This window comes from Neltuma alba, unplaced genomic scaffold (genome assembly GCF_004799145.2).
Source record: "Neltuma alba isolate B1F8T4 unplaced genomic scaffold, ASM479914v2 tig00013689_pilon, whole genome shotgun sequence".
Classification (NCBI taxonomy): domain Eukaryota; kingdom Viridiplantae; phylum Streptophyta; class Magnoliopsida; order Fabales; family Fabaceae; genus Neltuma; species Neltuma alba.
The window spans coordinates 440-72528 of record NW_021637854.1 but is presented as its reverse complement, the minus strand read 5'-3'; the positions used below and the strand labels follow the sequence as shown (position 1 = coordinate 72528).

The 72089-nt window shown below is 32.1% G+C and overlaps 4 protein-coding genes and 2 pseudogenes across 5 annotated transcripts; all 6 read left to right on the top strand.

Moving 5' to 3' along the window:
- The first annotated feature begins 152 nt into the window (after positions 1–152).
- On the top strand, positions 153–2243 carry LOC114738803 (transcription factor TCP17). Of its 2 annotated transcripts, none has more exons than XM_028926866.1 (2): positions 153–279; positions 920–2243. In XM_028926866.1, the coding sequence occupies exon 2, from the start codon at positions 1004–1006 to the stop codon at positions 2012–2014; it is 1011 nt and encodes a 336-aa protein (XP_028782699.1). In that variant the 5' UTR covers positions 153–279; positions 920–1003; the 3' UTR covers positions 2015–2243. The 2 variants fall into 2 exon arrangements, with proteins under 2 accessions (XP_028782699.1, XP_028782698.1); XM_028926865.1 differs by having other exon boundaries at positions 154–267.
- A 16252-nt stretch (positions 2244–18495) lies between these two features.
- LOC114738802 (putative methylesterase 11, chloroplastic) lies at positions 18496–23462 on the top strand. The gene is made up of 5 exons (XM_028926863.1): positions 18496–18960; positions 20149–20385; positions 21016–21159; positions 21828–21959; positions 22648–23462. Exons 1-5 carry the CDS (start codon positions 18610–18612, stop codon positions 22897–22899), a joined length of 1116 nt encoding a protein of 371 aa, XP_028782696.1. The 5' UTR covers positions 18496–18609; the 3' UTR covers positions 22900–23462.
- A 13534-nt stretch (positions 23463–36996) lies between these two features.
- On the top strand, positions 36997–40142 carry LOC114738805 (protein SPIRAL1-like 3). Its single transcript, XM_028926867.1, has 3 exons — positions 36997–37083; positions 38154–38427; positions 39875–40142. Exons 2-3 carry the CDS (start codon positions 38185–38187, stop codon positions 39956–39958), a joined length of 327 nt encoding a protein of 108 aa, XP_028782700.1. The 5' UTR covers positions 36997–37083; positions 38154–38184; the 3' UTR covers positions 39959–40142.
- Positions 40143–44762: 4620 nt separating this feature from the next.
- LOC114738807 (uncharacterized) lies at positions 44763–45380 on the top strand. The gene has a single exon (XM_028926868.1). It carries the CDS (start codon positions 44763–44765, stop codon positions 45378–45380), a length of 618 nt encoding a protein of 205 aa, XP_028782701.1.
- A 3740-nt stretch (positions 45381–49120) lies between these two features.
- Positions 49121–52226, top strand: LOC114738806 (alpha-L-arabinofuranosidase 1-like; annotated as a pseudogene).
- A 13159-nt stretch (positions 52227–65385) lies between these two features.
- Positions 65386–68324, top strand: LOC114738804 (alpha-L-arabinofuranosidase 2-like; annotated as a pseudogene).
- The last annotated feature ends 3765 nt before the right edge of the window (positions 68325–72089 follow it).

The following is a 72089-nucleotide window of genomic DNA, read 5'->3' as shown; positions in this document are numbered from 1 at the left end:
TCTTTGCTTGACTAATTTGGATATGTGCCACGTGGCCACCCATTCGCCATTGCTTTATCTTTCAGTGCGGCGTGGTCGGTTCAGTGCCAGCATCTTCTTCTCTTCTTCTTCCTCCTTTTTCCATCCAGTTGCGGCTCAACTTCCTTTATTCTACGCAATCACACCCATATATATTTCAAACCGGGCAATCCAGCTTCTTAATCAGATCTTCCAATCTAAAGCACTGTGCGAACTTCTTCCTTCTCTTCATATTGTTATCTAATAAGGGTCGGTGATGTTGTGAGTTAATTATTTACTTCATTTATATTTGTCCTTTAACTATCTAGGGTTCTTGAAAACTCTGCAATTGGACTTTTGATCTATTATCATACATATATGTTGGTACAAGATAGCTTCATATAGTAGACCTAGCTTGCACCTCATTTAATTGTTCTTACTACTGTTCCTCTACTTGTCTCTTTCTTGGACTGCGACTATCTTTTACTGTAATATTTTCATGTATATTTCGATTTGAGTTGGAGATGTTTCTGTATAATCAAAACCTACATAATTAAAGTTTATTCCGTTTACTAGCTATATTATGTTATTATTCTTCGATATAGGAAAATTATTTATACGAATCTTACTGTTTTGGATGTGATAACTTGCAGAATAGTTGCATAATTGTGCATTTTCTGTTTCAATATTGTTCATCATGAATACCAAATCTGTGAAATTGAAAATTACTTTGCCGCCGCTGAGAAGGAACACTGAAGTTTAAGAGCTGCATTTTTGTCTTATAACTACCAATATGGTTTAGTTTTTCTGAAGCAGAGGTACTTAATTATTAGATTCATATATGTTGAAGAGATCACTTGTGTTTGAACATACACATATACACCTACCAACACTTCAGAATGAAAAAGTTTCCTTGTTGAAGGTGGAAGAGAAATTTGGCGAACGAAGAAGGGAAGCACAGCAAAATTCTCTGCATTATTGGGAAAGCAACCATGAGAGACATAAGATGAACAGAACTCCAAAGGAAGCAGATTTCTCATTAAAACAGGAAAACCATGACAAAGCGAAGGCTTCAACTTCATCAAGCAGCTTAACAACACAATGGCTAAGATCAAAGGATTCAAGGATTGTTCGAGTTTCACGAGCCTTGGGAGGTAAAGATCGTCACAGCAAGGTTTGTACAGTGAGAGGACTGAGAGATAGACGAGTGAGACTTTCAGTACCCACAGCTATTCAGCTATATGATCTTCAAGACAGGTTAGGGTTTAATCAGCCCAGTAAGGTTGTGGATTGGTTGCTTGATGTAGCTAAACATGAAATTGATGAACTCCCACCACTGCAAATTCCACCTGGAAGCTTCAGTTTCTATCATCAACCATCTGGAGTAACTTTCATGAACAATGATGAAATTATAACTAGTTCTCAGCAAAATGAACAAGAATTTAACATCAATGAGAGTCTTCATCATCACTTGGAAGGTTCAAACCCAATCATGTCCAAGTCTAAAGGAGAAGTGGCTGTTGAGAAAGCAAATTGGAACAGAAGGGAAGAAGATAGAGAGAATGTGTTAACAAGAGGAAACAATCATCATCATCATCCTTCTTTTCTGGGTTTGTTGAACACTATGCCACTCGGTTATACTGTTAATAACCAATGGGAGGCTAATTCAAGCGACGTTTCTCACTCAGGAAACCTTGGATTTGCAAACCAGCATCAGACAGATTCTAACGCTGTACCTTTCTCAGCACTGTCATCAAACTTGTCTTTATCAACTGGACAGATAACTCAGCCATATTTTCCTTCACATTTTGGAGCAATGGACGTGGATCCAAGGCAGATCAATGAGTATCAGATGTTGAGTTCATCAAATTCTCTGGTGAGTCCTTCTGCTAATACTACAAGCCAACCTACGAAGCCATTCAGCTTGAGTATGATGATGAATCCTAAACTTCTCCGATCATCCAACAGCAGTGAAACACAATGTCGTAAGAAAGACCGGGTTTTTCCTTCCAAGTGATACGCACATGATACAGGATTTTCCTCAGAAGAAAATAAGCATGGATATAAGGAAGATATATTAAATTCTACTAGATGTGTTTTAAATAATCACCTTCTTCCTTCGTGAACTGATGTTTGACTTTCTGTTGGTTTACGCTTTATCAGTGCGACCTTTTGTTACTTTTTCTGCGATCAGTCTGAATGCTGTCATAAGAAAAAGTAAATGAATCTGCTCTTCACTACTGACTTGCGTTTTAATTTCGATCTAAGATTTTTTTTAATACTTAATTATTTATTTTTGTATTAATGATATATTTAGCTGCTGGACATCTTGTGCAATTGATCGACTCATATAGGATTCTCCAACATATTTTTAGGATCTTGCTTCATTGGTTTTAATCTATACCATTCTATAGAGTGCATTTGATCGTCTAAACTGTTCAATAGATTTTATCTTTTTGTGTTTATATTCAAATCATCGTTTCTTAGAAGACATCAGGTAGAAAGATTGTTGTTATTATGCGTCATGGTATATTTAAGATAAAAGTATTAAATTTAATTAGATTATATCAATTCTTAACAATGCAAATTATCTCTCTCTTTTTTTCAGCTCATTTAACATTATAACTATCGATATTTCAAAAAAGTAATGTATCTGATATGATACACAACTCTATTATGTAGTTATAAGCATAACATATTCTACCATCTTTAACATCAGTTTTAATTTTTGGAAATATCCTTAGTTTATGCAAAACGTTTTTTTTTTTGGTTAAATATTACGGGGTTCTCTATATTACTTTTGAAATATTGTTTATGTTATTCATTTCTCATGAATTCATTTGTTGTCTATAATTATATATGCATATTTGATATTTCTCGTATTTATATCCCAAAATTTTAAAATATGTTGCACGTTCGTGATATATTTTTATGTCCATCATATCTTGATATGCATATATACCCGTCTTTAACAAGATTCTTCCATGTCCTATGAAAGAAAAACAAATCCATTTAAAATATATGGCTTTGTCAATCTAAAAATGTTTTAGCAAATGGCTCAGATGTCAAGCATTTTTCATTAGTCTATAATGTTATTGCAATTTAGTAATTATAGTTTTTCAATTAAGGAATCATATATACACACGCACGCACACACATAATATCATTAATATTTTAATATGGATTAAAAATTAATGTGTATATAAAGAATTACTTTTTATTATTGGCATTTAAAAATTTTATTAATTAGCCTATTTAAAAGTCGTTATTCTTTTATTAGTTATTTATGATATACTACCTCCAATTTTTAATATTAAAACTACTTCAGTGGTTGAATTTGATTATAAGTATACGACTTTTTTTTAACCAAAAATTATAAATATAAGACGTCAATGTGTTTTATCCACCATCATTCCCCAAAATATTCTCTCTTTTTTTTTTTAATTATGTATAAGTATCTTCCTATTGAAAGTAATCCTATTCAAGGTATTGTTGGGCATTAATTAGTGGCACTTCATTCAGTGAGGATTTGAACCTTGATTTGCCATGTTATAAAGGACTAACTTCTTCTGCTAAACCTAATAGTCAAAATATCCCTATTAATCTTAAGGAGTTCCCACTAAGAGATAATTTCAATAATCCAATGCACATAATTAAAGAGGATAGTTTATGGAGACCAACACATATTTGTAACAAATAACCAACTTAATTGATTTTTTTAATATCCACAAAATTAGTTATCTAGCTCTTATACTAGGGATAGATGTGGTATTTTAAAAGACATTTTAAAAGCTGAGCCACCTGAAAATGACTAAGAGATAATTTCAATCATCCAATGCATATAACTAAACAGGATAGTTTATGGAGACCAACACATATTTGTGATAAATAATCAACTTAATTGATTTTCTTAATATCTACAAAATTGGTTATTTAGCTCTTATATCAAGGATAGATGCAGTATTTTAAAAGACATTTTAAAAGCTAAGCCACTTGAAAATGACCATATTATAAAACTTGGACTCAATTATTATATGCTGATATAATTTCTTTAATTCTAAAAAAATAGAAGTAAAGTTGAAAATATTTTTGCAACGCTCTTCAGATGCAAAGCAAACCCCTTGGGTGTGGATTTGTTGCAAGGCCTCGACTCAACTATTATGTTTACCTAATTTTTCATTTCTTTGCTATTATAATCTAGCTACAAGTTAGGATCGAACATTTCCGACTTACTTGGAAATATAAGGTAATTCATTTGAAAATAAAATGTCATAAGACTTGAATTCAACTATTCCTTTTGGCAGCCCAAAAAAAAAAGTATACACTGTTTCCTTGGCCTAAATAAAGCATTATGTTGTTTTGATATTCACTACTAAAACTAGAGCTAGACCGGAAATATTTCCCAATTCACTTAAAAATACAAAAAAGATAAGGCATAAGGAAATGAACTTTCTACCAGACTTGGACTCAATTATTTTGGATCTAATTTCTTGACTTATTGAAAAATGGAATCTATGTTGGAAATGTTTTGCAGCTCACTTGGAAATACAAGATAGTACTTTATCTAAAAAAAAAAAAAAGTAAATAAAACCACTTGGAAACAAACATGTTACATATATATAAAACTTTTTTTCGACCAATGAAAGGGAGAAGCTATATTGGAAACACTTTTGCAACTCTCTTGGAAATGAGTTTATATTTCTAAATAATATAACCTCTATGAAAATATCTAAGAGGGTTAAGACAATTTTTTTTTTTGGCTTTTTAAGTAGAGAGGAATGCAATATAACATAAAGTTTTTAAGATAATTATAAATTTTAAATAAAAATTATATAATTTTAAAACATCATGAAACATGCATGTAAAATTTTATAATCTATAAAGAACTTTCAAAAATTTTTACATAGAAGCAACGTTGTTTCGGAAGTTATTTTGGATTTAATAACGTCACCTCAGAAATTTTAAAATTTAACAACATTACCCCAACTCGTTTGAAAAAGCAACGTAGAATTTTAAAAAAATTGACATTAATTGTTAACATTTTTAACAGTAATAGATTATATTGCGTAATTGTAACATATTTTTGGGGCAACCTTAAATCCAAAAAAACTTTCAAAGAAACATTACTCCTAAGTAAAAACTTTCTAGTCAAATTTTTACCTCAACCAATTTTTTAGAGTAATAAATTCCAAAAAAAATAAAAGATATTTGTAATTTTTAACATAAATATTTATCTATTTCAACACAGATTGGATATGCAATATCGAAGGGGTTTTTTTTTTGTGTACAATGCAAATCGAAGTTGAACTCACAGTTGACAACTTCGGCCCAAAATCACAATTCCCAAGTTTGGGCCTTTTTTATCTCCAGTCCAGGCACAAGGTTGAACTGTGCACCTTTTCAGCCTAAGTTCCTGATGACCAAAATAATAAACTTCTTTAGCTTAGGAAAAAAAGAAATATTTAGTGTAATACTCTTTCGATCCTTAATATAAGATCCATTTAACTAATTTGATTATATTAAGAAATTTAAGTAAGTTATTTAATTATAAGAAATGTGATACTTTTTTTTTCTAAAATACCATAATCATCTTTCTTAATACCCCATCTTCCTCTTCTACTTGATTATGGTTAAGGGAGTATTCACAGGGGTAGTTTAAAGAAAATTGATAAATATGATAAATGGGTCTTATATTTAGGACCAAAATCAACTCAACAATTGGTTCTATATTAAAGACCAGACGAGTATTATTCAATTGAAATAAAGAATAGATATTATTCAAAGATAAAGAATGTTCTCTTGACAGTGTCTTGCCCATGGTAAAAGAAAGTAAAGCATAAAATTATGAAGAAATAATGAAGGCGTAATGATTAGGAATGGTACTTTTAGTGGATGATTCCAGTGGCCACCCACTTCGAGGGCTGAGGCACTCAAAAACCCTTTGCTTTGGTTTGGACCACACAACACGTCTTTCAATTCAAGCCTTGTAATGTTGCAAAACCCTAAGAATTGGACACTCATTAAAGTGACTAATTAATAGATCTACTCACCCACAATACCTGTTATAATAAGATATTCTTAACCATTTTACAAGAATTAAAGAGCAGCGGTTAAGTTATTAATTTTTTTAAAAAAATAAAATAAATTTAAAAAATTACCTATGCTCAAATGGAAAGTTTTCATATTTATCTTTCATTTTCTAGAAAATATCTTATAATAATAGGTGGTGTTATATGCTCTTTAGTTTAAAAAAAAAAAAAAGAAGGGAAATCATGGTGAGTCCCAAGGAAAAAAAAACATCAAAAGGTCTTAATAACAAATGAGCAGCTTAAATTTTATTATTTTCAACACTAAAATTTGTTATTAATTTATTATGAGATTTTTTTTCGCAATTATGTTTTTTCCCTTAGGATCACAGTGATTTTTCCACCCAAAAAAAAGTCAAGTTTACCTAATTGCACAAATATTAGGAATAGAAGTTAAAAAGAAAGTTAAATGTACTAAATACATCTTCCAAAAAGTTACAACATTACTTCTCAAAATCACTCTTATTAAATTTTTCATTATATTATTTTGCCACTCACTTTTCATAAGAATCAAATATCTAACATTTAACTGTGCAAAGCATAAAATTTAGGAAAAAAATTCATATATATTATTAAATATGACTTTTTATATTTTGTACTGAAGAAAGTAAAGATAACATTATAAAAACAAGGATTGCTTTACCTTCTCACAGTCTCTCTTAGGCATTGATTAGTATTGTTTGACCAGATCTTACCTCTGTCAATCACTTTGCATAATTAAGCAACACTATTGGGATCATGTGCATATAATGCATCCCATGATTATCTATTCACATGCTTCACTCTCTGTTTATATATATATATATATATATATATATCTGTATGTATGTATGTATGTATACGAGGCGTGATGGATTTGGAATGCTTAATTGCTTTATCAATTGACCACTCAATGCATCCCCTTTGGATGTGTAATAAAGTCTACTTCACCTCCACATTAAGATTATTAAGTGGTCCTAATTAATTAAAGTAGTTAAGGAGTACATGTGTGAAAATTCCTATAATTTGCGTAAAAATCCAATATTTGACTTCTTTATAATAAACCGACTTGAAATTTAATGCTTTCTTAAGAGATATTATGTGCTTTGCTACTCAATCTTATGAGTATTGGCTCTGTACTAAACTTTTCTGTATGCATAGATAGCCGTTATTTTTTTGTGAATTGAGGTTTTGAAGACTTAATACAGTCAAGGCATATCTCATGATTTAAAACATTTACTAAGGTATTTACAAATCGCCTACCGCTCTTTATCAACTGACCTGGCATTTTATTTGCCAGGTAGCCATTTTATAAGTTTAACTACATTATTATTTCTTTACTTAATACTCAACATTATACAAGTCTTCACATGTTTTTTTTTTTTTACGAACAAAATTAAAAGTTGTCGTCTAAGAGATTTGAACTCTAGCGGGCAAACCTCATGTACTTAGCAGGCACAAGCCTTGACCCCTCGGCCAAAGCGACCTCATATATTTTATTTATAAGTACGTATCAATACCATCATGTAAATTTAAAATTTTTTATCAAAATTAGTTATTTATGGTCAAAAGTTAGAACTATTCTAGATAAAAGTTATTGGTTAGAAAACTTTGTTTAATTAATTAGAAAGTTTTATAGTTTATTAGGGATATTATATGAGAAAAATTATTATTTTAGACCATGCTATGTCGAGAGTGATGTTATCAGGCAGAAAGAGAAAATGTCAGAACTCAGAAGTCTTTTTTCACTAAGTAAAAAAAAAAAAAAAAAGCAACAATAGTGTGTCGGCAGCCCAAATTGATCCAAGCAGATGCTCCCACGAAGGGGGAGCATGAAATAAAATAGAGAGTAAAACATGCTTGCTCCGATCTTAATTATAATACTTATTTTATAATATAATTTTAATAGGCTACAATCTATCTGATTTGCTCCAAAATTCAAATCATATATTTTTTCTTCTAAAATACCCAATACATATTTAGTTATCTTAAAGTAACTCAAGCTTTTAAAATGTTTTTCCTTTTGAAAAAAAAATACTTATATGATTATATTTATAAGTCACCTCTAAGGCTCCACCAAGTTTAATTGAAATTAAAAAAAACTTAAATTTCATTAAATCCACTTTAAAATTTAATAATTTTAACTTTATCCATATTTAATAATCAAATTTTACATAATAATAAATAAAAAGTAAAATTATGCATTCATATGAAAAAATTAATGATATGAATTATAAATAGGATTAAAAAAAGTCTTCTTTTTTGCTTGTAACTACTAAATAAAATCATAAGAGTATCTATAAAAAATTTTTTAAAATTTATCCTTATTAAATTGTTATCCCTCTTCGCATTTACACATCAAGTTCATGTTCCCTCTTCTTTCTCTCTTTTCAACCAGAATTAATTAAAGATAAAACTAAAAAATGATCATGAAATACCTAACAAATAATTTATACTCCTCTGGTTCTAAATGTAAGACCTTTATACATATTAGTATAAGACTTTTATATTTAAGACTGGAGGAGTATTTAGGACCAACATTTTCTCCCCACAAACCAACATGAAAAAGGCTTTGTTTTTTTTTTTTTTATGTGCAAGTGCTTCCCAGCCCTCTGGCCATTCATTCTCAACATTTACTACTATACTTGGGAAGGAATTATGATGAACCGTTGAGGAGTTGCCGTCAAATTGAAGTTATGTTGACGAAGTGCATTCATTGTAGCATTTAATTTTGGGCGACTTCCACTCTGCTCTTTCCAGGCTATGGGGCATGCCTTGTAATACAAAAGTTAACAATTAAGGCGGTCGACTTCGTGAAAACGAGGATGAGATCTCATTTTTTGCACACCAAATTTAAAATCAATTATACCATACTCGGAGGATGAAAATATATGTATAAATTCTTCATATATATTTATTATGTCAAGTTTTTTAATCATATACAGATATGTGTTCTATCAGAACGTGCCCATATGTAAATTGAAAACTTAGCGCAATAAATGTAAAGAACCTGTTCATTTAAAAATAAAAAGATAAGTTAGTACTTAAAGTAATAGAATTATCTTAAATTTGCATCAATTTCCAATTAATAAAAAACTCTCTTTAAATACTTTGATGTACCGGAATGTGGGTGGTAGGGGACAATTCCTTTAGTCAATAATACCACTCTATTTCTATTTATAAGTTATTTGTAAGAAAAAAGTTTATTTCTAATTATAAGTCATTTGTAAGGTAATTAATAAATTATTTTTTCAATTTTATCTCTGTTGACTTAATAAAGATAAAAATAAATAAAGTAAATGGGTGAAACAAAAAATAAAACATATTTTTAATATATTTTCTTTAATAACGAGGGCAAGCATGGAAAAAATTATCAATTTAATGTATTTTTGGTTTGTGACCATGGGATACGAGTAATGTATGAATAACAACAGATTGGTATAGGAAGTCTTTTAAAAGAAAATTAAGGTCTAAAATATAAAAAGTTGCAAGGATAATTAATGACGCTTTTTTCACTTTTGCCCTTATTAATCATGAAAGAGAGTTTTCAATGTGGGAAAGAGAAGAGAAATATGAGATATAATAAAATGTATTTAAAAATTACTTTATTATTTTCCTATCATATTTTCTAAGGATGAAATAGAAAATTTTTGTATCATTCTTGGATACATTTAATAACTTAACCACCGTGTTTTTATTTGTGAAAAAAAATTAATCAACTTCTTATATTATATGAAGCACGGAGCAGCACACAATAATTCATTAAATGCGGCATCAAAATATACAAATGTTTTATATCAAGGATTATAATTTTTTTGGAAGGTGCCAAACTGCCAATATATAAGACTGTAGGGAATTTATTTATGCCTTGTAAATAATACAACCTTCTATATGTTTTATGTAATGTATACATTCATTTATTTTTTTAATATATATATCACTTTAATTAATTCGTTGAAATCAACGTTAGTCGGTTGAAATACGAAAATCCTTTTAAAAATGAATCACTTTCTGTTTTTACTCTTCACAAACATTATCATTAAATAATCTACTTTAATATTTATTGGGAGAAAGGCATTTTTGAAATACTTAATTACATGCTCCAAAACAGTAAAAATTATTCATAATAAGGACCAACCACCTTCTATAATGTGCCCAATATATTGGACCCTATATATATATATATATATATATATATATTGTCAGCACATTGGACCCTATATTGATATATCGATATTGATATAGTTATGGAGAGATATTTTTTGAAGTAATTATATACTTTCTCATTTATGGAAGAGAAAAATAATTCGAAGTAATTTCCTTTTCCAAATTTTATTATATTTAATTGACGTGTATGAAGAAAAATTAAAATGATGAAAAAGTTGCATAATGAAGCTCAATGAATTATGTTAAAAAGTGATAAAATGTATAATTTTCTGAACTTTTGATCAATTTCATATAACTCCTCTTATGTTTTAAAATTTAAATTTAACTTCCTTAATATTTTAAATATTAACATTAAACCTCTCATTATTATTGTTAAGTAACTAACAAAAACTACTGCGTCAAACTAATGAGGATGACGCAACATTTGACATGGATTAAAAAATTTGATCTAAAATAATAAAATCCCGTGAATATTGGATTAATAGCATATAACTCCTGACATTTCAAGATTTGAATCTAATCTCCTTAAAGTTCTAATTTTTATCATTAAACCCCTCCTGTTACTCTTTATATATATATATTTAATGTCTATCAAAGCAAGCTCATTGCTTTCACATAATCAAATGATCTTGTCTTCTTCTTCATATAATTATTTTTCTTGGGATAATTGAGCATTGATAACATAAAAATGTTATTATCAATGTAAACGTTGAACTATTACTTTTGTATTAGAGGATAACTTTTACCCACATTTATCCTTTACTAGAAATGCATATTTTTCTTGTATCAAATATTGAAATTTTATTCACATGTTTCTTATCAATGCAAACTTGTAAATATCACTCTTCTAATTTTCCCCATACAAAAAGACTATTTTAATTGATAAAGTAAATGATAGTAAAAATACTAATGAATTTTCTTATAAAAAATATTAATGAATTTAGTATGATTGTAAAAGGAAAATGATATGATTGTAAAATGCTATTTTAATATATGAAGATGATAGGATCATCTGATCATGTGAAAGCAATGAGCTCGCTTTTATACTTATTAGATAAGAAAAAAACGTAATATAATGGTATGGGATTTAATAATATTAAGCTTTAAAACTTTGAAAAGATTGTTTATAAAAAAATTTAAAAAGATTAAATTTAAGTTTTGAAATGTGATGATGATTATGTATAATTGATCTAAAGTTTGGGCGTTTTTGACATTATGACCTAAGTTTTAATGCATTATAAATGCCACGTCACCGCATTAATATGACATGGTAGGTTTTTATAGGTAATTATCAGCAAAAGCATGACCGGAGTTTAATTTTAGAAACTAAAATATTAAGGAGGTTAAATATAAACTTTCAAATGTTGGGGATTATATCCAATTGACCTCAAGTTCAGAGAAAAATTTTCATATTTTAGCCTAAAAATATTGGAATTGGGAAAAATAAAAATAATTTAATGAAGTTATATAAATATTGTGGTTGTCTATAAATTTTACATTTCACGTTGATGAATATAAATTTTGTAGGCTTATAAGCATAGAAAAAAATTGACTACCTCAAAAAATTTTCTGTTTTTTTTATTTGATCAAGGATTTTTTTCTTTTTAAAATTTAGAGTATAAAGAATTTTCATCTCTTCCAACACTTTTTAAAATTTAAATTTGTATTTTTTTTCTTGCCGTCAGACAAAAAAAAATGTCTCTTTTATTCTTAGGTGTATTGTCTTTTCCACCTGACATTAAATTTTGTCTGTTTCAAAAATTCTTGAAAAGTATTGTGGGTGGTTGGACAAATCTTCAAACAAGGCTAGCTCACTTTAGAATATTCCCATCTTGAAAAAGAAATCTTTTTCTGTTGAACAATTCAAAATGATAGTATTATTTAAAAAAGCTTCAGCAATCAATAGAGTCTAGGTAAAGACAAAAACTTTTAAATATTTGATGACTAATTTGACTTCTTTAAAGTTTGATTTCATTAAAATGTAAATACTAAGAAGTAACAAAAATTAAAATTATTTATTTTACAGAGAAAATGCTGAGGTTAAGTTTAAGTGAACTTGATATTTTTATTGAGTCGCCATATTTTTCGACAACATATTGATTGAACATATTCACGTCGAAATTCGAAATTAATTTTGTTCAGTTCAGTCACAGAGTAAAATAATTTTAAGTTTCAGTTTCCAAGAGGATTATGAGGTTACAGAGTTATAATATATATAAGACCTAACTAGAGAGTTGAGGTTAGTAGTATATATAAAACATATTTTGTATGTTTATCAATTTTTTCTAAATTAATCTTATTGATATTTTTATGATAACAATTAAGTAAGAAAGGGAGGGAGGTAATTAAAAAATATGCTTAAGATATCTTAGAAAAAACATATCATATTAACTAATTTAACTAATATTCTCATTCTACTCAAATTAGTTAATTAGGTCTTATATTAAATATTAAAAAAAGTATATTTTAAAGACTAGAACTTATGGAGGAAAAATGCATTCTTAAGATTATTCATGCAAAGAACATCTCAACATTTTTTACATGGACGAAGAAATAAATAATATTTTCAGTGGACGTTTCTCTTCAATCCTACACCAAACCCCAGATTTATGGGGAGATTATCCTTAAAATTATAATTAAAATGTTAAATTATAAAAAAAATAAATACTACCTCTGGTTTTTAATATAAGACCAAGCTGGCTAGTTTAAAGAGATTAAGAAAGTTATTAAATTACTTTCTAAAATATTTTTGTGTATTATTAGATTGTACTATCGGTTCTCAATATAAGACCTAATTGACTAATTTGCTGAAATTAAAAAAGATATATAATGACATAGTTATAGCATATGTTACATGACCTTTTTAAAATATTTATGTATATCATTAGATTATATATCAGTTTATAAATCGGGCAAACTAGTTGAAAAAAATAATAAACATAAATACTTTAAAGTAATTTAATAACTTTGTTAATCTTCTTAATAATTATGTTATCGGTTCCACCTCGATTTATTCATTAGATCATAAGACTTGTAAATCATTGCGCTTTTCGATACAACGCATTGATATAAACTCATATTAAATGCTTTAAGAGTGGGAAATTAACTATTTCAGTTGTGTTTAATGAGAAAAAAATTAATTACTCCTTTGATTCTATTTGTAAAAATACTTAGTAATGTTTCACACAGAATAAAAAAATCTTAAACTGTATCAATTCTTCATTAAAATATAATAACTTTTTAACTTTATTCCTCTTTAAATATATGTCTTTAAAAAAACTATTCATACTATAATAAATAAAAAATAAAATAATACATTCATGTTAAGAATTTAATAAAGTGACTTATAAATAGAATAAAAAAAATTTTCTTTATACTTTATAAATAGGACATGAAGAGTATGTTACTATAGAGTTCCCAAAAAGTTAAAAACTTAAATACATTTCAACTAAAAAAATACTCCTTCGGTCCTAAATATAATACCCTTATACACACTTGTATAAGGGTCTTATATCCAGGACCGGAGGAGTATAATAATTGATAAAATCACACACACACACCCCCTCTCTTTAGACTGATTATTAGTTAAGAAGTAGCAACAGATTTGGGACATTGGTGATTAGCTCTGCTTTGGAGATAACAACTAAGCGCCAATCATTTTTAGTGTGAACATTTAAGACTAACGACAATTGATTGGTCTAACGACAATTGTGCCAAACCATATACAGTTAGATAATCGTAAGACCTAATTTTAGAAAAATAATTTTATGGTCCACCTTAATAAAATTACAATAAATATATAACTTCTAATAACAAAAGTAACACTACTCCCTATCTCTAATATAAAATCTGGATTGTGGTGCAAATTACATTAAAAAATATACTATATTAAGTTTGCAAATTTATAATTCTTCACACGCATGTGTGCGTGTGTATGACGCAATAAAAAGAGAAGTCATCACCACAAAGTCAAAAGGCCCTATGACCATAGCTATCTTAAAATGGATGAAGATACCTACTTTGATCCGCGAGTTCTTCATGGTTAATACTTTATTAATAAACCAATAATTATTGATTGATTAATTTCTTCCGTCTGGGGATCCCACGCGTTTTAACAAGTCAATGGCCAAGAAAGAATCAAACTATTATTCAACGACGTCATTTAGATTCCTCTAATTCATCGTTTTAACTCTTCGTAACTAAAAATTTCACCAATTACGAAGTAAACAAGGAGCATATCATTGAGGCAGCACAAGGAAGATTATTAGATTTGATGAAAATTTTCTTTTATTAATTTATACTACTCCCTCCGTTCCTTATTATAAGAGACAAATAACCGAAATACGTTAATCAAAAAAACAGTTAAAATTAGTTAAGAACAATTAATGTGTAAAAAGTATAATTTTTTTTCCAAAAATGCCCTCATTAATAAGGAGAGAAAGCATGAGAGAGAACAATTAAATTATTAAAAGAAAGAGAAGTGGGAGGGAGAGAGAGTGTGAGTTGGAGATAATAAATATGGGTAAAATAGTAAATCAACACAAAAAGTAGAGACAACTTGTAAGTGTCTCTTATATTAGGAACATGCCATAAGCATCAAATGTCTCTTATAAAAGAACGGAGGGAGTACTATTTTCTGTCCTAATTATAAGAATCAGTTGACTAATTTGAAGAGATTAAGAAAGTAAGTTGAGTTAGTTATTTGTCCTAAATAGGTGTTGTCTTTCTTAAAACATCCTTGCTAATCAAGTGTATTAACTAGAACTATAATTATTAGAAGGATTATCTTAAAAAAAATTAAATAAATATAAGAGACAAAATGGATTGAGTATTATATTTAGAACTAAAATAAAAGTCAAATATGATTTTATATTAATGACCGGAAGTGATACAATTAAACATATATATATATATATATATATATATATACACAAACATGTGAATGTCAACTTCAGACAACTTTATTGTTGGGACAGCGAGCCGTTGACTTGACAAATAATTTTCTTTCATGCCATTGTTCACTCAAAATCTCGGTATTAAATATATAACTTCTAATAACAAAGTAACACTACTCCCTATCTCTAATATAAAATCTGGATTGTGGTGCAAATTACATTAAAAAATAAATACTATATTAAAGTTTGCAAATTTATAATTCTTCACACGCATGTGTGCGTGTGTATGACGCAATAAAAAGAGAAGTCATCACCACAAAGTCAAAAGGCCCTATGACCATAGCTATCTTAAAATGGATGAAGATACCTACTTTGATCCGCGAGTTCTTCATGGTTTAATACTTTATTAATAAACCAATAATTATTGATTGATTAATTTCTTCCGTCTGGGGATCCCACGCGTTTTAACAAGTCAATGGCCAAGAAAGAATCAAACTATTATTCAACGACGTCATTTAGATTCCTCTAATTCATCGTTTTAACTCTTCGTAACTAAAAATTTCACCAATTACGAAGTAAACAAGGAGCATATCATTGAGGGCAGCACAAGGAAGATTATTAGATTTTGATGAAAATTTTCTTTTATTAATTTAATACTCCCTCCGTTCCTTATTATAAGAGACAAATAACCGAAATACGTTAATCAAAAAAACAGTTAAAATTAGTTAAGAACAATTAATGTGTAAAAAGTATAATTTTTTTTCCAAAAATGCCCTCATTAATAAGGAGAGAAAGCATGAGAGAGAACAATTAAATTATTAAAAGAAAGAGAAGTGGGAGGGAGAGAGAGTGTGAGTTGGAGATAATAAATATGGGTAAAATAGTAAATCAACACAAAAAAGTAGAGACAACTTGTAAGTGTCTCTTATATATAGGAACATGCCATAAGCATCAAATGTCTCTTATAATAAAGAACGGAGGGAGTACTATTTTCTGTCCTAATTATAAGAATCAGTTGACTAATTTGAAGAGATTAAGAAAGTAAGTTAAGTTAGTTATTTGTCCTAAATAGGTGTTGTCTTTCCTAAAACATCCTTGCTAATCAAGTGTATTAACTAGAACTATAATTATTAGAAGGATTATCTTAAAAAAAATTAAATAAATATAAGAGACAAAATGAATTGAGTATTATATTTAAAATCAAAATAAAAGTCAAATATGATTTTATATTAATGACCGGAAGTGATACAATTAAACATATATATATATATATATATATATACACACAAACATGTGAATGTCAACTTCAGACAACTTTATTGTTGGGACAGCGAGCCGTTGACTTGACAAATAATTTTCTTTCATGCCATTGTTCACTCAAAATCTCGGTATTTTGTTTTGTGAAAATCTGCAAACATTAATGCCAATTGCAGAACTCTTGTTAATCTTTCAGGATAACTTGAAATTTCATTTTTAAAATGTTGACTTGTTAAGTTAGAATATGTTGTTATAAGTACAAATTTACTTTATTATTTTTTTTTAAGTAAACATAGAATTTTGAGTAAATGACGATAAAAGAAGGTTGCTTGTCCAAATTTAAACACCATCAAATAAGTTATAAAATAGCATCTCGCATTTGCATCACAGATATTTTAAACATTTTACATCAAACGTATTTTTACTTCAACCTTACAGCAGGCAATTTCATAACTATATATATGAGCCCAAAGTGCCTTTAATGCCATTTTTTAATGTAGGAAATTTTATAAATAATTGAAAAAATGTCCCTTTTCTTAAAAAAATTTCATGCTTGTAATGTTTTGGCAATGTTGTGTGTGTGGGTGAGGGAGAGAGAGAGAGAGAGAGAGAGAGAGAGAGAGAGAGAGAGAGAGAGAGAGAGAGAGAGAGAGAGAGAGAGAGAGAGAATTTGATCCCAAGCGAGAAAGAACGTCGTGTCACAGTTATAGTCTTTTTCCCCACTTCGAATTTGAATTTTCCAAGCGCACGAAAACGGTATTTTGTGTGTCTGTGTGTGTATTCAAAGAAGTACAGCTAAATTAAAATGTTTGGAAAATGAAGCACGACATTTCAAAATCGCAATTCATGCATTTGTGATATTGCATAAACATTTCCGTTAAATTAATTAAAGTCATTTTCTAATAATTATCCCATTAAAATAATGGTTTCATTGTGAATGAATCTACAAAATAATATTATTTAGAGTAAAATATACCGATTACCCTTCTATTTTATCTCAATTACCGAAACTTCTTTTTTATTTTGAAAACGTATATAAACCTTTCTTACAGTTAAAATATATGTTATACAAACCTCCCTCATATATTTAAAATTTTATTTTCATCCTTCAAACCGTTAGTTGACCGTTATATTTGACTTTAAATTATTTTTTGACCAAAATGCCCCTTTTTAAATTAATAATTATTTAGACTTTTATATTTTTCAAAAAATGTTTTTATGAAATCAAAAAATAATTATCTTTAAAATTTCTAATATGGTATAAAATTTATTAATTTTGATCCAAATCATAAGATTTTATAATTTTCGTATTTTACTTTAAATCATAAAATTAGTTAAATTTTTAATCAAATCTTTTATGTTTGCCTTAACTGAATGAAATTGATGTAACTGTAAAAATATAATTTAAGAATTTATTAGAATGAGGAGTAAAATAATAAATAAATTTTATTTTGATATGAATTTCAATTAAAAATAATATTGTTAAAATATTCCTAACAGTGTTAAGTAATTGGACTAAACTATATATTTTTAAAATAGAGGGGAGGTCCATGTAATTGATGCAAATTAGAACCGCATTGTATTTAATACTTGTTTTAAAAATAATAAATCATCTTAAAAAATATTTCATGATAAAATTAATTTCATCAGAAAGAAATGACAACATTAAAATTTTGAATATTTAAAATATATCATTAAATGTTGATATATTAAATTTATTTAATAAAAAATAATAATTGACCCAAAATTATCATTTGAAATTGATAGTGGCACGGATAGATGACAGCAGAGACATCTTTATAAAATCAAAAAAATCAAACTAAAATTTTATATTAAGTTAGGAGGTGTTTGCTTTATCTTCTCATAGCACTTTCATGTAAATTAGACGAAATTCTTTTTATGAATGTACCTCTTGGTTAAAGTATAATTTTGTAAAAATAAAAGACAAATAATAATTTCCTTTATTTGATAAAGGACAACGAAGAGAAGAAAAATTATAATAATTTCCCCATACACGCATTTCCGCTTTTCAGTTTTCTTTCAGTCCATGACGTTTCGCGTTCGTATAAAGTGGTATATGTAGCTTCCCTCGCCTTTCGTCTCTGTCATCTCTCTCTCAAGTCTCAACCTTTCCTCTTCAGTTCCCTCATCACATTTGAACTTTGCTTCCTTTCCCTTCTTCCTCATCGATTCTTCATCTCTTTCTCTGTTTGCATGCTTCGCGAGTAATGGGAAATCTCTGTGCCCTCCTCTCGAAAGAACCTGCCAAGAAGAAGCCCACAAGGCGTCTATCTCACGCGCCGTCGCATTCGAATTTCAGCAAACGATGGGCCGGAATGCGTTCGTCGCGTAAGGAGAAGCTTGAGCTTGATGATGCTCTGATTCATGAGCAAGCTTTGGCTGCTGCTATCCTCTTCAAGCAGCATCAGCAGAATGGTACTCTGCCCTCCTTTGATCGCTCCGCCTCTCTACGATATCCAAATGCTGGCTCCAAGAAGGTTACGTTGCCACGGAGTTCGAGTTCGAGGGCTCGGTCCCTTACTGACCCTTTGCTACAGCCTCATCAACTTGCTCATCAGGTTTGTTTTCATCTGTTTTGGATTTCAAATTGGTGAATTAATTGAGGAATTGGGTTATGGAGTGAAGGATGGGTTTTATTTTGGCATTCGTATTCGGCTTTTTATTGTTTACGAGAAAATTGGATCATTTTTCAAATTTTGAAAGACAATTAGTTGATGATTTTGGAAAATGAGATGAGATGGTTGGTTCTTGACAGAGTATAAGAAGGAATTGTGTGATGATTGCTTTCTTATGATCGATTTTCTTCCCCGATTGAACTTATATAAGAGGAGAGTGTATCGGGGTTGTACTTTTTAGATTTGCATATGTTACTAATTAGAATTAATCAGTGCGCTGCTGTAAAAGGCTCGTTTTCGCATATTTTGCTTAGTAGCGTGATGCTGTAGATACTTGAATTACTGTTGTCTTAAAGTTTATAAGCGAATCTTGAAGAACTGAAGGTAATGCAATATGGAAGGGCAGTTTAAGTTTGTGTATGCGTATTGATTGTATATTACAAGGCTCACCTTCTGAAGTAATTTTTACTAAAAGTTAGGTGTGGCTTTGAAGGTAATCTTGTTTTGCCTCTTTCTTCTTACACGAAAAATTACAGGTTCCTAAAATGACATTGAAAAAGAGATGAATTCAATACTGTGGGACTTTTTTCCGTTTTTTTATTTAATTCAATAAAACAAATTAAAATTTTCCAAGAGCTTTCCTGATTCTGGCGTGGATGTAAATGTGTTACCTAAATCTCATCGATTTTTTTGGGGGGTAACTTTGGTTATCTCTGGAAGTAAGAGGGTCCTGCTGAAAGTTACTTCTTTAGTTTTTATTAGGATTGACTTGCCTTTCACCGTGTGAATGTGTCTGCAAGTGTAAACACCTACCCTTGTCTTCATGTAGGCAAACCTACTAAATGATAATTTGTTCGTGTGCAGTCCTTTGTTAATTATTTATTTCTAATTATTACTACCATTTGATCAATGTTTCCATGGTATAAAGTTAATTTAAAGATTTCCATTTGATTATAACATAAATTCTTTGAGATTACCTTAACTGGTCATCTTCTTGTAGAAGTTGACAGGCAAATGGCCAAACATTAATTACTTTTTGGTTCAAATATAATAACTCTTTAGATTACCCTGTTCTTTACTATTTTCGTTTTTTAGGTTCTTTGAGCTTATACAGTGTCTTTTAACTAGCAGGAAATCAAGCTTGATGATCTTGAGACCAATCATTTTGTCCTTGTCCATGGAGGTGGCTTCGGTGCTTGGTGCTGGTACAAAACTATAGCACTTCTAGAAGAAGGTGGTTTTAAAGTGACTGCCATTGACTTAACTGGTTCTGGAGTTCATTCATATGATACAAACAAGATTACATGTCTATCACAATACGTGAAACCACTTACTGATTTTCTCGAAAATCTTGCTGAAGGAGAGAAGGTGTTTATCTTATTACTTTCCTATTTTTATTGCTGATAATTTGTTCTATGTTTAGCATATCTTTTCATGGGCCATTATCAAGTCTGTTAGCACCTATGGAATTTATCAAATGTGGCCATCAATGGTTGTTGCCAAGCACTTGTCGTGGTTAAGGGATTTGCTCATATTTCCCCCGTCCCAAGTTTCTAACATGATCCCCAACCCTGTGTTCATGTCTTCATAACTACTCTTTGTAATTATAAGAGTTTAAGTTTATGGTTCTGAAAAGGATTTCATGTTGTGTTAACTGCGGTTTTGGCTACCTCAAACCTGATTATTCTGCCAAATTATTGTTAATTTCTTGTTGCATCAGTTTGAGGTGTTTTCTCTATGTTACTATGGGCTTGCAGCATGAACTTAACGATTGTGCTTATGTTTAAGAACTGGCTCCAGATTCACATTTATTTCATTTAAATTGCTGCTAGAAATCCAGCCAAGAAAGTAAATGTCTTTCTTACACTCTTGGGTTGACATTATGTTGTTATTGGCTTATTGGGCACAGTATTTAGTGATGTTATATCTGGTGTTAGAATCCAGTTTTGAGACAGACCTCCTCTGTTAGTTCCTTACTTTCTTTTGGTTTTGACGCAGGTGATCTTGGTTGGGCATGATATTGGTGGGTCATGCATATCATATGCAATGGAGTTGTTTCCTCTTAAGATCTCCAAAGCAGTTTTTCTTGCTGCAGCAATTCCGACTAGTGGACAAAGTACTTTTGATGCCATCTCTCAACAGGTTTTCAGTTTCTTCTGTTTATGTTATGATCAAGAATGATATAGTCTTATCCGTGATATGACCTCATATCTTAGCATCTCTGATTAAAAAAGGAAAAAAAAAACATACGGACCATGAAAGAGAAAAAAGAAATCAGAATTGGAAGGTGGGGTTGGGAGTAAAGGGGATTGGTTCTTGTGGTCGCCTTTTTATGATTCTGATTGAATCCGTCCCAAAGCAATACAGTTTGTTAATTCATTTGTTTAAAGCTTTTTAACTGGCTTCCAACATCAATGAATTAAATTTGATTTGTTATATGACAGATTCTATAAAGTGATTTTGATAATAGATTCTGCAATTCTTAAAATCAAAATGCGCCTGTTTGAAGATGAAACCTTTTTGCCTGAGCCACTCCTGCTCCATTTTTCGAATTTATGAACCTTCTGCCTTTATAATTCTAAGCCGAATTATGTGAACATATGAACATGAAATTTCCAGAAACCCCTTTATTGTCTCCGTACGCATCTCTTAGGAAAGAATGTAAAGTAAATTCACAGCACTGCGGAGTAAAGACAGAGTTTCATGGCGGATAATTTTTTCCTTCTCTTAGACATAGCAGTAAGCATTATCCATAAACAGAGTTCTTTAATTATCTTCTGAGTATGTTTGATTGTAGCGTTCTATTGCAGGCAGGATCAAATGATCTCATGCGACAGGCTCAGATTTTTCTGTATGCAAATGGGAGTGATCACCCTCCTACTTCTATAGATCTAGACAAGTCATTATTGAAAGATTTGTTATTCCATCGAAGTCCAGCCAAGGTAAGTCAGATACTATTGAAATAAAATATCTTCTGTTTTTCTTTGTTGTAATGATTTTGATATAAATGAAAATGAATCATCGGGACCTCAGCCTTATATAACATTGAAAATCGCAGCACATGAAATGAAAATATGTCAGACAGCAAGTGGAAAAGTGCAATTAGCTGAATTATAAGCAACTGGATTAGCTACACATCTATAAACCTAAAATTGATTGTTTGATAGGTGATGGGAACCTAAGTGGGGCTTAGACATGCCATACCGTCGAAGTCCCCGTTAGAAGGTCATAGATCTTGGGCTAGCGAGCAAGCATATTTTGAACTATGCCTCTGAGCACTTACCTTCATGTTTTGCGTGTTAGTTTAGTAACAGTGTTGCATATGAATTTCTGCTGCTAGGGGAAGTAGGAATAATTGTTCCAAACCATTTCTATAAATCAAGCCACACCTCAAACCTGAAATGCAAAATTGGAAAAATCAAAGAAAAAATTGTGGAGAAACTATACATGGTGTTTTCACCGGTTTTTCACCATTTTCAGAGGAGAAGCCGGTCCATACTTTCCAGTCTAGCTTGTTGGGTTCTTAATTTCTTATAATGTTGCCATGACAATGCAGAGAATATCTTGTGATGGACTTATAATGTAACTTGTAATGTTATGTGTGCGCCTTTTTTCCCCCTCTTTATACAGGATGTTGCATTAGCATCTGTCTCAATGAGGCCAATACCATTCGCGCCTGTTTTGGAGAAGCTTTCACTTTCTGACCCAAAATATGGATCTGTAAGGCGGTTCTACATAGAGACACCCGACGACAATGCCATACCGATTACACTTCAGAAGAGCATGATAAATGCAAATTCCCCTGAAAAGGTCTTGCGCTTGAAAGGTTCTGATCATGCCCCTTCTTCTCAAAGCCTCAAGCCTTGCACAACTTACTGGTAGAGATATCACAGATCAGGTGAGAGAACATTTTACCCTTATGTTGCCTCTGGAGGCCATCACATCAGCCAGCAAAAGCTCTTCTGATATTGATGAATGAGAAATGCAGCAGTTATCGTTCCTTGATGAAGCCGCATCATCAGAAAGTGAATTGTGGGTTATATAACTAGTGTATGCGTGCAAGTTGCACATTTTTTCCCCTTTTTTCCTTTATTGATTTTTAAGTCGGGAAAAATTGCTAGCAAAGCCGGTTTTAGCTGGTAATATTTGTGACAAATAACCCTTTTTGCCCCAAGTATTACTGGTTAAAAGTCTTACGGTTTGTGTTTGTGGTGTAAGTTACAAGTTATATCTATAGTTGAATAATCAAAAGCTTGTAACTCGCCCACTAATAAGCAAATCCCATAGTAAAGTGTTATGATTAGTTATGCAGAGGCCCTTGTATATGAGGACGGAGAGATTGCTGGGAATAGGAACGTCAAATGTTTCTACATTCTTTTGATGTTCCAAATAATACTGCCGATATCGGAATATGTAATTTTTGGGTTCTTTCCTTTTTGATCTCCTCATTTGTGGGTGATTTTTTGTCATATTTTGGAATATTCTTCTCTTCCAAGTATTTTTCACCATTCCCAAAATTAGTTAAACTTTTGGGATAGTTACAGTACCGTTATACACAAGCAATTAATCACTAAAAAGGTCCCATAACGAGTAGCATGACAATGACAAAACAAGTAATGATGCCTTAAGGCTGAGCAAGGTACCAAATTGGGCACTAAGGGTGTGTTTGGATGACTTCAAACCGTGGTTTGGAAAAGTGATTCTGGAGAATAGATTCTGTGGAGAATAGATTCTGAGAAAAAGTGATTCTAAGAAGTGAGAGTGTTTGGATAGTTATTACCAGAAGTGCTTTTGACATGTGGAAATGACCAAAAAGGGTATAAGTTAATATGATAATTATATAAGGGATAGATTTTATGATTTATTTTGATTTGAAGAAATAAAATTGTTAATGAAATAATTTTTACTAACATAATTAATAATATATAAGATAATATAATTAATACATAATTAATATGTGTACATATATTTATAAAACATAATATTAAATATGTTTATAGAAAAATGATTTTTTTTAGAACAGAAAAATATTAATTTTGTTTAAAGATTGTAAACGTGAAATCCCATAACAGTTTTTCATAACTACTTTTTGTAATAACATACTACATGTATAATAACCTCTGATGTTTAATACAATTAATTAATTAATTGTCACCACACATATATATTCATAAAATATAAGAGTGAAAAATATTTTTAGAGAAGATGAATTATTTTGTTGCAAAATAGAATAAACACGTCTTAAAATAATTTATTAATTATTCAAGTAAGTAATAATTAGCTTGAGAATATAAGGCATAATATTAATAAGAGAAATATAAATAAAGAAGTGTCATAATCATTAAGATGATGCATCGATACAAAGCATTTGTAATAGGTTTTGTTTTTAACTACATATTACAATCTATGATAAAAGGAAATAAATAAGACATGACTACTATCCTCGTATTGAATTAACAAGTTCGTCTCTTATGCTGTCACGAACCTGAGCCATGTAAGATGAAGATTGAATTGATGAATGTATACGTGAAAATCTAACCCCATCATCATCATCTTCTGCATAAGTACCTTCTTCTTCCAACTGAACGAATCCAGGATCAGTAATAGATGTCGTTCTAATAAAATTATGTATAGCCATCGTTGCACAAACGATTTTAACTTGTGTTTCAAAATCATAAGATGGCATGTTTTGTAAGATTGCGAACTTTTTTTTCCAAACTCCGAAAGTTCTTTCAATTGTACTCCTTAAACTTGAATGGAAATAATTAAAGATTTCATTGTCATTTTCAAACCCAGATGTCCTTCGAAAATCAGGCAAATGGTAACGCTCCCGTCTGTATGGGCCGAGATATCCATTCGGTGTTGGGTATCCAGCATCCACCAAATAATATTTTCCTATATAAAAAATGAAATTATTGTAAATTATGTTTCTATTGTTAAGCTAAATATAAAAAAAAATATAGGAAATAAAAAAATACCTTCAGGTGGATGGGGAAAGTTCATTGAAGGAGTTGTGAGGGCATGATCAAATATCCGAGCATCATGTGCGCTACCTTCCCATCCGGCCAAGACAAAAGTAAAACACATGTCCCAATCACAAACCGCCATGACATTTTGTGACACTGTTCCTTTCCTAGAGATAAATTTAGTTTGATCTGTTGCACTGACAACGCAGGAAACATGTGTGCCATCAATTGCTCCAATAGCATGTTTAAAAAAAGGCCAGTATTTACCAAACCGAATTTTTGTATGAACATGCCGGAATGTTGGATCTTTTGGTTTGATATTAGACATGGCAAGTCTACAGCATGCCATTAGACATTATGAAAATGTCTGCTAATTGTCTCCCCTGAATGTTGAAATCTTTCTTGCTGCATTCTGCTACTAAGTGCATGCCCAACGGTATGTAAAAACATTGCAACTGATTCATGTATCCCTATATTTTTAGTTTCTTTTAGACCATGTTGTTGCAATTGTTCCACCAGACTTAAGAACACATCCCGTTCCATCCTAAACATGTTATAACAACGACTGGAGTTGCCATCTAAAACATCCCTTACCCATATGCAGCCTGTATAAGCACTTGTATGCCGAGGCTCCTTACACAAGTTCAAAGTAGCATATGCACCAACCAATGCTGCAACTTTGTTAACTCTTTTTTTCCGTCCCTTAGCATGCTCTTCCACATGTTTAATTTCATCATCCATATTCGTTTTATCCTGTGCACATACACATAAAGTTTAGAATTCCTACGTAGAAATTACGAAACATTTATAAAAGTTACAGAGTTGTCTGATTCATATAACAATCCACTGGTCACATAAAACATACACATATGGAACTGTCTAATATAATAAACAAGTCATAAATCCCTAGTAAAATGCTCTAAAATGGGTAGAAGCTGTTCCTTCTGATCCTTCAGAGCTGCATACATTTCTCGTGCATCCTGCCGTTCCATAAGGAGTTGTGTGCACCGTCTAAAGAAATCAGGATCACTGACAACTTCAGGAACTGTTTTCAGGTGAGACAGGACTCCCCTAATTGAAACCTCATAAGCACGCGCTTCTTCTTCCAACCTTCTAGCTTCTGCTCGTGAAATGACCTCATTTCCACGCTCGGCCTCAGAAATATTTGTTTCAGCAATCTTGCTAATTGCATCCGCTATTTTCATAGAGGGAGATGTGCGTTTCTTCTTGACTTCACTCTTCCTTCTGACCCCCAGTGAGCTACTAGGTCGACTCCTACCTCTGCTTGTACCCCCACCACTGGTATCCTGCCTCAATTCAGTGTTGCCTCCACTACCTCCACTATTATCATTGAAGTTCACTGTGTTAAATTCCCCACTTATACCAGTTGGTGCACCTAAAATTTCATCACTATCTCCGGACCCTTCTTCCAAATCTTCATTCGGTGTTCCTTCACTTGGAAGTGTCATGGAAGAAGGTGCCCATGCTTGTGGTCCAGTTGCAGCCACACTCCCAAACAGTTGAGTTAATTGATCCCTAAATTGAAGTCCTCTATCTCTAAATTTTTCGTAGTTTGGAACTTCCTGCACATTATACATCAATAATATCATAAAATATTCAAAAAAACAGTAAATATGCACAAAACATTAACAGGCAGAGAAAATGTAAGATCAAAAGGTTCAATAATTACCCTTATTTTCCTCTCCCACCAATCATCAGTTGCACTGACAGTATTCCTTTCAGTATCCCATCCCAATCCTGTCTCGCGAAGCAGCCTATCCCATGTCTGCCACTCTTTTCGCAGGGAATCATATTTGTTCTTAAATTGCTGTTTTTCGTACACTCTCCCAGTTTTGGCAGTAAACTTATCACGAAGAATATCCCAAGCTTTCTTTGTTAAGCTTGTACCTCTTCTTTCTCCTTGTTGCACAAGTTCAATGCACAGGTCAATAAACACTTTTGTGGTTCTTACATCCCAGGAAGCTTTCACCGTATCCTTACCCATTATGCTATAGCACAATTACACCTCTTCAGTCATCACAAGTTAATCAACCCAAAATCATATGAAGTAACAAAAATCATATTATCTACTGTAATAAGTGAAAAAGTTGACCACATCTTCAAATCTCAATTCCTTCATCCTACCAAACCAAGCGCGATAAAAATTAACAAACATAAGAAATTTCTAATTTGACATGGCTGGAAAATATACACCTCCCTCCTATTTCAAATTTCATTATCTGTTTTTGCTTCAAAATACTAACTTTTAAAACATCAAAACTAACTAAATTATTATATATACTTTTTATTTTTCTTAACTTTTGTTGAAAGACGATTGGATGAGAAAATAATAAGAAAAACCATTTTTGAACCATCATGTACCATAAATCATATTGTACTTAACCTTTGAAATAACTATGTATTACCAATGTATTTAAAAAAATTCGTTCATGTACATAATTAATACAAATGTTCATGATGAACGTACTAATATTATAAAGCACATAATTGTTTTTAAAAAATTAACATATTGTAGCAGCTTTTCATAATATTTGTTTAAAATTATATTCTTATCAGATTTGTCAACCGAAAGTACAAAAAAAACTAGCAGCATAAACTTCTGACCAAAATACAAATCACTTCCTTCAATATATACATGGATTTGAGTTATGATTCCATTTTTCCTCACTCTCAAAAGTTAGCCATAAGTCTATCAAAATCCTTAATACAACAGTACAGGACAACACATTTCCTATCTCGTTCCAAATCAGATCAACACATTTACATGATAATTAATTTAATTAAAGTACTATCTAAGGGGAAAAAAAATTCCCAATACATTGTTTGACTTCACAGGCTTCTTCTCCGGGAGGAAAATCTGGACAGAAAAAAAAGCTCCCACGCCAGGCAACAAGAGGAAAAATAACTTGCATATATATCCAGTAGAATTCAATTGACAGCCTTTCTCGTCTATAAAAAAATATCACCACATACATCCCTGCCTCTACAACCAGACATTGATGAGTCCAGCTTCGATCCACAGGGAAATTTGCCAGGAAAATGTTTATCAAATATCAATTACCAGCATCTGATCTGTTCCCCCTTCGTTTCATAAAATCAAACTACTATGAAACCAAAGCAAGCAATAATTATCTCATGCCTTCGAATAACATGCCGGTCAGTTTTGGAAAAACCTGGTTGAACAAATTGAACACTAAAATCATTCCAAAAATCAACATACCACGGTGCAAATATACTAGCCACGGTTCTAAATTTCAACACAGGAGAGCTACACGGCGAACAAGACGGACCGAACCTCTGGTTCCACACGGCGGTGCAAAAATCAGAGGAGGGACCGAACCACAACCACACGGTGAACAAATCAGAGGGACCGAACCACAAGTTCACGGCGGTGCAAAAATCAGAGGAGGGACCGAACCACAACCAGACGGTGAACAAATTTCAGAGGGACCAAACCAGAACCACACGGCGGTGCAAAATCAGAGGGACCGACCAGAACCAAACAATGAACAAAATTCAGAGGGACCGAACCAGAACACACGGCGAACAAAATTTGAACAACATGCCGGTTGCGAATGGGAAAAATGCATGACTGAACAAAAGCCGGAGAGAGCTAACCTGAGCTAACCAGATTCGAGCTAACCAGCGACCTGACCGGGCGAGCTGAAGAACGAAGCTTTCGAAATGGAGGATGGACGGATCGGACAACCCAACGCTTGATCTGGTTTTGGCGCGCCGAGAAACACACAACCAGCCCTGTTTTCACCAGCCCAAGATGATCTCACCGGTGAAGAAACTCAGAGCACCGACGGCGAAGAAGCGAGCTGATGGTGACGAGAAGGCGAAGACGCGAGCCGGCGAACAGGCGACCCGATGGATGAGCCGGCCGAAGAGTCGAGCTGGGTGTGAGATTCGCGAATGGTTCCCAATTATCAGAGAAATCGGAGTCGGCCAGCGAGAGAAGGATGACTGTGTGTGTGGGTATTATTGGTATGACCGTTGCCCCCTTCCCGAATGGTTCCCAGAAGTGACTTTTTTTTTATTTTCGTAGAACCATGGTTTCACCGGTTGAAACCATGGTTTCAGCTGGACCACGGTTTGGGCTTCTGGACAGGGTGTTTGGATGGCATTTTATCCAAACCATAGTTTGGAGGTGCATCCAAACGCAGCCTAAATTGATCAAAATTGTGGTTTAAGGGTACGGTCGGTTACCGTGGTTGAATCGAATCAATTTAATTATCATTAAAATAATATAATTTAACAAAAATACACAAGTATATTCATAAATAATTTGAAAAAAGAGTTATTTTAAGTAAAAAAGATATTAAATAGAACATTCACGTATAGATTACATATAATCCAACAAAACACATTATTAAAATACAAATATGACTGCCTGCTATTTTTTTTATAACTCAAAAGGAACTTTAGTTGTAGTTCATGGAAGGGAAGAAAATAAAACCCAATCAGATTGACAAAACTCTTGATCATACCGACTCGGAAATTAGTTTATCAGTTTACTGATCTGACAGACCGATACAAATTGAGTTTTAATACTATAAGCTAGACAAATTCAAACATAATATTGAAGTTTTTTCTTTAAAAAAAAAATTGGGGTCAAAGTTTGAAATCTGAGTATTAAAATATTCCCCCTTGTCCTTATGATCAAAGCAAAAAAAAAAAAACGGGTACTTGGCTCAGCCTTTGAAACAGTAAAGCTAATTACACGACAATTAATTTTTTTGATCAAATATTATACGACAAATAATGTGAATTATTCAAGTCATCCGCTTTAGGGGCTTTCCATAAGATGGCTTCTTCGTAATTTTTCCTCTTTTTCCGATCAACGATACGTGCGCCTTCCAATCCTTTCATTCTCCCACCAACGGAGTCAGCCATCAAAGCCTCATTCAAGAGAGTTGGTGTTGTCACTAACCAAATTGAGACTATTTTACGATGTTTGCACAGTTTTGGGAAAACGTTAAGACAGAGTGAGCAGTGTCAAAACTCAAGTTTACTTCTAATGTTTCACAACATGTGAGGAGAGAAATTTGCTATCGTAGCCAATTTCGACAAAAATGGATGATCTTGGGAGGTACTCCTCCGATCTTTAATATAAGATCTATTTAACTAATTTGATTAAATTAAGAAAATTAGGTAAGTTAGTTAATTATAAGAAGTATGACATGTTTTTTCCTAAAATACCATAATCATCTTTCTTAATATTTTCCCTCCCTCTTCTACTTGATTATAGTTGAGGGAGTATCCATAAGGGTAATTTAGGAAAAATCGATAAAAATGAGAAATAGGTCTTATATTTAAAACCAAAATCAACTTAATAATTAGGTCATATATTAAAGACCGGAGAAGTATCTTGATGAAAATATCTCATCCCTGGTGAAAATAGGGCAAATTTAAAAGTATACTATTTCTAATTCTTAATATAAAACCCAGTTAATTAATTTGGAGAAATTAAAAAAATTACTAAATTACTATCCCTGGTCCTTAATATAAGAGTTAATTTGACATTTAATTTGATCCTAAATATAAGACTTTAATTCATTTAGTCTCTTATATTTATCTATTTTTTTTTCAAAGTAGTCTTTGTAATAGTTATACATGTTAGAAGCTCCATCAAATGATAGCTCTAGCTAATACACATGATTAGCAAGCATATTCTAGGAAAGATAATACCCATTTATTATAGATAACTAATTTAACAAATTTTTCTAACCTACTCAAATTAGTCAACTAGCTTTTATATCAAGGACTAGAAATAGTACTTTAAACTATTTATATTTATCATTTTCCTCCAAACTAATTTGTCTTACTTAAAAACTGGTATATAATCTAATAATACATATAAGTATTTTAGGATATCATGTGACATATGTTAATTTAATAACTTTCTTAATCTTTTCAAGTAGGCAAGGTAGTATAATTTACAAGGCCCGTGAGGAAGGGATTAAACAGATTGAAAGCTTTATTTGAGCCTACGCTTAGCAGGTCAGAACACTCTACTGAAGTCGGTCACTAGCTTTATGATAAGAATTGATGAAATATTGAGACTCTAATGCAAATTTGAAGCTTCTTGGACAACAATGAATATATACCTGCTTGCAATTTTTCCGACATTGACTAAAGATTGTAATAGCATTTTTCTGACTATTAACTTCATTTTTCACCTTTTGGAACCTTTAATATTTTTTTTTGGACCAGCATCCTACCTTTAATATTTGACTCCAAGGCCTCTCCGGCCTCATATATAATTTCAAACTCGCAAATCTTCAGCTACTCTATTCAATTTCAATAGACTCACAAATTGTCTCTTCAAAACGCTTGCAACCACTTGGCCCAACTCCATGGCCACTGGGGGCTCTTATTGTTCCCGGTTGCCAAATACATTCAAGAATATTGGTCTACACACTAATAAGAGCTCGCTTTAATAGAAGACGCCAACAACATAACGAATCAATGTTTGAATCATCATTGAAAGATGTATTCATGTCTAATATATGATAATATTCCAAATAGAATTATTTTTAACAGAAAGATACAAGTGTTTAGAAAAAAGAATTTTTTGGCCTAAAAAAAAAGTGTTGGCCTACACAGCTTTCTCCTTGCTTAATATGTCATTACTCTCTATCTTCTTCCTTTTTCCCCCTCCACCTCGCTTATTCTCCTGATCATGCCTTCTATGCCTTCCTGTGCCTGCTTACTATGCTGTAGTCCACACCCAATGAATTTGGATCTTCAACCATAACTGTCTCTCCAATCCAATTACCTATGGGAATGGCATTCGTAAGATTCATAGCTTCAAATGGTATATTACCTCCGGTTCTAATTATAAAACATTATTTATAATCTATAAACGAGGTCTTATAAATAGGAGTAGAGGTAATATCATGTAACCGGATTTAGATCATACATTTGGTAAAGTCCCAGTCCTTACTTACCATGAATATATCATTCTCACGTGTTATGAAGAGAACTCTTGTCTCCCACGCACCAGGAGATTCTTCTTAAAATGGATTTAAAATGAAAAAAAAATGACAATATAGTTTTTAAACAATGATTCCCCTGGCATGTCACTCGGATAAATTCAAGCTAATCATATATTTTTTAAATTATGTTACATAATCCCAAAAAAATAGTTACAGATTATCAGAGCTTAAACTATAATATTTTAAAATTTCAATTTAATTATTATGACTAACTTAGAATTTTTCAAATTTAGGAGATCTTTTGAGGGTTTTGAATTTTAACTATTATTTTTCCAGAATTTTTTCGTATTTTTTCTTATACATTTTCTCTTACCTTCTCACTTATAAATAAGAGTATATTTTTTTTAAAAAAGTACATTTCTTACATATTTAAAAAAATGAAGAGAGCATTGAGTAAGAGAGAACATGTGATAATTAATGTACAGTTATTTAGTGGGGGGAAATGAAAAGAATAAATTAAAGTTTCATAAAAATAACAGGCTTATAAACTAATGAATTTATATAGGAAGGAGTATTTTGATTTGGATGTTTAGATTAGCTTTTAGAGAATAGTTTTTGCAAAAAAAAAGTAATAAAAAAGGCTATTTTAAGAATAGATTTTATTAAAAAAATTCCGATAAAATAAAAATATTTGGATAGTTGTTATTAGAATCACTCTTCCAAATATAGATTACTAAAAAAAGATATAAGTTAACATGATACATCAAGAACAAATTTAAATTAATATTTTTGTTTAAATTAATAAACAAATAAATAATATATTTTTCCAACATAATAAGTAATATATATAAATATAATAAGTTAATAATTAATAGAGTTAAGTTAGTTTTTTTTTTCCTGGTGCTTCGGCATTTTAAAGTATTTTGTAGTATATTTAGTACCTTGAAATAATTTTCATGTGTATTCTAAAATAATTTTTAATGCAATTTTACATGTTGTAATTTTGGGTGCTAGATGCACCAACAAGTAATTTAATATGCTGGACACACCTTGAAAAAAAAGCACCAAAATATAATTAATATGTGTATACATATATTTATAACATATAAGATTAAATATATTTTTAGAAAAAGGATAATTCTAATTAAAAGAAAGCCATTGTTTTCCAACCCAAAAGTACACAAAATTTACTTTTGAAAAATCATGGTTTTAAATTAAAAAGTGATTCTGCCAAAAAAAAAAACTGAGAAAATTTTAATTAAATCCAGTCTTAATATCAAAATTTACAATTAAACTTTCATTTTGAACAAATTCCTAATGAGGCTAGGAGGCTTGGTTAGGAATTGCTGAATATTATCAAAAGTCTAGAATACCCCTCTTTAATTAAAATGAGTTGTTATCTTTATATTTTTCTCCCTCACAAATTCTTTTCCTGAAATATGAAAATAGTAAGGGGTGGACCGTATTTCTCTCTTTGGTCCCTGGCAATGGCCTTCTAAGGTCCAGATCTTTATATCCCTGTTTATTCATGATCATCGATTGTTTCAGAACAACATAATTATAAATTACAATCCTCCGTTTCCATTTAAATTTGTATTCTAGTTTGATTACTGCATATGCTGCTTCCGTTTTCTTTGGGATGTAACTTTGTTTTGACTCTTAATAGACCAAAAAAAAAAACTTGCCACTTTTTAAGTGTATATGTGTGCATATACTTATTTGGTCCTTAATATGAGACCTATTTAACTAATTTGATTAGATTAAAGAAGTTACGTGAGTTAGTTAATTATAAAAAAATATATGTTTTTCCTAAAACACCATAATCATCTTTTTTAATATCCTCCCTCCCTTACTTACTTGAATATGGTTGAGGAAGTATTTATAATGGTAATTTAGAAAAAATTGATAAATGTGATAAACGGGTCTTATATTTAGAATCCAAACTAACTTAACAATTAGGTATTATATTAAGAACAGGAGAAGTATTAAATATATGGTGTTGGCATTTAATATATATATATATATCAAGTATATGAAGGATGGATAATATTAAAATTGAGCAGAAATTAAACCCATTAAAAATTAAAATATAAAAGCATGCTGGAGTAATTACACTGTTAAATTGGTTAAGGTGCTGGACTGTGCTGTAACTGCCATTGAAGATATACTATTTTCATATTTTAGGAAAAAAATTGTGAGGGAGAAAAATATATAAAAAATGCACTCACATTTTAACTACTAAGGGGCATTCCGGACTTTTAACACCATTCAAAAATTCTTAATTAGACTTCTCGGCCTAATTAAAATTTGCTCAAAATGTACGCTTGATTTTAGATTTTGGTATTTCATAAGTGTATGCGTGGACCAGACTAGATTGGGTTTGTTATCAACCCAAAGTCTGGTCCATTAAAGACCTCAGGCTGAAAAAGATAGTCCAAGGTCTGGTCTAACCCAATACCAACCTGAGGTCGGGTTGGATTGGATTTGGTCCTCTAGAGGTAGTCCAGGACCTAAATTTAATTCTTTTTAAAAAAAATTTCTTCAATAGGAGATAAGATTATAACTTACTATATAAAATTTTGCACATATTTTAATCCAAAGTTCATCAAACTTGATCATTCCCTTTCAATTTCCCAGTAATGTCATGTTTTATTAATTAATTTTCATTAATATAAATCTTATATTGTAGAAAATATATACGCATGCTCATTACTTAGGAAGTTAATAGATAAATCTTGATTATTTGAATAAACAAAAAACTTATATAAAAAAATTAAATCAAATTTATAATATATAAATAATAATTAAAAAAATCGGGCTAGATTGGACTGAACCAACTGGTCTGAGAGGCTAGTTCCTAGTCCAATCCAACCCAATAAGACCAATCTGGTCCAGTCCGGTCCAGTTTTGTTTCAAGCCAATTTATTTTGAACCGGACTGGATCGGGTTTTCTTGGGTTGAACCGGATCATACTAGATCACTGGATTTTTACACAACCCTAGTGTTTCAATTAGATTTAGTTGCAATTCAGGAGAAAAAAACATGTTTAAATGGAAGTATCCTGAAACCACGGTTTTGTATCTCAAACTATGATTTTGATTTAACCCAAACAACTCTTCAATGCGATTATGTGAAGCATAGTTGGAATTACTTTTTTGACCTGAGAAGCATAATTGGATGAACTAAACTCTTCGGCATTGATGAGACCAATTTCGGTAGGTGTGACTTTATTGAAGACTGTCGGTGTGAACCGACAATTAGGGAACAACGCACCTTGCGGCCGGATCTGAGTGGAAGAGTAAAAATCAAATTTTAATAGCACTCATATTAGTCATTTATAAGAAAATTTTTAATCCTTAATATATGAGAATGTGTCATTTATAAGTAATTTAGACTTGCTAGTTGCGAAGCAGTTGTAGTTTATTTAAATTTTAAATGTAAGATATTTTGTATTTTTTATATTTTTTTTTTTAAAAATATCTCTATCAAATACATATATTAATATTGGTAGTTTCTAATGTACTACTATATGATTTAAAAGGGAGGGGGTGTATATCTTATAAAGTGATCATTTTCATTTCAATTTATGAGGTCAATTATGAAAGATTCTCAAAGACAGAGATGAGTGGATAGATAGAAAAGAAACAAAGCCTTATTGAATGATGAAGCTAAATTGATCATATAGCCATATGAGTACTTTAATTAGAGTCTCCACTTTTAAAACGCCAAAAAGAAATATGGGATCCTCTTAATTAAATGAGGTATGCGATTATAAACCTTGGCCCAAGTTATCTTATGAAGAATTGCAAAATGCTTTTGATGAATTTTATCGTGCAACTCTTATTTTAGCCGAAATTCTCTAATTTTTGTGTGTGCAAAATATAATAAATTATTAGTATCAATTATTAACTTTTAATACATGAAACCCGTTCGGATAATAAATCACTACTAGGCGTCGTTCTGTATCTAAATTCTCTTTGCTATACAGGCAACATCACGATTTCTCCCCAACCTCAAGATCATGTCTGAGTTTCTCTTTATTATTCGTATTATTTATTGATTTTTTTATTTAACTACGAATTAAAAATCATAATTTTAGGTTTAAAATTGATAATTTTACCATGGGTTACTCCTCTTTCTTGATCTTCACGTGGACTGATGCAAAAACTACTTGGGTTACATGAAAAATAAGAAGGTTCATGCCAAGTGGCATGTTATCTAAGAGAGCGTTTGGGTAAAAACTAAATCATGATTTTAAAAGTGTTTTTACGGTGTACGAAGTAAATATGTGGAGGAGATTATCTCGTTTTGCGAAAAAGTACTTTTTAAAAACACTTATTGCTGTTGCCAAACACCCCCTAAACATAATTTGATTAACTAAGAAGGATCAGATATGTGTTTTACTTTCTGTAATATTACATTGCTTTTAAAATATCATTAAACTTTATATGAAATGAGTAATAAATCAAAATTATGGTAAACTAAACTCAATTTTGGTTTGTCCATATTAAAAGGCGAGGAAGTAAAACTTCATTTCTTTCCCTTTCATTCATTGTTAAGAAAGATTCGGTGGGCATATTTGTATCTCACACTAAGCTGGGAAATTAAAAAACAATAATCAATCTGAAAATTCAGGAAAAGGAATAGAAATCAATAAATTATTGAAAAATTGTTTTTTTCCATAAGAATTTGGTTGATTAAAATTAAAATTTACGTATATTCAACTCCATTTGAATTTTGAAGAGCACTTTATGTTTGTAGATAATGATTTGTAATGAGCTCTATGATTTGCCAGCCCAGAGAACGGTGCACCGCTATTTGGAACCAAAGCCAAGCATCCAGCTCCCTCCCTTGACCGCGTCAATCAATATCAAAAATTCAAAATGTCGCTGAGAAAGCCAAAGCCCCACCGAACGAAACCGAATAAACGAAGGAAAACATTTAAAAAAAAGGAAAATCGATAAATCATTGCCCTTTTGGGTTTGATTTGACGGCTTCGCTCTCCTCATCTTTTCAAATTCTAAATATCTTTTGCTTATTTACTTTCTAAACCTAGTTTATTTTATTTCATATTTGTGACTGTACCTGTGCCTCGCCTCTCTCTGCTCGCTGCGATTGGGTTTTGGGAAACGAAGGTATGGAAATCCCATATCTCTGATTTCATGATAGCCCTTTTAATTTGTGTAATAAGCAATGCATTTCAATCTGTGTATTGTAATCCTTTCCGCTTGGTCACCGCACGATGTCCAACAAAATTGTTCTCATAACCTTTTTGAGTTTTCCTGGTTTTCTTGACTAATGGTTGTTCGGGGGCATGATTTTCTTTTGCTTTCCGAGAATTATTTCGGCATTGATCTGCCGGTGCGGTAACTATTTTGCATGTTCTTCTCTGCTCCTTAAACTTCTAGATTTGTTCATTGGGACGCTTGGTAGATGCCTTGGAAGCTGCTTTCAACTGATGGCCCATTATATTATATTAGTTTGTGGGTGTGGATTAGAAAAGTCATGTCCAAGTTTTTCCTAGCTACAATGAATTGAATGCACCTAGGGTGTAGCTTTATGGGGATTTCAAACTGGATCTTAAGTTTGTTCTGACCGACACTAATTTTGTAAACGAATAGAATAATCTGGAGTTCACTTGCTTTGTTCTGCAGGACATTTTTCATTGAAAGAAGTGATGTAAAGAAATGTATGAGAACAATGAGTGAAACTAATTCGTGACTTTTAATATAGGAAAGAAAACAAATAGTGGATTGCATGCCATTTTCACCTCATTCTCTACAATTTGTTTCTATGATATGGTTATTCTTTCTCCGCGCTATTAAGCATGCTCAGCATGTTATTCAACATGCTTTTAAAATTTAAGAGTTATTTCATCTTGTCATTGCTAAGAAATTTATTTGTCCACTCTCAGTTTGGGCTACTGGTTAAATATCTGCCTGCAATTCCCTAAATAAATGGTGTTCAAGCGTTAAAGAATATACATAACCAACTCCTAAAATACTCCAAGTAGTTTGAATTCACACTTGTTGTTGATACTCATTACTTTTCTGTTTTGATGGACTGATGATTAATGATTCTGCCAGGGGTATTGGCAATCACATGCTTTCTCATTTTGAATTTATTCATAGGTCAAGCTTATGCTCTTGTTGATTATTTTAAATGCTGGAGGTCAAATTTTCTAAAGAGAGGTTGTTCAATGCAGGTTTAGCCACTTAAGGTCAAACTAACAACAAATGGGTCGTGGGGTCAGTAGTGGTGGTGGTGAGAGTTCTTTGGGATATCTCTTTGGAAGTGGGGAGAATCCTAGCAAAGCTCCAGCTGCACCGCTTCAAGCTCAGCCTGCAAATGAGGGGCCTTCACCAAATGCAGCTGTTGCATCACCACCAACTGAAAAGCAAGTTCCAGCTGGAGCGCCTGGGAATCTTACAAACAACTACCATCGTGCTGAAGGGCAAAACTGTGGCAATTTCATCACGGTAGAGTACTCTCAACCGTCCTATTTAGTTTGTTTGAGGCATGATGAATGATTTTCTATCTCTCATAGGTCGGTAGTATGCCATACATTGTTGCCCTTGGCCTTAGCCTAGGAAATTCTGAGGTTGTTCAATTTGTCAATGTTTATTGTTGGATATGAGGATGGGAATCTCTTTTCCTACAACTCCTTTATTGATTATGTTCATTAAAAAGTAATGAAGAAGGTGTTATGCTGGTTTCTACAAGCTGAGCTAATAAGAAAACACAATTTAGGAGGAAAATACTTAGGTTAAATGCTTTATGCTCATTATTTCAAGTTCTTCAATTACACCTGGTCATGTGTCTTGTTTTATTTATATGGGTTTATGATAAATGATAATATTTCAAAAACAGGATACACAGACACGTGTGATTGGCGAACTTGACATGGATATAAAAAACTTGATGAAAGTATAATACGTTTAGAATAATAGTAATACTGCAAAATGGGAAATCCTAGAAACATTAGTTACTGGTCTGTATAGCCCCAACAAAAAAAAAGAAGAAAAAAGGAAACATTAGTTACCGCTTAAAAACTGCTCAATTGAATTTGGGCCCACAAACCTCTTCACTGGAAAACAGGAGAGGTTATAAACATAGTTCGCTGTTATCAAATTGTGACATGAAATGCTAACGGAAAAGATTCTATTTGAATTGTACATGAGTTACCCATCTTACCAGATTTCTGGATAAAGTGAAAACTAAATTGCAATGCATGCTGTGAACGGTGCGTATCTGTACAATAACCAAAATAAGTTTAAGCAGTAATTGATAAAACAATCTAGGCAGAAACTCCAAATAGTTACATTTCATTTGTATCAGATTCTCAAAGGATTTACCATGATTCCAATGATGTCTTCTTCGTATTCTTTTTTGGAACTGTAGCCTTATCGATAAGAAACTACTGGAAAACTTGGAAGTTGAAAGAATTCAAAGAACCAATTCAACAAGAAATAGCCACATGTTAGTATGAAATGAGTATTTCTGTGCGAATAAGGGTGGAAAAGAACAGAGAGAGGGAGAGAGAAATCAGAGGTAATATTGGTGGCAGAGCTTTGAGGAAAAGAATCTCTCATGGCAAGTCATAGAATATGTCTCTCTTTCTGCTCTATCATCCAAAAGAGGTAGTTGACATGATACATCTCTCTTCCTGCTCTCAGTCAGGGTTGAGTAAAATTTCTTTTTTCCTGTTAACGGCCTATTGCTGCTATGACTGTAAGAGAGAGATTCCCCTTTCATGCAATGTCTATTATGTTCTTGTAACCATTACGTAATAGTTTGTATATGTTTATATTGCTTTTTGAAAGTAGGGACAGAGTGTTCTTATTATCTGCTTGTACCTAAACAAATTTATGGTAACGAAGCCAAATCAATATTATTCTCAATATTGTAGCATCTGCTTGGGTGCAGGATCGACCATCAACCAAGGTTCATGCTGCCCCTGGTGGTGGATCTTCCCTGGATTACCTCTTTGGTGGTCCTGGAGGGAAATGATTAATCTGTATGAGTGATGGCGATGCGTAAAATACATCTTAGTTTGTCTTTATGCTTATCAGTGGGATTATTTGTTTCTTGTGCTGTTGAATCAATTTCCCTGACAATATTATTTCGGTTGATTGACTAAAATATGCTGATTCAATATGGTATTAATTTCTTCCCCTGTTTCATGTTGAATTAATCTCATTTTGTTTATTATTATAACAGTAATATGGTATATTTATAAATTAAATTTGTTTTTTATTTAAAAATTGAATTTGTGACTTTGTATGAATGCTCATTCGGCATAGAGATGGGAATAGGTCAAGCGACCTGTCATGAGTTTGTGGCCTGGTTTGTTTCAAAATAGAAATAGGCTTAGGTCTTTTTGAAGGCCTATATAGCCTAAGAGGCTAGGCTTAAGCTCTTTGAGAAGTTTGTCAGGCCTAGTTTGGCTTGTTTATTTGTCTTAATTTTAATTTTAATTATGTATTTATATGTAGTCTTATTCTAAATTTTAACATATAATTATAACTTGTTTTCAATAATATTAATTGTAATTGAGATTTAAAATAATACTTATAACATTTAAATTTTAATTACAAATAATATTAAAAAATAATTATTATTTAGCATGTATATATTTTTTTCACTAGTCTATGTATTTTTTATTATGTATTTTAAAAATTTTAAAATTACAGGCTTTTTAATAGGCTTAGGCTAGGTTACAAACCAAGCTTAGGCTAGAAACAAAATTTATGATAGGTTACAAGTCATGTTTAGGTTGGCTTGTTACCAGATAGGTCTAGTTTATTAAAAGCAAAGTTTAGTCTGGTCTAGCATATTTTCACTGCTAATTTGACACAGTATCAAAAATATACATAGCAATAAAATCACTTTTTCTCAAACCCTCTAAACTCCTAAAAGGAGTTATAGAGATGAAAAGGTGGCATGATGTAGAACCATAACCAATGCTTAATTAGTATTTGCTTAATTAGATAACTAATTTTCAAAAACTAAAAAGATAATTAAGTTAATTAAGTTAATTATTATTTTTAAAAAAATGTGTGTTGGTTTCTTAAAATGACTTTTTAATTATTTGTATTAGAAATTACCTACAAAAATCCCCTTAATAACTACAGCTAATATAAAAATAATTTAAGACCACAAGTTATAAATTAACCGAGGTTTTATAGTTAGTATCAACTCAAGTTCTTTTACAAACTTCTACATTTAAGACATGGGTATTTATCTTCAGTTTCACTTCTCTGCATCTCACTTTTCTTGCTTTCTTTTTGGCCTCTCTTTCCTTGTCTATCTCTTCTTATTCTTCCTTCCCTTGTCAATTATTTTTCTATATCTCTTCCTATTCTGCCTCCAACATCACTCTATATCTGTTCCTCAGCTTTCCTCAACGTCTGTCTCTCAATTTTCAATCCATCTCAATTTTTCTGTCTTCTGTCATTCTCTTCCTCCCTTTATATATACATCGATAAAGAATCACCTCAATGCAATCTTAATTTTTTCCCTCTTGATATATATATGCACCTGTCCAAATCAAAATCTTTAATTATACTGCCCTTTTTTGTTTGTCTTCCTTTTTTCTTTAATTACATGTTCCATTTCATATTCCAATCAAACCAAACCTTTGCCAATAATCATTTTGGATATGCTCTAAATCATATCATAATGGATCTAAAAGCCTCCTAAAGGGAAAGTTATAACTTCTCAAGATGTGATTCCATTCAAAATTATTGCTGTACATATTTTTATTTTTTTTATTTTTTGGGCTGAAGCCCAAGTTGGAAGGCATCAAAATTAATTCAATATAATGAAGATATTTTGAAGTTATTATCATTTTTTATAACGTTATTTTTATTGTATTTTTCATTTTCAAAATTAATTTAGACATAATGGATTGCTAAAAGAGTAAAAGTATACATTTGGTCTTTTGATTTTATATGATGTTTCATTTTGAACCCATAAGTGAAGTATAATTTTTGTCCTTTAACTCTAAAATCATAAGGCTTAAATGATATTTTTTGCAACAATCAAGGGTGTTTTGAAAATTAAACTTAAATAAGTTAGTATTTGAGAATGTTTTTATTAATATTTATTATCTCAATGTTATCATATTTTATTAATAATTTTAAAATTAAAGGACAAAAAGTATACTTTTAAAAATCAAAAACTGAAATCTTGTATAAAATTAAAGGAGTAAAAATATATTTTTGGCTAGTGGAAAAACACGTTTTTTTTTTTTGTAGAATGAAATAGGGCTACTCATAGGATGGGACTGGGACAAGTCCGTTCTAGTCTCGTCCTAGTGAACAGGGACGGGATGGGATTTCTGTCTCGTGTCTCATCCTAGTCTCTCATCCTATTTTTCTAATTTTTTGTATGAATATTTTTATGTTAGTTTGTTTTTTATTGGGCTTCTGAAGATAAACATATTGTTAAAAAATATTGTGTAAAAAGATTAATTATATAACATAAAAAAAAGTGTAAAAACAATACTATAAAAAAAACCATAAAAAGAATATTGTATATTGGCTTTACGAATTATTTTATTAAAGAAAGATATTTTGTTGAGATAACACTACAATTTAAGAGCTAAAAATCATAATAAAAGTTTATTATTTTCATTATTATTATTAAGTGAATTGAATAATCTAATAATAATTATTAATAAATATTTTTTTTTAAAAAAATTCCTTCGAACGGCACGAGCTCATCCCGCGTCCCGTGTCGTCCCAATTACTATCCTGTCCTGTCCCAATTTTTTTTTGTCCTGTCTCCAATTGATCGGGACTAAGATGAGATTGTCAGGACGGGACAAGTTGAACACCTTAATAATGAAATACAAGTGACTTTACTTTCATTTTGCTATAATTACATAAACATCTCCTCTTTATTTAAAATTTCTACTTTAGTCAAATTTTTAAAACCCATTCGAAATGTTCCGTGAAAGATCTAACCTTACCAAAAATTTAAGAGACAAATATCTTTGTAATGCCTAATATTGTTAATTAATTCTGTCCCTGCAAAATTTCAAAATCTCACCAAAGTAATCAGTATTTTAAATATATAATATACCTTCTAAGCTAAGAGATAAAATAATCATCATTAACGTGAGCACTGTATTTGTCTCTTAGCTTTCTGGTAAGGTAAATTATTTGTAATTTATATATGATTTTACATTGTTGACTCCAATGATGAACTCTTTGATCATTAAACTTTTGGGTGCTTAGGTACCAAAGAATGTGCTCATAGATAGGGTGAGAAGGATGTGGAAACCGAAAGATCCAATGAAAGTGACTCCTCTCAGTAACGATTACTATATTGCTTCTTTTACTAGCAGAGAGGATCGGGACTATGCTTTTCAGGAAGGCCTTAGATGATTAATGATCACTACCTGTTGGTTCAGAGATGGCGACCCAATTTTAACCCTCGGAAGGCGGACCTCCAACGTAAGATTGCCGCATGGATTCGTATACCAGACCTCCCAATGGAGTTTTACAATGTTGAATCTCTAGGAATTATTGGAGATATGATCGGAAAAACTATCAAAGTAGACCGTTCTACATCCATTTATGATAAGGGAGGTTTTGCTCGAGTGTGTGTTGAGATAGATCTCCAGCAACCATTGTTATCCGCTTTTACAGCTTTTGGGGAGGATTGGCAGATAGTTTATGAGCGTTTACACCAGGTTTGCTTTCACTGTGGGAAATATGGTCATGAAAAACATGCATGTCCTCTTCTGGCTACCAAGGATATGGATAATCTGAACAAGGGTAAGGAGGGTGAGAAACAAACCCAGATTCCGACGGCAACGACGGCAACAATGATGGCGGACGTTCATTTGGGACCACAAATGTTATTTAGCCGAGATTTCCGCAAGATGAATATTATCACAGAAAAAAAGGGATTTGATGCGGGCATTCATGACGCGGAAAATAAGGGATTGAGTAACGGTATTAATGGAATGGAGAAGAAGGGGGCTATTTCTGGAAAGGCTATGAAGACAAAGGCTGTATATAGGCCAATAGGAGAACAGAAAGAGAACAATACTAAAATCTTAGGACCTGTGGATAAAGACAGTAACTTTGGGGTTGAAATAAATAGTAGAGAAGATCAAAATCAGAGGGAAGGAGAATTTGTCAGATAATGGCAAAACAAAATATAAGGAGGGAATCAATCTCAACGAAAAGCCCATTGAAGTTTATAATTCCTTTTCTTCACTTCAGCCTGGGCCTTCCAATTTAAAGGCTCAACATCAATCTCCAACTTGTGTGGATCAAAACGTTAGTAGGCTTGGGGATAATGCTTGTGTCACTACTACGGGCCTTGGGGATAATGCTCACGTCATTACTAAGGGACAAAATTCTTTTAGAATGAATGAAGTAGCTAGGCGCATTGGAGACCAATCAGATGATGGTGACGTCTTGATGGAGAGTTCCCATGCAAACACAAGTGAGGATATATCTATAGCTCTAGAATCGGATCTTGTCCAAGGAAGGGACATCGAAGCTTCACCAGCACACTTGAATGTTTCCTTATGAATTACATGATATGGAATTCTCGGGATACAAGTGCGAAGACTTTTCCCAGTCTAGTACAAGAATTAAAAAAACACTTGTGTTTGGATTTTCTAGCCATAGTTAAGACTCGGTCAAATAAACAAAATACAGAAAAAAGAATAGGAAGTCTTGGGTTTCAAGATTTTGCATTTATTGAAGTTGAAGGTTTTAGTGGTGGTATTTGGTGCCTATGGAATGGGGGTGTTCATAAAGTGGAAGTTGTAGAACGTCATCATCAATTTATGCATTTATCTATTAACACTGCTAGATTTGAGCGATGGTACTTCACTGTGATCTATGCTAGCCCTCATCTAGTGGCGAGCTGTAGTTTATGGAAGGAGCTCCTTCGCATAGAACGTGGTATGCATGACCCTTGGGTATTAGGGGGTGATTTTAATGCTACTCTGTACACTGTGGAAAGACGTACCACTGCCGAACATGGGATCTCTATTGATAGAGACTTCTGTAACTGGTTTGAAGAGTCTTGCACGTCGGATATTGGCTTTAGGGGACCTTATTTTATGTGGAAGAGAAACAATTCTGAAGCACGATTGGACTGCTTCTTAGCAAATGATGAGTGGTGCAGGCTTTTCCCCAATGCGAGAGTTTCTCATCTACCTTTTTATAAATCAGATCACCGTTCCATTCTCCTACAACTTGATCATCGTGTTGAAGTCCCTCATCGGTCGTTCCGCTTCATTGCAGCTTGGGTTCTACATGAAGACTTTAACAATTTTTTCGTTCATAATTGGAATGATGAGCTGCGGTGGAGCCACAATTTGACCCAATTTACTTCAGCCTGTCACAATTGGAATAAGAAAGTTTTTGGACACATTGAAGGCAAAAAGAAGAGCTGTTAAGACGCATGGACGGGGTGAATAGAGCCATTGAAAGAGGGTGGAATGTGAGTTATTATGAAGATTTACAGACTGAGATATGGAAAGAACTTGAAGATGTCTTAGCACAGGAATCTCTCTTATGGGCATAGAAAGCAAGAGTAGACTGGAATATTTACGGAGATAGAAACACTAAACTTTTTCATTCATGTGCTAATGGGCGTCGAAAGATAAATAGGGTGGATGCTATTCGCTTAGAGGAAGGGGAGTGGTGATTTGATGTTGAAAAAATAAAATAGGAAGCCGCTTCCTTTTTTGCATCGTTGTTCACGGAGGAGTTGCCTACTAGAGATGAGATGACATGTAGTGTAACTTTTCCACCTATTGAAGAGGCCTACTTACGGATTTGTGCTCGGAAGGTTGATGAGCAAGAAATCAAAGAGGCAATATTTAGCATGGGCTCTTTGAAATCTCCTGGGCCTGATGGCTTTAACGCGCTATTCTACCAAACACAATGGGACACTGTTGGTAAGACTCTAATAAACTTTGTTAAACACATCTTTGATAATCCACATGAAGTTAGTGAGATCAATGGAACGTGAGTGGTATTGATTCCTAAAAAAGACCCTCCTGAAACTTTTAAGGATCTACGACACATTAGTCTGTGCAATGTTGTTTATAAAGTGATTACTAAGATTGTGGCCAATAGAATGAAGAAATTTTACCACAAATAATTTCTCCTAATCAGTGTGGTTTTGTGCCTGGGCGTCATGGTTCTGATAATATTATTGTAGCACAGGAAGTCATCCACTCAATGAGAAATTTGAGAGGGAAGAAGGGGTACATGGCTATTAAAATTGACCTTGAAAAGGCTTATGATAGAGTTAATTGGCAATTCTTGAGTGGTTGTTTCAAGGAGTTGAATCTTCCATCGTCTTTTACCACCATTATTGAACATTGTATTAAATCAGTTGAATTACAACTACTGTGGAATGGAAATAAGGCAGATTCTTTTAAATCATCAAGAGGGGTTCGACAAGGTGACCCGGTCTCACCCTATCTGTTTGTGATTTGCATGGAGAAATTGGCTCATCTCATCCAAGAGAAAATTCTAAATGAAGAATGGAAACCAATTCAATTAACGACAAGTGGGCCACCTATTTCCCATTTATTTTTTGTGGATGATGTCATCTTATTTGCAGAAGCTTCCTTGCAACAAGCGTCATTGATAAAAAAATGTCTAGATACTTTCTGCAATTGTTATGGACTTAAGGTTAATTTCTCTAAAACCCATGTGTTTTTCTCATCTAACGTCAATCACAACAGGTGTTCAGAGATTAGCACTTACATGGGGTTTACTCAAACAGCAGACTTCGGGAAGTATCTAGGTGTTTCTCTTCATCATAAGAGAGTAACCAAAGATACGTACAAGGAGATTGTTGATAAGGTTAAGAACCGCCTGGCTAAATGGAAGACCAATTCTTTATCCCTTGCGGGAAGATATACTCTAATCACCTCAGTGACGTCAGCTATCCCTTCCTATGCCATGCAGACATCTCTACTCCCAGCTACTTCTTGTGAGGCCCTTGACAAACTGAACAGGAACTTCCTTTGGGGTAATAAGGAGGATTAGAAAAAGGTCTCACTGGTAGCTTGGGACTCAGTTTGTAAATTGAAGACAAAAGGAGGTCTTGGTATGAGACATGCCAGATTACAAAATCAAGCTCATCTTATGAAGCTAGGATGGAAACTTGTTAATTGCCGTAATGATTTTTGGGTCAAAGTTGTTCGTGATAAATATCGGTGTGGTAATGATCTTATTCCAAAGATTGATGTTGAAAGGGGTGGCTCCAACGTTTGGTTAGGAATAAAGAAGACTTGGAAAAAGGTTGAGGAAGGTATGGAGATTGCTGCCAACAGAAACACAGTGAGATGGAAACATGAACGTAGTGGAATGTTTACAGTTAAGTCAGCCTATGAACTGCTATCAACTGCTGGTATGGATTCTGACCCGCTTTGGGAAAAAATATGGAAACTGCCTATTCCCGAACGCTGTAGATTGATGATGTGGTTAGCAGCTCGTAAGAGTCTTTTAACAAACACTATTAGAAGGAAACGAGGTCTGGGTGATGATGATTGCTGTCCAGTTTGTAAAAAAGAAGCGGAGGACTTTATTCATGTCTTCCGTGATTGTCATGAAACTCGAATCCTCTGGAAGAAGCTGGTACCTCCTTCTATGTGGCGAAAATTCTGCATGATGAACTTCAATGAATGGCTAGGTTGGAATATTTACCACCAAGCAGATCAACGGTGAAAACTGGAAGAGCATCTTTTCTGTGATTTGCTGGTGGCTTTGGCGTCGTCGGAACCTTTATCTTTTCGAAGGAAAGAAGGTGTATAATGAAGATATAATAGCTAATGCTACTGCTATGTTAGACAATATTAAGCGTCATCAGAAAGCACTTTCGGGTGCGTCACTTCCGGAAATCCGACGGGCTACTAGGAAGCATGGCTGGCAACCCCCGCCACAAGGATGGATTAAAATCAATGTGGATGGAGCTTATTTTTCTGTTAATCATAGCTGTCCGTGTGGTGGTTTACTACGAAATGAAGGAGAGTTTCTACGGGGGTTCCTACATAATCTGGAGCATGGGGATGCACTTCATGCAGAACTATGGGGGTGCCTACATGGAATGAAGCTTGCTTGGGATTGTGGGTACCGTAAGATTATCTTGGAGTCTGATTCAAGCAATGCTATTGAGCTTATTACTTCTGATGCTGAGGAACACCACTATGAGCATGATGTCATTCGTGAAATTCGCTTGTTGATGAGCAGGGAGTGGGAGGTGAATATTGAGTACGTGAACAGGGAATTTAACGAAGCTGCTGACTTCATTGCTAAACAAGGACTTGCTGCAGCGAGAGGTTTTCATGTTATTGTTGATATTCCCAGGGAGTTATCTTATATTTTGGTTGATGACCGCAAGGCTATGGCAAGCGGTCGTGTAGGCTCTGGATAAGGTTTCTCATTATTATAAAAAAAAAAAAGAATTTATCATATCTTTAAAATAAAGATTAATTTGGTAAGAGTTTGAAATTTCGAAGGGACAAAATTAATTAACAATATTTTTTTGGACTGAATAATTAACAATATTAATAAAAAGGTATTTGTCTAGTTTAAATTATATATTACCAATTAAGGTATGGTAGAGTGTGTGTGTGGGTGTACTACATAACTTGGATAGTCCATTATTTTTCAGAAGGATGAAGCCTATTTCACCGACAAATTCCCAGTCCACTTTCTTTGGTTCTTTATATTCATTCTTCGTTTTCTCTTTCTAAACGTTGACTCATTTTTATCTCATTTATTGCTATCTTAATAATAGTATAAACATTGCGTATATATAGTCAAATTAAAATCGCAGCAAAATAGTCAAAATCAAATGTCACAATTTGTCATATTGGCAAAAAGTTGAAATATAAATAATTTTAAAGAAAATACAAACCTTTTCAGACAAAAGGCTACTAACTTATTGAAAGAAAATCTGCAAAGTACAAATAATTAAAGAATTCAGATAGGCATATCACCGACAGATTGCTACAGAAAATCTAGTGGTATTAATAATTTCTAAATCTAACAACACTTTAGCATTTAAAGTAATCCATTATTAATCAATGTTAATAAGTCTACCTAAAAAGCTATAAATACATGCAACACTGACCCTAGAGAATCACGACTATGAATTAGATGTTAATTAATCCCAATGGCTTCTTCTGAAATTACATTTTCTGCACTTTTATTCATAGCTTTCTCTCTTTCTCTTGTATTTCAAACTCTTTCTGACAGCATTACTTCTACGTTAGTTGTAGACGCTGATTCTGCAGGAAAGCCAATTTCCAAATTTTTTTTGGCGTATTTTTTGAGGTGAACGTTAATCTCATGAAATATATATTTAAGTTTAATTTGCTCATAAAAATTAACCATTATTTGCATACTTTTTCATCACATATTACTGGAAATTATTATAATACTATTTTGTAGGAAATTAATCATGCTGGAGCTGGAGGATTGTGGGCAGAGCTTGTCAACAACAGAGGTAAAAGCCATTTCCATAATCTCTCTCTAAGATTTTTCTTCTTGAGATTATTTATAATCAGCCTTACACAAACTACTTGAATTGTTGGTTAAGGTTTTGAAGCTGGAGGCACAACGAGTCCCCCAAGCATCTCTCCATGGACTGTAATAGGAAATAGATCAAACATTAATGTTCAAAATGAACCTACATCCTTGTTTTCTAGCAATAAAATGGCTGTCAAATTGGATATCCATTGTTCTTCTCATGCTGAATGTCCTAATGGTGTCGGTCTTTCTAATCCTGGTTTTTGGGGCATGGTAAGCTTCTCTCTCTCTCTCTCTCTCTCTCTCTCTCTATATATATCTCTCTATATATATATAAATATATATAGGGACATACACATATTTGAAGATGTAATTGCTAGATTATATATAAAATATCCATTATGTTTTGATACTCGTATATTGCTTGTTCTTTCAGAATATTAAGCAAGGAAAACAATATAGAGTTGTATTCTATCTTCGTTCCTTGGGGCCAATTAATTGAAAGTGGCGTTTATAGGAGAACATGGAAAGAATTGACTTCAAATAACATCAAGTAGTTAACAATTCCAATCCGCATGCACACATTAATTCTTCTTATTTGTATACATAGACCTTTTTTTTTTTTTTTTAGGGCTCCTACAACTTATATTGCAAACTGGAAAAGGTTTGAAACTATTCTAGAAGCCAAAGCCTCAGATGTCAAAGCAAGCCTCCAATTGACAATGGACCAAAAGGAGTTATTTGGTCAGATCAGGTCTCAGCAATGCCTCTAGACACATACAAGGTCTTGAACATTTCGTCATCAACTCAACTTTAAGCATATTTAAGATATTATAATGATTACTTCTCCTTTTTTTTTTTTAACATTCTATACTTGCATTTTTAATTAGGGACATGGTTTCAGAAAAGACCTTTTTCAAAAGGTGGCTGATTTGAGGCCAACATTTCTTAGATTTCCTGGTAAGCATAGTGCTTAACATGAAAAATCCTTAAAATTAATTTTTAGTCAAATTCAATTTTTTCCTTCAATTAAAATCTAACATTACCATTAGATTAGGGGCTGTTATGTTGAAGGTGAATATATGAGAAATGCATTTAGGTGGAAGAATACAATTGGACCTTAGGAGAAGAGACCTGGTCACTTTAATGATGTGTGGGGTTCTTGGGTTGATGATGGATTTGGTTATTTAGAGTTTCTTCAAGTATGTATTTTAAATTCTCAATTTCTAATCTTAACATTGTTTATAACCTAATAATTAATCATTATTATTCCTTTGTTACAGTTATTTGAGGACCTTGGTACGACCCTAATATGGGTATTTAACAATAGTATTAGCCACCATGATGAAGTCAACATCGGTGACATTGGTCCTCTGGTTCAAGTATAACTTATATTTTTTTATTTATTTTTTTTAACCCTTGCTTAGTTAATCATTGTGATATTATCTATGGTTTACTTTAATTAATTTTGAGGAAGCTCTTGATGGTATTGAATTTGCATGAGGTCCCATTACATCAAGATGGGGTAAAGTAAGAGCTTCTTTAGGTCACTCCAAACCTTTTGATTTGAGATACGTTGGTATTGGAAACGAGGATTGTGATAAAAGAAACTACCGAGAAAGCTACCTTAAATTCCATGATGCCATAAAGCATGCATATCCAGAAATGCAAATTATATCAAATTGTGATGCTACCAAAAAACCGTTGGGCCATCCGACAGAGCTGTATGATTTCCATATATATTCAAATGCTAAGCAATTCTTCTCATTGTACACCAAGGTCGATCATATGCCTCTTTCTGGACCAGAAGCTTTTGTTAGTGGATATGCCGTTTGGAAGGAAGATGCTGGCAAGGGAACACTTTTGTCTGCCTTGGTGAATCTGTATTTCTTATGGGAGTAGAGAAAAATAGGTATGCCATTTGCTTAATTATCAAAATTTCATACCGAGTCACTGACTAGTTAGTTAACCCCATTAATTAATTATTTTCACTTTTTCCTCAAACTAGTGAGGTCATCGAAATGATTAGTTATGCACCACTTTTTGGCACAAACAACCAAAGGTAATGTTTTGTTATCCTTTTTGTCATAAAGTTATCTTTTTACATTATTAATATTTATAAAAACTGTTTGTAAATAATTATATATAGATGGTCGCCCGATGCTATTGTATTTGATTCTCATCAAAGTTATGGAACTCCAAGCTATTATTTGCAAAAGCTATTCTCAGACTCTAGTGGAGCAATGTATTTGAACTCAACACCTAAAGCTCCTTCTTCAGTTGTTGCATCTGCAATTGCTTACACAAGTTCATCAGAAACGACGAATTACATAAAACTAAAGGTAATTAAATTTAATCCATGATGATCTTTAGTTCCAACTAAGAAATAGAGAGGAAAAAACCCTCAAATTTGTGTGCTTTTATCTCATTTGAAATTCAAAATATTTGGTAGGTTGTCGACTTCAATGACAATCCTACGAATTTTAAGATCACTTTAAACGGGTTAGACGTAAATGCAAAATCAGCAAAGGCAACAAAGACCGTGCTCACATCTGCTGATGTAAAGGACGAGAATTCCTTCAAAGAGCCTGAGAAGGCACATTACATACATCCACATATATATATATATATATATATATGTTATTAAATTGTTGCTATATTAAAATTGGTCTGTGAAAGTGGAGTTTGTTTGAAAATTATTTATCCAAACATTTTTACGTGTGCAGATTGCTTTGTGCAAAGTCTTATAGAGATTAGAAAGGAGATGACTTTCAAGCTTCCTCCAAATTCAATCACAGCTTTTGATTTCCCAAAGTGACGGATCACTTGAGCTTGAAGATGGGGACACATGCAATAAAAATTCATAACCGTGCTCTTTTAAGAAAATGGAAAAAGATCAATTGTATTATAATGGTAGCATCAATATGATAAACATCCCTTGAATTGGTTTCAAACTCTTCGATAGCAAGGCCCTCGACCCATTTGCAAATAAATATAGAGTATTTTTTTAAGAAAAATCAATTAATTATTAAATAATTAGTCCTTATATCAAGCTTATGGTTTAGAATCTTTAAACTTCTACTATGGTATAAAAAAGATTATACAATTGGTCTCTGCAGGATATAAAAAAAATGTGTTTTAAGTTTTCTTTCTTTGATACCGCATAATGGCATCTGAAAATATATGCACCACAATGTGCATACTAGTGGTGTTCAACATTGACCCGTCCCGGTCGGCCCATTCCAATCCCGGTTTTATTAGGACGGGATGGCTCGTCCTGAAACTTTTCGGGACGGGACAAAAAAGGGGACCAGGATGGGACGGGTTGTGCCGGTCCCTTTTATTTTTTTAAAATTTTTTTAATCATATTTATGTAATATTATTTTTTTTAAGATTTGAAACTATTGCATGAAACTATGGACCCATTTATTTAGAACTTTTATATTTGTTGATGATTTGAGACTATTGATTATTAGAATTTCTAACAAGTTTTTATTGTGTTCAAAGCTTTTATTAGAGTTTTTAATGATTATTATATGTAATATTTTGGCTTTTATTTAAGGGTGCCCAAAGAAATAAAAAGAAAACAAAAAAAAGTTTTTACAAGGACTAAGCCAAAAAATTACAATTAGAAAAAAAAATCAGATTTTATTATGCCCAATAATTTAAAAAATAAAAAAATAAATCGGGATGTTCAGTCTAGTTTGGTCTTAGAAAAGGACAACACCAGGACAGGACGAAACATGATACTGTTCATCAAAACAAAATTGGGATGGACTTGTCCTGGTCCCAATCCGTCTAGTAAACAACCCTAGTGCATATAGATATAGATTTTAACGGATATGTCAACGCACATTTGGAACATTTGAAGGAATGAAATATTTTATTAATGTTGTGGGGATTAAATTAATGTAACATTTTAGGCTATAAGGATGAAATTTTTTTTTTTAAAAAAACTTTAGAGTTATAGGTACCTGTTTAAAATTTGGTACGAACTCTTAAGACTAGCTTATTGATCTTTTCTACCTTTTTATTAAAGAATAAAATTTACTGATAATGTCCTGGAACGGTATCGGAGAGTAATTTTGTTATAAACAAGTGCGCAAAAGAGGGAAAGACTCAGGTGAATTGTCTCATAGTCAGAAGAAAAACGCTGAAGATATCCCTAAGGAGGTTGAACTACAGACCAAATGGGGGGATTTCCTCAATTTTAACCCCCTTTTTTTTTAAAAAAAAAAAGAAATTATGTGGTTAGAGACTAACTATCATATCCAATCCTTACTATAAGACCCACTTGACTAATTTGGAGAGATTAAAAAAATTATTAAATTACTTTAAAGTATTTGTATTTATTGTATTTCTCCAAACTAATCTGATATACTTTTAAATTGATATGTAATCTAATGATACACATAAATATTTTTAAAAGAATTATGTAATTTAGTACTACCTTTGGTCCTAATTATAAGAGTTAGTTACTAATTTGAGAGATTAAGAAAATAAGTTAAGTTAGTTATTTGTAATAAATAGGTGTTGTCCTTACTAAAATATCCTTGCTAATCAAGTGTGTGATTAGAATTACTATTTTAGAAAGATTATCTTGAAAAAATACACAAATATTAGAGATAAAGTGGATTAGAGGTGTTCATGAAGCCCAATTGCCCACTATACCTGCCCAAGCCCGCAAAAAAAATGCCCAGCCTGTCCTAAAAAAAATGGCTCAAAAGAACTATTGAGCATGTTCGGGTTGGGCAAACTGTTGGGCAGGGCTGGGCATCGGGCACGGTATGCTGCCCTGCCCATTTGGCCCTACCCGCAAAAATATGTACAATTTTATTTATATATATTTTATTTGCCTCATATTTATTTCCTAAATCAAACGCATTATTGTATTAATATTTAGTATTCATTATACTTATTTATTTTTGAATGATTTTGAGAGTTAGAAACTAGAAAAACAATTAAGTTTAATAAAATATACTAACAACATTTTTTGTCATAGTCCACTCCTATTAGCTATTACAAAAGTAGTTTCATAGTATATTAATTAGTAGTAACAAAATTAAGGCCAAGTTTTCATTTTAATATAAAGTTACATTAGATTATTTAGAGGGATATAAATAATTAGTTAATTAATATAGTATATTAACTTGTTGGGCATAAAAGCCTGCCTACCCAGCCCCCATTTGCCCAGTCCAAACTTATTAGGGCTTTTCATGGGCAGGACTAGGTAACGGGCTGCATTTTCAGCCCATTCATTCTACAGGCTGGGCATTGGGCAAGGGTTCTGCCCTGCCCAGCCTTGCCCATGTGCAACCCTAAAGTAAATTAGAATTTTATATTTAGAATCAAAATAAAAATCAAATAAAGTCTTTTATTAGAGATAGTTTAGTTTTTAGCCTCTTTAAATTAGCTAATTGAGTTGTATATTAAAAACAAAAGTAGCATTAGATAGCTGATAAAAATAGGATGACTTCCCACTTAAAAAAGTGCTTTTATATCATTAATTCAATGGGTCCCGGGAAGCCTGGTCAAAAAAAAAAAAAAAAAGGAAGGGATTGGAGCGACTTCGTAGGCCTTGGCGCCAAGAAGAGTGAAAATAATAGTATAACCTTTTTGATTTTTGGAGACAATAATATCACTTTTTTACTTTTTAGTCTTTTATGTATAGAACTTTGTTCTCCTTTCTTTCAGTGGGTCCCATTGTCATCATTTTCCCCATGCAAATTATTTGAGTCATTGGGTATATAACAATTACATCAGTGGGCCCATGACTTTTTAATAGTTATTCTACTCTTAATGTAAGAATTATTTAATTAATTTGATTAGATTAAAAAAGTTAGGTAAATTAGACAAGAAATATGATATATTTTTTCTAAAACACCGTAATCGTCTTTCTTAATATCTTTCATACTTTTTCTACTTGATTATGGTTAAAGAAGTATGAATAAGGATTATTTAAAAAATGATAAATATAATAAATAGATTTTATATTCAAAACCAAAGCAAATTAATAATTAAGTTCTATATTAAGAACTAGAGTAATATTTTTAAATTTATTTTTTCTTCCATGCTTTTGTATCTCACTTTCATTTTTGGAAGTTTTTTTTTTTAATTTTCTTTAATCAGAGGGTGAACCCACAAGGCAACAACAAGAATTATATGAAGAAACAAAATTGTCTTGAATAAGAAAATATATGTACTTATAAAAAAATAAATTATACAGCAAAGTTAGACAAAAAGGAGATTTAGTTTGGAAAATTATAAATAAAGACTCCTAAATATATAAAATTATAATTTGAGATCTTAAATTTAAAAAATAGCAAATAAGGACCCGGTTTTATTTTTGCAAATATGAAATGCAGGTGAAATGTCTGAAATGCCTCTCAGAATCAAATGACAAGTTTATTTTAATAAATGACAATTTCAGTAGACCAAATCATAATTTAACTAAGGGTATGCCAAATGACGAGTTGACTATAAGAAATGACAAATTCACTTTAATGAATGACAACTTTAGTAGATCAAATCACAATTTGGTTGAGGGACATTTTAGACATTTTACCCATATTTCATATTTGTAAAAGTAGAACTGGGTCATTATTTGCTATTTTTTAAATTTAGAGTTCCAAATCACAATTTTACATATCCAAGAGTCTTTATTTGCAATTTTCCATTTAGTTTTGCATTTAGCACCGTAGGCTCGGCCATGCTTCTAGTATTGTCACTAATGTGCATAAGTTTGTAGTGATGGAAAGATGAAGAAGATTTATAATAACTCAAATTCCTAAATTTATCCCAAAAAAATAAATAAATAAAGAGAACTCAAATTTCTATTCTCCATTCAGTTCTATCTCCCTTTTGTTTCCTTCTGATGTTTGACTGATACTTTTTGGACTTCTTATATTTAATTATATATATTAAACAAAGATAAAATTAAAAAATATTAAATTTTAAGAAATGGTTGGTGAAATTTAAGTTAATTTATTTCCTGATCTGTGCACTCCAGCACTAATGATGTTTGAACTGCCGATAAATATTATTGTTTCTCCCATACTTGATATAAGAGGAAAAGAATCTACTTTGCGAATTGGATTCCATTGTATCTATAGTTTTATATTTTTAGTGCTAGTTTTTATACCTTTTTTTTTTAAAAAAAAAAAGAGGGAATTGAAGATGATATGGAAAACGTGAGTGCTTATCTTAAGTTGAGTGAAGAAGCATTTTATACCCCCAAAAAAACAAAACACCGCGAGAAGAAAATGTTAAGCATATAGCTCAACTGGACTGTATTTTTCGTCAATTGAACGCCCAGAAGAAAATGCTGAGAATGGCCTGTGTAGAAGATTTTTAGTCGTCCCTTCTATTCTGGACCGTGAAGCGTCACAATTTTCGAATGTCTGCAGTTCTTCCATGTTATGTTAACCGGAGTTAAACATAACGAAACGATTAACGAGTTGATTTCTCAAAACATAACGAGTCAAAGGTTTTAATTTCCGCTCGAAGAGGTATGAAAAAAACGCGGGTTAAAACTGATGTTGAGGCAACTGTATATATCAACAAACATGAGTTAATGAACTTAGAGCAAATAAAAGCACATATTAAACCAAGCATCACTTCACACATCAAACAAGCTAGCTAGTTCCGGAATACAAATTAAACAGCAGTGCCAGTGCATATACAGATGAAGACATATATAAATGATTAAATCAGAGATTATTTGAAGCAAAGTAGGTTTAATTGATAAAATCTGCTTATTATAAAGCATCTTACAGGTTTGCATAGCAGTCTCGTTGGTACGGACCCCTACAAACCGGGCCTCCGGGAGCTACGGGTTTCTTGGCGGGGAGACAGCTCGTAGAGCGTCCGTTACTTCCTGGACAGCTAACTGCAGGTTCATTAGGGGTAAGGGTCTTGGGAGTGATTTGGAGTGAATTTGAGGCCAATGTGCTCACAAATCGAGGATCCGAGTCGAACAAGTCGGTGTCGGCCACATCGGCGACGAGGCAGCGGTGGCCGGAGTCACGGGCTGCGGTGCTCGTGGCGGCATCAGCGGTGGAGGAGACGGTGTCGTTAATCGGAGAGGTGTTGTGGCGGCGTGAAAGAGAAGCTGCCCTGCAATTCTGGGTTTGGAGAAATGTTATGAAGACAATGGAAATTAGAAAGACGACGCTACACGATATCTTCGTCATTCTGTATCAGTCTGGCTATTTTCTTTCCCCTCGTGCTCACTCATAGATGTGCCTTTTGGGCTTAAGGTCTAACTCCACTATCTCACGCTTATAAAAAGATAACTTGAGGTTGGGCTGGTGACTGTCAGTATATTAAAGAAACAAGGCTTGGTTGGTGGGTTCGGTATACACTCATATAATTGGGATTTGGGAAACCGTGAGCAAAAGTTACTAGAAAAGTAGACTAGATTACTACAAATTATAACAACTCTCGTGATAAGAATAGTATAAAGTTTTGTCTTTGGAATATGTGCATTGGGACAACCAAAAATTGCAGGCTAAACTAGTATTGAAACAACTACAAATTAGAATATTTAAAAGAAGCAAGACTATTAAAAATAAAGTGACGAAATAAATTTATTTCTCGTCAATATAAAAGATTATATTATGCTCAGAGAACAATACTTTCCTTATGTCTACATATAATGTGTAGCTTGTTTTTTTGCCAACGATGTGTAATCTGTTTGATTTTGATTTTATTTAATTTCAATTTATGTGACAAAATTAATCCAGATGTATGCAGTAGGAGACCTGCATCATCAATTTCTAACTGTATTTCTCTTACACGTTAAAAATTTTATGAGTAAATATACTAGTAGCTATAATTAAAAAAAAATATAACAGCCCAATAAAAGGAAAAAATTACAAAACTTAATTAAAAATGAGGTACATGATATAAAACGTGCCCAGCGCTATTAGCTCTTCGAGACAGCTAAAGTGTACATGAACTTGAGAGAATGAAGATGAAAGAAGTGGGGTTTTCAGAGGAGTTCGGGCGAGAAGATGGGGAAGGTGCGCAGGAGTTACATTCAGAGACAATTCTTAATGAAATTAAAAAAAAAAAATTTCCCCACAACAAAAGCCATGTCACCTGGTTATGTCATATGCTAGATAGGATTGTTTTGGTCAAATTTGAGCTGAGTCATCAAATTAACAATCAAACAAGAAGAAAAGACACAAAAATGACATTTAAATTTAAAAATCTCAAAATAGTCACTTGAATTTGCAAAATCCTAATTTAGGCATAAGTGACCAATTTGGGATTTGCAAATTTGGTGAAATGATGATATTATCCTTTATTTTATTTATTGTTTTAAAATCAAATACCTCCACTGGTCGGTTACGGTACGGTCGGTCTCATAGGTTGGCTAGTCGCGAAGCTTAGTGGTTGCTATCACTGGAGCTCTGGCGCCGGCCAACAATCGGTTGCTAGAGCTCTAGCGATAGCAACAATGTTTTTTTTAAAATTTTTACAAATTCAGTAATACGGTTAACAAGTTTTTAATATTAGCTCCATATTAAGGTTGTACAGCAAAATTTTTCCACTTATTAGGTAGCCATTATGGTTATGAGAGTTGTTAATATCCTTATATGACTTGTTAACCGCATTACTAAAATTGTAAAAATATCACTTTTTGAATTTTTTAAAAAACTTGTTATTAAATGCTATACCAAACTTGTTATAAAGTTACAAAACTTATTAATAGCATTACTGAAGTTGTAAAAATGCTGCTTTTAGAATTTCTTAAAAAACCTGTTGTTAACTGTTATACTGAACTTGTGATTAGAGTTACAAAATTTGTTAACCGTGTTACTAAAATTGTAAAAACAAGAATGTGATGAATTTTCTAGTGGTTCAAAACCGCTAGAAAATTTTCACAGAACCATTAGAAAGTTGTGGACAAAATTTATTTTGCCAAGAAACAAAATTTTCAAACTGTCGCCAAACCTTTCCAGCGGTTATTAACCACTAGAAATTTGGCGCCAGGTTGACCAAATTTAAATTTTATGAAAATTTTCCCGCTTTTTAAATTTTTCTAACAGTTTTTGAACCACCACAAAATTCATTCCATGCGAAAAAAATAAAATCAAAATTTTCATTATTATAAAATATAATATTATTAATTAAAAACCATTAAAGATTATATTAGAGAATTATGTTAATATTTGTGTTTACCAATATATTACATGTTATATATTTAAATTTTGTGATACATAATAAGTAATATATTATAATTGTGTCAATAATTGAATTGAATTTATTTAATTTAATAAGATAGTTGAATTAGAGATGGGATAGTTTGTAGTATTGAACCTTAACTTTTATGTTGAAAAGTGCTTGAATTAGTTGAGGAGGGCATCACAAATATAAAGAAGAAAAATTTGAAAGAAAAAGATAAATAAATATGTTAGTAAATTATAAATAAAGATAAATAAATAAATTAAAATTTATAAAATAAATATCATCTTACCATATAAATAAAAGAGAAAAACTACCATGTGAGAGAGCACGAAGAAAAAAGAGAATTATAAAGAAGAAGATGAGAGGAAGGAAAAGAAATGGGGTAAATGAATGAGGAGGTAAGATGGTATATATATAGATCAGTGAGAATTTTCTAGCAATTGTCTACTTTTTGCAGTTGTTTTATATATTTTCTAGCGGTTCTGTAATTGCTACAAATTGTAATTTTTTTATATTTAAAAAATTGAACCAAATTTAAGGGTAACAGTAAGAATTTTCTGGCCTTTAATAACTGCTAGAAATGTTGAGGTCAGGGAAAAATTTGAATTTCAAAGTAAGAGGGTAATGGTAAGAATTTTCTAACAGTTCGCTAGAAATTGTTAGCTAGGAGAAAATTTTGAATTTGAAATTTTAAAATTTCTTGTGATATTTGTAACAGTTTCAAGGACAACTACTAGAAAATTTGATGAAATTTCTAGCAGTTATATGAAAACTGCTAGAAATTTGTAGCGCTACCCCTCGTCGCCACCTGCATGCAACCACATATCAGGACTCCTCGAGAAAAATAAATTATTTCTAGCGGTTTCCAGGACAACCACTAGAAACTTTAATGAAATTTCTAGCAGTTTTTGAGGTGCTAAAAAGTACAACATTTCTAGCGATTCCAGCAACAAAACCGCTAAAAATTAAATACTGAAAATATGGCGCCAACTTTGTGTCAAATAGCGCCACAGTTGTGGCAGTCATTTTCTAGTGGTTGGGTCAAAACTACTAGAAATATGTGGGATCCACAACATTTCTGTCAAAATGATGCAAATTTCTTGTAGTTTGTGTTATAACCACTAGAAATATTTATTTTTGTAGCAGTTTTTTTTAACTGCTAAAAGTGACCGCTGGTAATTCACTGTTTTTTTGTAGTGCAAAACATTATGTTAAAATGGATGTGAGTGTAATCAAAAAAAATGGATGTGAGTGTATCATTTTAAATACTTCAAGACGAAAATTGCACTACAAATAACTTCATGACATTAGGTGCTTCAAAATGTTGGGGGCACCTTAACTCTAAGAAAAAAGACAATAAAATATTCTAGAAATTGTTAAATCACAAATCAGAATAGGTAAATTTCAAAATCCCAAATTATATCATTTGTACTAATTTTAGAATTTTAAATATTGCAAAATGATGCAAATGCTCTTTACGCTTTCTTTTCTTTTCTCTCTCTTGTTTTTAAGAATGCCACATCAGTACCCCTAGCCGGAAAGTGACTACTGAAGCTCCAATGGATACTCCTTTTATGTATTGACTGCTATTGTTTAGCTATTGACTACATTTGTTTCTAGAGCTATGATGACTATTCTTATTGAGCTATTAATTACTCTAGTATCGTGATTGACTAATTTTGCTAGTTTTTAAAAATTTGGTGACTACTCTTATTTAATTATTGACTACTCCCTCTTCCTCTTATTATAACAGACTACTAACTAATTCATATATACCAATAAAAACAGTCAAATGTATTAAATTTGTCATAAAATTCAAGTAATTTTCAACATTATCTCATTAACTACACTAAATTCTAACATTATATTAATTTCTACTCTCACACTACTCTTACTAAACATGAGTATATGGGGAAAATTTTATGTTCATTGAAATTATCATAGGACTAGAGGGGTAACGTATAATATTATTATATATATATGTGCACACAACTTTGCACATGTTAATTGAGCTGAGAATTGATAGCTTACTTGTCACATTTGTTGTAGATCTGAATCATCTTCCACATTATATGCTTGGTATTGTGGTGGACTTATGTACATAGGATATTTGTATACTAGATTTATCACAGTTTCATTGGAAGGAAGTTGTAGCGTTTGCTCAATAATTTCCTTCGATCTACCCAAGGTTCTTGATGACCAAATTACCTCAGTACATAATCAGGATAATGTCATTCTACAAGATGAAAACATATTAGAGGAATCAAAGCAAGATAACTTTTAGGTGTTGCCAAGCCAAACAATACTCTAGAATCAATTAGCACACTTTAAAAGATTCAATGGTTGCCAAATTATCTTGTCATCAATCATTCTGTTAGAGAAACTCCTATATTGTCATAAGAATGTGGTAGCTGGACAAGGGTTGTCCTACATTTTTCCATTTAGCATTATCTACTTGAGGATATATGCACGAATGACTTGTTGAACTTGTAAATTGTTTGCATTATCAAATAAGTGATTAAAGTGATCTTTCAACCAACTCATAAATAGTCATTGTCCATGCATTTTATCTGCAAGTCGTATAATACCTAGAAGCCATTCACAAATATCTAACTAATTAAAGTCAATTTTCACAATGAAAGGTATTCTTACACATGGGTTAATACCCAACTGTATAACAACATCCTCTAATGTTATTGTGTACTCTCCACGTGGAACATGAAATGTGTAAGTTTCAAGACATCATCTCTCAATAAGGGTTGAGGCCAAACTCCAATCATAATCAAATTGTCCTACTCGAGCAACATCCTAAAATTCAGGTAATCTAACATATTTAAATATTCCATTAGGTGGCTTAATCATTCAACTAATGTACGTGATTCGTAGTATTGTATATGATTTGAGAAATCTACAAAGGAAAATACAAGAAAGTTAGTATCAAAGCATAGAATTAATAAGTATTAGTCATCTTTACCAAAATAAGCATTAGTCAAGATCATTTACTTACATTGCCATTCCACACTTGTAGTTAATATGTTGGGTTCATAAATACAAAAGCGAGTCATCCTCTCGGCCAAACATGAGTTCTTATTCCATATATTGGCACACAACTCTACACATGATAATTGAGTTGAGAATCGACAACTCACTTGCCACATTTGTTATACATCTTAATCATCTTCCAAATTACATGCTTGGTATTATGGTGGACTTATACACGCAAGATATCTGTATTCTAGATTTGTCACAATTTCGTTGAAAGAGAGTTGTAACTTTCATCCAATAACTTCTTTCAATCTACTCAACGTAATATTTGAATGAATTTTACTACTTTTACTCTATTAAATTCAAATGTTGTACCTCTCAGGCCTTTAAAAATTCAGCTATTTGCAAATTATACGCACAAATTCTTTTTAGTTATCTATTCTGCTTTCAAAATATTTTATTATAACTATTAATCAAGCAAAAGTATACTATGAAACTAAATTAACTCCACAATATCATTATTTTCTTATTGAATTATTTATTTTTTTAGAAGAGAGTGGTAGAACTAATCATTTACTAAAATTGTAAAAATTAGGCTACTCTTTTATTAAAAAACTCACCTGACACTTCAAATGTTAGTTATTACATTTTTAATTAAGTTAGTAACATGTAATATCTTTAAAAGAATTAATTATTAATGCATTATGAAAAATGTACATTGTTAAATACAATTATGTAGTGATTTTTGTGTTCAAATTTTTTGTACCAAAAATAAATAATAAATATATTTCACTCATGTTGAGCACCTCTCATTTGAAGAAGATTATGAACCTATGCCATGTTTAGCTACTGATCAGGTTCAACCCTCCCCAGCCCCCCCTTCCGGGGAAATAAGTAGGGCAAGCGTGAGCTTGTAATGTCAGACAAAAACAACACTTCTAAACCTACGATAAAGACATCCTATGGCTGTTCACCAAATAGCTACTGATAAGGTTTGAATTCGATATTCCCTTCATTTTGCAATAACGCAACATTAGACACCATCATTCACGAGCATGAAATTAAATGAAACATATATCATAAAAATAAATTTAGAATAAAAAATTAATATATTAAATTGTTCATGGGATGGGACAGGGATAGACCCATCCTGGTCTCATCCAGATGAACAGGCATGGAACAGGATTTCTGTCCTATGTCTCCTCCTAATCCCTAGATGTCCCGTTTTCCTTTTTGTAAAAACAAAAATTGTAACTCCTTGTGTGAATTTTTTACGTTATAATGTTTTTCTTTTCATTGAGTTTCTAAATATAAAAAAATTATAAAAAGTATTATGTAAAAAACTCAATTATATAATATTAAAAAATGTAAAAATAATACTATAAAAAAATTACCATAAAAGAAACATTTCGTAATGGCTTTATGAATTATTTTATTAAGAAAAGATTTTGTTGAGATAATAAGACAACTTAAGAGCTAAAAATCACTATAAAAAATCATCATCATTAACAAGTGAATGAATAATCTATAATAATTATTAATAAATAAGTTTTTTTTAAAAAAACATCGGGACAGGACAAGATGACCTTGTCCCGTGTCCCATGCTGTCCTGATTACTGTTCTATCTCATCCAATAGTCTTCCTGTCCTGTCCGTCTTGAATTGATTGGGACCAAGATGTGACATATTGAACACCCATAGAAGGAAAAACAAGTGACTTCACTTCCATTTTGCTATAATTACATAAACAACTCCTTTTGTCAAATTTTAGAGGCCGTTCGAAATATTCCGTCAAAGATCGAACCTTACCAAAAATTTAAGAGACAAATATCTTTGCAATGCCTAATATTGTTAATTAATTCTGTCCCTGCAAAATTTCAAAATCTCACCAAATTAATCCGTATTTTAAATATAAGATATACCTTCTAAGCTAAGAGATAAAAAAATCATCATTAACGTGAGCACTGTATTTGTCTCTTAGGTTTCTGGTAAGGTAAAGTACTTGTAATTAATGTAGAATTTACAGTGTTGACGCCAATGATGAATATAACCACTAAGAATTTCATATCTTTAAAATAAAGATTAATTTGGTAAGAGTTTGAAATTTCGAAGGGACAAAATCAATTAACAATATTACTCACAAAGGTATTTGTCTAGTATAAATTATATATTACCAATTAAGGTATGGTAGAGTGTGTGTGTGTGTTATACATAACTTGGATAGTCCGTTATTTTTCAGAAGAAGCCCTTCAACCCACAAATTCCCAGTCCACTTTCTTTGGTTCTTTATAGTCATCCTTTGTTATCTCTTCCTAAACGTTGACTCATCTTTATCTCATTAATTGCTATCTCAATATTAGGACAAACGTTGTGTATATATAGTCAAATAAAAATCCTAGCAAATAGTCAAAATCAAATATCACAATTTGTCACACTGGCAAAAAGTTGAAATTTAAATCATTTTAAAGAAAATACTAACCTTTTTAGACAAAAGGCTACTTATTCAAAGAAAATATGCAAAGTACAAATAATTAAAGAATTTAAATAGGCATATCACTGACAGAATGCTACGGAAAATCTAGTGGCATTAATGATTTCTAAAGCTAACAACACTTTTGCATTTAAAGTAATCCACTATTAATCAATGTAAACAGTCAGCCTAAAAAGCCATAAATACATGCATCATTGGCCCTAGAGAGTCACAACTATGAATTAGAAGTAAATTAATCCCATGGCTTCTTCTAAAGTTACATTTTGTGCACTTTTATTCATAGCTTTCTCTCTTTCTCTTGTCTTTCAAACTCTTGCTGACAGCAACGTTATTTCTACATTAGTTGTAGACGCTGGTTCTGTAGGAAAGCAAATTTCCAAATATTTTTTTGGCGCATTTTTTGAGGTGAACATTAATTTCATGAAATATATATTTAGGTAAGTTTAATTTGCTCATAACTATTAACCACCATTTACGTAGTTTTTCACATAGTTCTACAAATGATTAGGTGACTATTTGTAGGAAATAATCATGTTGGAGCTGGAGGATTGTGGGCAGAACTTGTCAACAAGAGAGGTAAAAGCCATTCCCATAATCTCTCTCTGAGATTTTTCTTCTTTGAATTATTTATAATCAACCTTACACAAACTACTTGAATTGTTGGTTAAGGTTTTGAAGCTGGAGGCACAACAATTCTCTCAAGCATCTCTCCATGGACTGTAAAAGGAAATAGATCAACCATTAATGTTCAAAATGAACCTACCTCCCTGTTTCTAGTAATAAAATGGCTGTCAAATTGGATATCCATTGTTCTTCTCAGGCTGAATGCCCTAATGGTGTTGGACTCTCTAATCCTGGATTTTTAGGGCATCATAAGCTTCTCTCTCTGCCTCTCTCTCTCTCTCTCTCTATATATATATATAGAGCGCACACATATTTGAAGATCTAATTGCTGGATTATATAAAATATCCATTATGTTTTGATACTTGTATATTGCTTGTTACGTTCTTTCAGAATATTGAGCAAGGAAAACGATATAGAGTTGTATTCTATCTTCGTTCCTTGGGACCAATTAATTTGAAAGTGGCGTTTATAGGAGTAGATGGGAAAGAATTGACTTCAAATAACATCAAGTACTTAACAATTCCATTGCGCGTGCACACACTAATACTTCTTATTTGTATACATACACCTCATAATTTATTTATCTTTTCTAGGGCTCTTGCAAGTTATGTTGCAAGCTGGAAAAGTTTGAAACTATTTTAGAAGCCCACGCGTCAGATGTCAAAGCAAGCCTCCAGTTGACAATGGACCAAAAAGGAGTTATTTGGTTGGATCAGGTCTCAGCACTGCCTCTAGACACATACAAGGTCTTGAATACTTCATCAACTCACAACTTTAAGCGTATTTAATAAATTACAATGATTACTTCTTCTTTTTTTAACACTCTATACTTTGCATTTTTAATTAGGGACATGGGTTGGGAAAAGGCCTTTTTCAAAAGGTGGCTGATTTGAAACCAACATTTCTTAGATTTCCCAGTAAGCATAGTGCTTAGCATGAAGAATTCTTCAGGCAAAAAAAAAAAAAAGCATGAAGAATTCTTAAAATTAGCATGTTTTGTCAAATTCAATTTTTTCTTTCAATTAAAACCTAACATTCCCATTAGATTAGGTGGCTGTTATGTTGAAGGTGAATATATGAGAAATGCATTTAGGCGGAAGAATACCATTGGACCTTGGGAGAAGAGAATTGGTCCCTTTAATGTCTGGGATTATTGGGTCGACAATGGATTTGGTTATTTAGAGTTTCTTCAAGTATGTACTTTAAACTCTAAATTTCTAAACTGAATATTGTTTTTATAGCCTAATCACTAATCATTATTATTCTTTTGTTACAGTTGTTTGAGGACCTTGGTACGACCCCAATATGGGTATTTAACAATGGTATTAGCCACCATGATAAAGTCAACATCAGTGACATTGGTCCTATGGTTCAAGTATAACTTATATTTAACCCTTGCTTAGTTAATCATTATCTATGGTTTAATTTAGTTAATTTTTTTGTGAATTAATTTTGAGGAAGCTCTTGATGGTATTGAATTTGCAAGAGGTCCTATTACATCAAGATGGGGTAAAGTAAGAGCTTCTTTAGGTCACTCCAAACCTTTTGATTTGAGATACGTCGGTATTGGAAACGAGGATTGTGATAGAAAACTACCAAGAAAGCTACCTCAAATTCCATGATGCCATAAAGCATGCATATCCAGATATGCAAATTATATCAAATTGTGATGCTACCAAAAAAGCGTTGGACCATCCAGCAGAGCTGTATGGCTTCCATATATATTCAAATGCTAAGCAATTCTTCTCATTGTACACCAAGTTCGATCATATGCCTTGTTTTGGACCAAAAGCTTTTGTTAGTGAATATGCCGTTTGGAACGAAGATGCTGGGAAGGGAACACTTTTGTCTGCATTGGGTGAATCTGCATTTCTTATGGGACTAGAGAGGAATAGGTATGCCATTTGCTTAATTATCAAATTTCATACGAATCGTTAGTTAGTTAGTTAACCCCATTAATAAATTATTTTCACCTTTTTCTTCCAACAGTGAGGTCATCGAAATGGTTAGCTATGCACCACTTTTTGGTAACACAAACAACCAAAGGTAATTAATGTTGTCTTATGCTTTGTGTTATAAAGTTATCTTTTTAAATTATTAATATTTTTAAAAACTGTTTGTAAATAAGTATATATAGATGGTTGCCCGATGCTATTGTATTTGATTCTCATCAAAGTTATGGAACTCCAAGCTATTATTTGCAAAAGCTATTCTCAGACTCTAGTGTAGCAATGCATTTGAACTCAACGCTTAAAGCTCCTTCTTCAGTTGTTGCATCTGTAATTGCTCACACAAGTTTAACGGAAAAGAAGAATTACATAAAAGTAAAGGTAGCTAAATTTAATCCATGATGATCTTTATTTCCGACTAAGAAATAGAGAGGAAAAAACCCTCAAATTTGTGTGCTTTTATCTCATTTGAAATTCAAAATATTTGGTAGGTTGTGAACTTCAATGACAATCCTGCGAATTTTAAGATCACTTTAAATGGGTTAGATGTAACTGCAAAATCAGCAAAACACTACTACAGCAGAGACTTTTTGCTTGTGTTTTGAAGGATTTTTTACTTCTGTTTTGGGAAGGACATTCAAAGAAAGGACGTAACAAGTATCCTATATTTGACTTCTGTTTTGAACAGATGAGAAAAGTGGGACTTTTCACGTCTGTCCAAAACAGAAGTAAAACATAACACTTTTATTGTCTGTTTTTTAGAAACAAAAGTAAAAAGTCCCACTTTTTACGTTTGTTTTGCCAAAACAGACATGAAAAGTGAGTTTTTTTAATTAAAAAAAAGGCATCTTTTTGGATTGGAAGTTATTCCAGTCTAAAAAACATGCCATCTACTTATTATTATTACATAAAAATTATTTTAAGATTAACATATTTAATAAAATTAATCAGAAACAATTACCGTGCATTCATAATAAAAAAGTCCATCTCATGATCAATAAAAGAGATCATCCAATGATAATTACAATATAAGAAAACAACTAATAAAATAATATGACTCTTTTGTTCAATACTAAATAATCCATGATAACATTAAACATCAATACAATGACCCCTATTTTCTTCCGGTCTAAATACAAGTATACGTCCATATTTGGTTCTATAGGCGTTTAGCCCTTCAAGTGCTTCCCACAAAATCCCATTTATCTGCGGCAAAACTTAATTATATAAAAACAATCCAACAGTAGATGAGAATAAAGCATAAGATCAGTAAAGGAACCAAAACTTTAAACTTATTGGCCAAGATGAGAATTGAAGGCATGCACTGACCTTTGAAAAGAACTTTTATTCCTATATACTCTGTACAACAAGAAGTACAACACCAAAAAGACGAAAAAGGGAGAAAGGGGGAAGACAATTTAAATTAAGAGTTTTGACACTCTTATGTTCCCTTTCCATCATTAAAGTTAATCAAAGAAATTAAATCTGATGGAGTCGTAGAGTAGTCTTTTAGTTTGTTCATCTCCACTTACACATGAGAGATTCAGATTATGTACTTGCCTGAGAACTGCATGAACATATAAATATATTTTTTTTCCCTTCTTTGATTCATCTCTCTGATTAAAAGTTTGATTGCAATTGTACCAATAGTCTCTTATTCATATTCACAAAACAATTACCAACAAAATTTAGATTCAAAGAAAAGAAAATTATAAAGAATAACCTTAGAAATAATTAATAAAACAATTACCAATAGAATTTAGATTCAAAGAAAAAAAAATTATAAACAATAACCTTAGAAATAATTAACAAAAATAAGCAAACACATATACTTCAACAATTGAGTCCCCCTGTATTTTTTTTCAGACACAATAGACTACATATTTTGCGATTTTGTGATAGTCACATCAAGAACAGGAATGGAGTACCTTGAAGTTGCTGTCTTTGTTTCTTGAATAGCTGCTTATAATTTTTTGCGTTCTTGAGATGAGGAAACCAAAGGCAAAATGAGAGAAGTAAGACTTGCATGAAAGAGGAAATAAGAAGATACTCCTCCGTTCCATTATAAGAACATTTGATGCTATATATGTTCCTATATAAGAGACACTTAAAAGTTGTCTCTAGTGTTGATTTTCTATTTACTCATATTATTGTCAACTCACTCTCTCTCCTTCCCTTCTCTTTCTTTTAAGAATTTACTATTGTTTTCTCTCATGCTCTCTCTCCTTATTAATGAGGGCATTTTTGGAAAAAAAAATTGATACTTTTATACATTAATTATTCTTAACTAATTTTAAGTGTTTTTTTTATCAACGTAATTCGGTTTTCGTCTCTTATAATAAGGACGGAGGGAGTATCTCTGAACTTCCAGACAAAGTCAAGCTAGGTACAAGCAAATATGATGTAATTATTGTCCCAACTTGCAGCATATGCATATAGGTGTTTTTAATACATAAATAAAGAGCTAATAGAGGACGGTTGAGAATTTTCATGGGTATAATCAGTTCACATAGCCTCCAGTGGTCCTTTTAATGTCAAGACCTGAATATATTAATTAAAAATAAAAATATTTTGACAAGTCATTATCAATAATAGAACCCCAGAAAAAAAATTGTAATCAAAGACGATCCACATACCAAGTGGTCTAATGAAAGCGTCAGCACATTCCTCATTGTAAGAGTCCTCAGAATCACGAGTGATCTAATAACAAACTAATGTTTAGCTGTCTGCATTCTGCAAGCTTGGGGGGGGGGGTTCTAATGGAAACAATCACGTGCCATAGCTTTGACATATTCAATTATATCAGTATGGTTGTATAAATAATCTTTCCTAGGTATTGATAAAAAAAATATCTTTCTAGATAGGTGTGAGTTTGCAAGATCGGTGGTGTTTTTTGACAGTGCGAATGAGAGCAAATAGAAATTAACATCTCGCACTAGCACAAGCCATAATAATTGGGGCAACGCAACAAAAAAAGTTATGAACCCATGGATTCAAATCCTCTTTTATTAGAAAAAATAGTTTTCAAACATAGCAAAGTCGTGTTCCATTTAGGTCATTACTATTGTTATCTCGTGTTTGTCTTCAACCGAATCCTATATAATAAGTTCCTAATAAAGCCAGACACCCTCTCAAACATACCAACACCCTAAGCTAACTGTTTCAAGTAAAAAAGATTGATTCTTTGTATTTTCTGCAGATATCAGAGTTGCTGACAGATATCAAGTTGCGCTGAAATTTAAGACGCAGATATGAACCAGAACAAGAATAATATAAATCCTTAACTATGGATCGACGGAGAAAAAGCAAAATACAGAACAAGCACAAAAACCATGGAGGAGAAAAATCAGGATGAGGCCGAGCAAGATGCGCAAAAGCATGATGGGTATAGTCACCGGCGAAGCTTCGCGTTTTAGCTTCTGGAGACCACGGCGAGAATAGCGTTCACGGTGCGTGCTTTCAACCAAACAATCTCCTACGCACTTCAACCGAACAAGCTCCCTTTCACCGGTGTTTTCACCGTGATGCTTCCACCCCTGGAGTCGCGAGTGTGTGTGCGGCCAGTGAAGCCGCGCACAATATCAATCTTCACAAAGAGGAGAGGCTTGAGGGTATAGGGTGTGTCGTTGCAGATTGAATTAGCCCTAGAGTTAATACTTAAGCAAAATGCTTGTCTGTTAAAAAGCAAAATGCTTGTCTGTTTTAAAAAAAAAAACAGACGAGAAAAATCTCCTATTCTCGTCTGTTTTTTTTAAATAGACGTGAAAAATTATTTTTTCCTTAGAAATTACAAAATTTTCACTGTATTGATTTTTTATGTCTATTTTTAGAAACAGACATAAACTAGGGAGGTAAAAACTTTTTTTTTTAATAGTGAAGGCAACAAAGACTGTGCTCACATCTGCTCATGTAAAAGACGAGAATTCCTTCCAAGAACCTACGAAGGTTCATTACATACATCCATACGCACACGTTATTAATTTGTTGCTATATTAAAATTAGTCTGTGAAAGTGGAGTTTATTTGAAAATTATTTTATCCAAACATTTTTATGTGTGCAGATTGCTCTGGTGCAAAGTCTTATAGAGATTGGAAAGGAGATGACTTTCAAGCTTCCTCCAAATTCAATCACAGGTTTTGATTTCCCAAAGTGACGGATCACTTGAGTTTGAAGATAGGGACACGTATGCAATAAAAATTTCATATCCCTGTGGTTTTAAAAAAATGGAAGAAGATCACCCGTATTATAATGGTTGAATCAATATGATAAACATCCCTTGAATTGATTTCAGACTTTTCCTTAGCAAGGCCCACGACCCATTTGCAAATAAATATGGAGTATTTTTTAAGAAAAATCAATTAATTATTAAA

What these genes read in the sequence shown, in the direction of transcription:
- LOC114738803 (XM_028926866.1), top strand. Translation starts at nt 1,004, where the DNA reads ATGAACAGAACTCCAAAGGAAGCAGATTTCTCATTAAAACAGGAAAAC.
- LOC114738802 (XM_028926863.1), top strand. Translation starts at nt 18,610, where the DNA reads ATGGGAAATCTCTGTGCCCTCCTCTCGAAAGAACCTGCCAAGAAGAAG. An exon ending in CTCATCAACTTGCTCATCAG is followed by an intron (nt 18,961 to 20,148) that starts GTTTGTTTTCAT and finishes TTTAACTAGCAG; the next exon opens with GAAATCAAGCTTGATGATCT. An exon ending in TTGATGCCATCTCTCAACAG is followed by an intron (nt 21,160 to 21,827) that starts GTTTTCAGTTTC and finishes GTTCTATTGCAG; the next exon opens with GCAGGATCAAATGATCTCAT.
- LOC114738805 (XM_028926867.1), top strand. Translation starts at nt 38,185, where the DNA reads ATGGGTCGTGGGGTCAGTAGTGGTGGTGGTGAGAGTTCTTTGGGATAT. An exon ending in ACTGTGGCAATTTCATCACG is followed by an intron (nt 38,428 to 39,874) that starts GTAGAGTACTCT and finishes GCTTGGGTGCAG; the next exon opens with GATCGACCATCAACCAAGGT.
- LOC114738807 (XM_028926868.1), top strand. Translation starts at nt 44,763, where the DNA reads ATGCATTTATCTATTAACACTGCTAGATTTGAGCGATGGTACTTCACT.